At 33.9% G+C, this 69996-nt stretch overlaps 9 protein-coding genes and 1 non-coding gene across 13 annotated transcripts; 5 read left to right on the top strand and 5 right to left on the bottom strand.

The window, feature by feature from the left end:
* Nucleotides 1-3353: 3353 nt before the first annotated feature.
* Nucleotides 3354-5208, bottom strand: LOC129284634 (zinc finger protein CONSTANS-LIKE 7). Its single transcript, XM_054920161.1, has 4 exons — nt 4381-5208; nt 4137-4289; nt 3868-3996; nt 3354-3759 (listed from the first exon to the last, which is right to left on the bottom strand). Exons 1-4 carry the CDS (start codon nt 4987-4989, stop codon nt 3655-3657), a joined length of 996 nt encoding a protein of 331 aa, XP_054776136.1. The 5' UTR covers nt 4990-5208; the 3' UTR covers nt 3354-3654.
* A 1764-nt stretch (nt 5209-6972) lies between these two features.
* On the top strand, nt 6973-11327 carry LOC129322670 (uncharacterized). 2 transcript variants are annotated; one of them, XM_054968996.1, is made up of 9 exons: nt 6973-7101; nt 7188-7317; nt 7420-7441; nt 9080-9136; nt 9226-9307; nt 9815-9910; nt 10506-10630; nt 10714-10732; nt 10823-11327. In XM_054968996.1, the coding sequence occupies exons 2-9, from the start codon at nt 7218-7220 to the stop codon at nt 11072-11074; spliced, it is 753 nt and encodes a 250-aa protein (XP_054824971.1). In that variant the 5' UTR covers nt 6973-7101; nt 7188-7217; the 3' UTR covers nt 11075-11327. The 2 variants fall into 2 exon arrangements, with proteins under 2 accessions (XP_054824971.1, XP_054824970.1); XM_054968995.1 differs by having other exon boundaries at nt 6986-7317.
* A 4979-nt stretch (nt 11328-16306) lies between these two features.
* Nucleotides 16307-17096, bottom strand: LOC129284474 (brassinosteroid-responsive RING protein 1-like). Its single transcript, XM_054919968.1, has one exon. The coding sequence runs from the start codon at nt 17002-17004 to the stop codon at nt 16510-16512; it is 495 nt and encodes a 164-aa protein (XP_054775943.1). The 5' UTR covers nt 17005-17096; the 3' UTR covers nt 16307-16509.
* An 11010-nt stretch (nt 17097-28106) lies between these two features.
* Nucleotides 28107-32126, top strand: LOC129323132 (BTB/POZ domain-containing protein At1g63850). Of its 2 annotated transcripts, none has more exons than XM_054969706.1 (3): nt 28107-29408; nt 29882-30923; nt 31764-32126. In XM_054969706.1, exons 1-2 carry the CDS (start codon nt 28482-28484, stop codon nt 30815-30817), a joined length of 1863 nt encoding a protein of 620 aa, XP_054825681.1. In that variant the 5' UTR covers nt 28107-28481; the 3' UTR covers nt 30818-30923; nt 31764-32126. The 2 variants fall into 2 exon arrangements, with proteins under 2 accessions (XP_054825681.1, XP_054825682.1); XM_054969707.1 differs by having other exon boundaries at nt 29882-30869.
* Nucleotides 32127-33953: 1827 nt separating this feature from the next.
* TRNAA-AGC (transfer RNA alanine (anticodon AGC)) lies at nt 33954-34026 on the top strand. The gene has a single exon. It is a non-coding gene; the product is annotated as a tRNA-Ala (tRNA).
* A 164-nt stretch (nt 34027-34190) lies between these two features.
* On the bottom strand, nt 34191-35901 carry LOC129284353 (phosphoglycerate mutase-like protein AT74H). The gene is made up of 5 exons (XM_054919802.1): nt 35318-35901; nt 35120-35239; nt 34822-35035; nt 34650-34730; nt 34191-34535 (listed from the first exon to the last, which is right to left on the bottom strand). Exons 1-5 carry the CDS (start codon nt 35796-35798, stop codon nt 34439-34441), a joined length of 993 nt encoding a protein of 330 aa, XP_054775777.1. The 5' UTR covers nt 35799-35901; the 3' UTR covers nt 34191-34438.
* Nucleotides 35902-41007: 5106 nt separating this feature from the next.
* LOC129322712 (uncharacterized) lies at nt 41008-44776 on the bottom strand. 2 transcript variants are annotated; one of them, XM_054969047.1, is made up of 4 exons: nt 44476-44776; nt 43425-44399; nt 41341-41883; nt 41008-41225 (listed from the first exon to the last, which is right to left on the bottom strand). In XM_054969047.1, the coding sequence occupies exons 2-4, from the start codon at nt 44367-44369 to the stop codon at nt 41121-41123; spliced, it is 1593 nt and encodes a 530-aa protein (XP_054825022.1). In that variant the 5' UTR covers nt 44370-44399; nt 44476-44776; the 3' UTR covers nt 41008-41120. The 2 variants fall into 2 exon arrangements, with proteins under 2 accessions (XP_054825022.1, XP_054825021.1); XM_054969046.1 differs by having other exon boundaries at nt 43425-44775.
* A 12102-nt stretch (nt 44777-56878) lies between these two features.
* On the top strand, nt 56879-58306 carry LOC129322034 (uncharacterized). Its single transcript, XM_054968063.1, has 6 exons — nt 56879-57259; nt 57351-57465; nt 57572-57656; nt 57739-57790; nt 57955-58009; nt 58119-58306. The coding sequence occupies exons 1-6, from the start codon at nt 56879-56881 to the stop codon at nt 58304-58306; spliced, it is 876 nt and encodes a 291-aa protein (XP_054824038.1).
* LOC129322952 (uncharacterized) lies at nt 58155-59190 on the bottom strand. The gene is made up of 3 exons (XM_054969420.1): nt 59029-59190; nt 58697-58800; nt 58155-58572 (listed from the first exon to the last, which is right to left on the bottom strand). Exons 2-3 carry the CDS (start codon nt 58770-58772, stop codon nt 58379-58381), a joined length of 270 nt encoding a protein of 89 aa, XP_054825395.1. The 5' UTR covers nt 58773-58800; nt 59029-59190; the 3' UTR covers nt 58155-58378.
* Nucleotides 59191-68212: 9022 nt separating this feature from the next.
* On the top strand, nt 68213-69098 carry LOC129323110 (protein SPIRAL1-like 5). Its single transcript, XM_054969677.1, has 2 exons — nt 68213-68602; nt 68686-69098. The coding sequence occupies exons 1-2, from the start codon at nt 68351-68353 to the stop codon at nt 68758-68760; spliced, it is 327 nt and encodes a 108-aa protein (XP_054825652.1). The 5' UTR covers nt 68213-68350; the 3' UTR covers nt 68761-69098.
* Nucleotides 69099-69996: the final 898 nt, after the last annotated feature.

A 69996-nucleotide genomic window follows, 5' to 3' on the forward strand; every position in this document is an offset into this window, starting at 1 on the left:
ACAAAAAATATAAAACGGCGTTGGTTAGACTCAAGGAGTGTAGGGTTAGAACATGATTAAGAGTTAATCAAGAATTAATGACTTGACATCACTAAAGCATGGAATCATAAGCTTGTTATTCAGGAGCATCAGCGTGTGGAATTTTATGAATTTTGACTCGTGACTGATTGGAGGATAAAAGTCCCACTTGAGAAAATTTACTTTGGAAGAATGATATTATATTTGTCACTAGAAACCATTCAAAGCAGAATGAATCCTTTCTTGCGTGCATTGACGCGCCCCCAATTTAGGCCTCTTTCGGTCTCAGAATGGAAAGCAGAAACAGTAAGAAATAAAGCCAACCAACTTCTCTCTCTCTCTCTCTGTTTTTTCTTTTTTTTTTTGGTTGGTTATGGCTTTGTATGATCAATTTGTGCAGATAAGCCATGAATTAATGATAGTGAAGCCAAGCCAAGTTGACAAGTTGACAGAGTTTAAAAGCTAAATGAAGAAGCTAGCAAAGAGCATATTCTCCCAGCAACTTGTTGCCAAATCCTTATTTGTCTCTCACATTTCTCGGGATTAACGATGCTGTTATTTTTGTACAGTCGCCGTTGCTAAGTGTTGTTAATAAGATAAATAACAATCAAGGATTATTAATCAAAATTTATATAAATTAAAAATTACTTATTATCAAATCTTGAATGGATATTTACTAATTCAGGTTAATCTTTTACAATAAAAATTTATTTAAATTTTAATAATAATTTATTTTAAATTAACAACGACTTATTTAGGTTTATTTTTCATTCAAATTTTGACAATAATTAATTTTTAAATGATTTAAATTTTGATCACTGGTTCTTGATTATTATTTTCCCTTGTTGTCAACTACTTTGGCCAGAACCACCATCAACCATGGCCAATTGCCACCATTATGCCACCATAATTAACCAATAATGACCGCTATCATGGATTGATTTTATTTTGTAATTTTAAAATTGTTTTAAGTAAATTTAAATTAACATAACCCATGAAATTTCTTGTCTAAATAGTTTTTAAAAATAAAACAATATCAGTTTTTTTATTTTTTTGGTTTTTATATTTTTTTTCTACCTAAGAGTTTAGGTACTACATTTGACTTGAATAAAAATGTAAATGTGACAAAAAAATGAAGGGTCTGTTTGTATAATTAATTAATTATAGAGACAATTAAGCCTATATGTATGAAGAAAATCAGGTGTTAAGGAGATAATTAAGCTTTCGGATAGAAAAAAGGAGACAATCAAGCTGTACAGTTGTTGTTGATTGATATTAATCAATCATATATAATCTTAAAATCAACTTAATTAAAACAATAACCACTGAAGCTGTTTTATTTTTTTTTTAAATAAAAAACATGCTTTCGTCAAATTAACCTTCAATTTATGTGATTATGTTATTCCACAATCCACACACATACACATACATATACAGAGTAAGAGTACGCCAATCATTTTTTAATAGTAGTGCTGCAAGTAAAATTAATAAAGGGAGAATGACAAATAAATCCAACCAAAATAGAGATGTGATAATGCCTTCTAAGTCCTAATGCCCTAATTGTTATTAAAGTTTTTGATAAAATGATAATAATACCCTTTAATTTGAAAAATTGCAACAAATTTTTTTTTATCTTAATGTTAGTTTTGAAATTCACAATTTCAACTCAGCAAATGATTAAAATGATTTGGTCATTCATAACTTTCTCTCACTATTTTTTTTCAACCAACAATAGTTTTTTATTCGCAACGTTAGTTTTGAAATTTATAACTCTAGTTTATTAAATGACTAAAGTGTTTTAAATATTTATAATTTTTTCTCACCATTTTTTTTCAACTAAAAAGTGTAACAAAGTTGTTTTTGTTCAAAACTTAAGTTATGAAATTCACAAATTTGGTTCAATAAAAGACTAAAATAATTTAAACATTTACAACTTTCTCTCACCATTTTTCTTCACTTTTTTAATTAAGGGGTATTTTTATCATTTTATTAAAAACTATAACCGACAGTTAAGTTTTTTAAGACTTAAAAATTATTATCACATTTTATGAAATTAAGTTGTCATTTTCCTATTTTAAAGAGTATCATTTTTCCAATTTTAAAAGTATATTCATCCATTTAACCTCCAATTAATTGAGACCAGGATTTTTTAACATAAGACTATAAATACTCGACAATCAACAAACCGACCCTTTGGGTTTGAATAAAGGTTGAGTTATTTACAATTTCTTTCGATGACGAGTTACCGGTATTTATTGTTTTATAGCATCACGAATAAAGACTAAAGGCAAGAATATATTTACGGGAAATAAAAAAGCAAATGACAGACTGGCGAGGGGGGAAAACGAATTTTAAATAGTACGTTTTCTTCAAAGAAATATAAATTGATATTCGTTGATTCTTATCTATTCTATGCCCTAATGAATTTATTTTAATTTATATCGTACGCATAGGGTAATGTTTATTATGTTTATGAAATGAAAGCCTCTTTCTTTCCTTTTTAGATTTGTTCTCGTTTTTTGAATTTTTTTTTTCCTGGTTGGTAGAAACCAGAAAGTTGGGCTTCCTTTTCATTTTTTGAAACATGTCAAAAACGTACTTTTGACTGATTATTATCTTTATCACCAAGCATATTTCTTTGTATGGCTATAATAAGGATATTTTTTAATTTAATCATTTAAATTTGATGCATATGAATAGTGAAAAGATTGAGTATTTTCTTCATTCATTGTATAAAATTAATGTATAGAATAAATTGCACTGTTTATGACTTGTAAATAAATAATAGAGAAATTTGTTTAATATATATATTGATATATTGATAAATGGATTATAAAAATTAAAATTTAAACTATCATTGGTTATGGATTTGGAGCTAATATCTCACCAAAATTTTAATTTAAATAAAGATTTAATCAAATTTGTTATTTTTCAAAATAAGAATGAAAAATTGGCAAAAAAATCAAAATTAGAGAAATAAAAAAAGAAACCACAGTGCACAAACGATCTTAAGCCCATGAACTGAATACACCTGCAGTATAAAATAACGAAAGGTAATGACATTGACATACTTCCTCCATTCAGTATCATAGCCACATTAAAGTTAATCAATTTTGTTATTTTTGAAGTGTTATTAAAACAATTTTTTTTAAAAAATATCCTTAACTAAAGATGTAATAAATAATATTTTTTAAATTAGATAACATATTAAAAAATAGTTAATATGTAAAGAATGTATAATTTAAAATGTTATTCAGTAACTTATTGAAATTGTAATTGAGTTATCTTATAATTCTGAATGGAATGAACATAATTTTTTTAAAAAAAATCCCCAAGACAGAGTGTTATATATTGAAATGATATACATAAAGCATATTTCAAACCAATAAGGGTCAAAAAAAGAGTAAAACTAATATGGAACCTCTATATTTTTTTTTTTTCACTCTCGTATTTTCCTACTCATTTTTTCTCCATGCATCTCACTCATTATACATGACCAATAGTAAGTGTGAATAAATGTAAATTTAAAATAAAAGAGCTCGAAAGGGCCTTTTGGGACAGGACTAGCGAAGCTAGCAATTAGCAAAAGGCTTTTGCTGATAGCTACCACTGGACGATGATGCTTCTATTCTGTTGTCAATCCCAAAAGCTATGGTATTGGAATTGATGAGTATCTCCATAAATGTTCAAGTACTGTCCTCTCAGCGTCATCTGCTCTTGCTCTTCATGCAACCCTTCAAACTACATCCAAATTTTTCGTAACTCAAAACTTGCTTCTTCAAGCTAATGGGCAATAATCACGTTGTGATCTGTAATGAGTCGTTGAAACAAGAACAGTGTGAGACTTACCCAGAACTCGTCGTCTTCTTCATTTCTGATTGAACATGAGCCTTTGGAATTCTCGCCGCTCTCGTCGTTGCGTGCGAATCTGCCGCGTATGCGTGGTCGATTGTCCGCCAGTGTCTTCCGGCATGCATACTGATGCCAAGTAAAACAGAGCAAGCTCCACATTCAGAACTTTTTTTGTTGTTTTAATCACACACACATGCACAAGTACATAAAAGTTTGTTCTGGCCTCTGGACTTCTAATTTGTTGCTGGAGAATTACTTCGATTTACCTTAATCGTCTTGTTGAAGTTCCTCTGGCCGCGCTTGGCTCTGTACTTAGAGATTCTCTCTTTTCTTTCTTCAGCACTGTAACGGCCCACTTTGAAGCTTGCTTCCTCTAAGAACGAACCTTCCCTGTGGATCGTTTGAGTCGATTCCATGTTCTGATGATAGAGAAACGAAACCATATATATATATATAGGAACTGAATAAAATTGAAAAGGGCCCAGGAACAAAATCAGAGGCCAATCAAACCTGCAAATCTCCTGTACTGCACACTCTCCTCACTTGATTGTCTTCTGGAGAATTCATGGTCTGCATTTGAAAGTTTGAGGAATCTAAGAGAGTATCATAGTGGGGTTGAAAGAGAAAACCAGGCTTCCCATCAAAGCAGTTACTGCTGTGGCTCCTTTGAATGGACTTGTGTACATTTTCAGAACCATTGTAACTGTGAGGAACAAAGTTCTGATTGCTATTGTAATCGATACCCATTTGAAATTCTTCGCTCTTTACTTTGAACCCATCCAAAACAGAGAAATTTACAAACTCAGTTTCTGAATTTGTGCCAGTTGACAGAGGCTGGTAAAGGCTCAGATTTTCCAGGTGGGTACTTGGAGGAGAAAAGGAAAAGAAAGAAGAGGAAAAAGGGTCAAGAGAAGAAGCAGTTTCGTCCAGTATGGGGTGTTGTGTTTGGCTGTTTGGAATCTGGGGAACGACGTCAGTGGGGGTGAAGAGAGGGAAAGGAAAAGGGTCGGAGAAGAAAAGGTCTCCGCATCCATTCGAGGAGGCCATGTCTGAGCTGGAATGTCTGAGAAAAGATGAATCAAAAGCGTAAGCATTTGTAGACGTTGAAGCAGAATTCATGACACAAATGGAACTTTGAATCCTGAATCCACTAGAGCGGCTGAAAGAAGCTGCTTGTTTGGTACGATGAAGGTAAGAATTTAACTTTGATTGGCAAGGAGTACTGTTTTGTCAGAAAGTTTGCTCTTGAATGATTTGGGCGAAGGCCTGCTATTCACGGAACAACATGACAAATTCAAACCCAATAATCTCTCTCTCCCCCGGTCTCCCCTCCGCCGATTGACGTTATCGAACAGCACGAGAAGAGACCGGTCCAGCCTCCAGTTTATATAGAAATTGTCTTTGCAAATCTGCCCCTCTACTTCTGATACTCTTCAAAATTTCACTCTGCCCCGGGGTCCTTTGCCAATAGGGTTGGGAATACACCGCCCTTGCCTGGATCTACGTTCTGACTTACTTTAAATTTGACTCAATTTATTTACTAGATTAAGGTTAGGTTCAAATTTTTTAATCTTAAATAAATTTGATTTAATTTTTTATGGCTTAGCCTACAAATTTAATAGGCCAACCTCTTTTATATATATTGTGTAATATAATATTTCATCATTTAATTTTTTTTTAAACAATTTATTCTTCTTTATTTTTAGTTAGGTTTTCATTTAGATTAAATTTGTGAATTGATTTTAATGTTATTACTTTATTAGTGTAATGTATTGTAGTTTATAAATCTTTTTAATTATTATATATTATAATTGATAAATCAAGTTATATATTTATGTTAATAGTCTTAAAGTATATTTAATATGTTTAAAATTAAAATGCAAGCTTATTTAAAAAACTTACTTTTAAATAGGTTTTTAAGCCAGATCAAGCCTTAGATAGGCTTAAGTTTAAGCCATGATAAAAGTTTTATAGGGGTTTCAAGTTAGGCATGCTTTTAACTTATCATAAGGGTGATCAAAAGCATGGTTTGATTAGATTTTGATCAAAATATAAACCAAAACAATTGGTTTGCACAAATAATGACACTTGATCAGTTTTTTATTAAACTCGATTTGGTTAGGTTTGGTTTATATGTGGATCAAACTTCAATTTTTTTAACTCTTTTTTTTCTTTTACATTCTAAAATCAAGTCATATTCTCAATTTTATTATTTATGAATGGAAATGAATCATATCAAAAATAAAAATATTTAAATTTTGTTACTAATAAACATTAGATAACATAGACCCGGGTTAAATCTCATTATAAATGATCTTAATGTCCATGATGAAAAGAAACTTCTTTTAAATTAATGAAAGGGAAACATGTTCCAGTAGCATGTAATAAAGTATTTGACTTTCCTTAATTAGCAATGACAATACACTTTTTCTTAATCTAGATTATCTTTTACTCTAAAACCAATTGGCAAAATTGATAAAAGGTTATGCATTCTATTAAAGTATTTTGGGTTTGAACTAGACATTGAGGTTAAAATTTAAAAATGATAAACACTAATTAATAGTCTAGTATTAATTATTAAAAAATACACTTAAAAATATAAAAAAGATATGGCTTAAGTTTGGTTAAGGTTTCAAAGAAAAAAACTGAAACGTGAACCAAACTATTTAATTTTTTAATTTACAAGGCCAAATCAAACTTTATTAACTTTCAAATTTTTTTGTTTTAATTGAATTAGTTTAATTTGATGGATTTTGTTCAATTTTACTCACCCTTTAAATTTATTTAGTTAAATTTAGTTTGATCTAATCTATTTTTACCTTGTTTGCAAATGATTTCCTGGAGGACGTGAGAAATTATGTCAATTTTTTGTTTTTTGTTTTATTTCTTTCGTTCCTTCCAAAAACAACTATGGAAATGGAAAGTTTTGTTTTTGGCAATCAAATTCAACTATGATCATTTAAAAATCAATCAAATCAATTATGAAAAGCCTTTTTTTTTTACCTGAATTATGAAAAGCTTGGAACAAGGGAAAACGATAATTTCGGACGAAATAATTATTAATTAAATGAATTTAAAAAAATAAAAAGGAAAGAAAATAGTGTTCGCTGCCTTTTCGGGTCTGCGTCGAAGTCAATGTGGCTGGACGAGCACGCCAATTGACTTGTGCTGTTCAAAGTCTCGGGGAAGCCAATTTCGAAATTCCCTGGCTCTGTCTTCGATATTAAGCAGGTTTCGTCGTGCGTATATTTAGCAAAATTGCACTTGCAGCCTTCTCTGAAATCATCGGATCTTCGGTTGCTTTTCTGGTGTAATAGTTTTGGCCGCATTCAAGATTGGCGGAAGCCATGGCGTCGCAGGAGCACCTCGAGAAGATGCAGCTTCGTCAGAATTATCGGAATCTCTGGCACACCGATCTCACGCACACTATTCAGGCTGATACTCCCTGTATGAATTTCCCCCTCTGCGAATGTGTGACGGAGAACGTCCCCTCCCCCTTATTATATTTGATTCTCTGAAACTGACCCTGTAAAATTAAATTTTGTGCAGATTGTTGCTTTGCGTTGTGGTGGTAAGTGATCTGGATCTATTCGTGACTTTGCCGCACGGTTGTTTATTTTCCAGGAGAATGGATGTTTGCGTTTGATTTCCTATTGTTTGTCATCTAGAAATTCAGATCTAGAATTATGATTTTTGACTTGTATCGACATGTTCTGACTTTATGAATTCTCTTTTCATAAGCCATCGATCTTTCCATATGTAATCTGGGTCTTTTTGCTACTGTATGCCTACTTCGATTTGGTCTCGTGGATACGGTACAGATACATATTATTGGATCTCTTATTTGTAATTGTCGAAGAGAATGGAAGTTTGCTTCTGATTTCCTGCTGCTTGTCTTTTTAATATTTTTTAAATCTTGGATTAAGAACGACCTGCGTTGACATATGTTGACTTTCAAAATATCTTTTCCAGTGGTCTCTCTCTCTATATATGTTTTTAATATCGAAAGGAAGGAAATTCACAGAGAAAATTAAATCACTTTGCGAAATCCTCACCTAAAAATTGCGTCTTTCATTTTTATAGTGCCAATACCTGTGTATTACGTCTTTATTTGGTCATGATTGTCCTGTAGTAATGCATATCTGGGGCGAACCAGAGGGTTCAGATTATCCGAAGAAGGTGTGAGCTGTTGTTGAAATGGCTGTTGAGGATCTCGGTCTTTAGCCACCAAGACCATGGGATGATAGTATATAGGTCACGAGTGATGAGGTATCCGGTGGTTGTGTCTTGACTCTTGATGTATTGCGTCGTTTCCTGAGGGACATGTGGCTTCCGCTGTGAGTAGCCCAAACACAAGAGGAGCGACCCCATGATGGTGCATCCTTCTCTTAGCAATTTCATACTCTTGATTCCTGAAACTGCATCTGACAACTGACATTTTCTGAGCCTGATCGGAGACTGAGAATTTCCTTGTTATAATTCATGAGATGTCACTCTACATGAAGGGATAAGGGTTATGTCAATGTGTATCATCATCATAAAAATATAAAATAGAGTTCTTTGTCTTGAAAGTAGATTGTAGAAAACTAATCTGTCTCTCTGTGGAAACTATATTGTTTCACTGTTTTGAGGTACAATAGGGTCCGTTGTTATTTCTTGTTCGTCCAGAGGAATGGAAACAAAAAGTAAATAATGTTTTACTTAATGAAGTGGTGCGTGTTTCCTTTGTAAACTTCTTGTTAGATTGAATCATAACACGTCTTGTTTTGATACCTTGAGCATAGGAGCTATCTCCTCCAAACCGTGGTTAAAGCTAAAAGAAAGGAACACATTGTTATTGAGGGTAAATTCACCTTTAGGCTTTATTGGAGAGTCCCAAGTGTTTCTTCAAGCATTTCTCATTCTAATGGCAACTTGATGGTGACATGAGTCTAGAGTTAGCCTGTTTGAAATTCTCACCCAGAAGTTTACACCCAAATATGATGATGAGCTTTCCTGAGTTTTCATATGATCTGATTGTTTCACCTGTTTCAGGATACTTCATCTTTTGTTTGGTGCTTGTCAATCCATTCATAAAGTTATAATTTTTTTTTTTAATACCTCCAATACCTTATAAGTCTGACCTTAATTTTAAAGCGCTGCTCTAAAAGCATATTTGTGTGTTTGTGCGTTTTGCTTCAAGAAATCTAATCATATTGTTTAATTATAGTGCGCCATGTGTTTCATACCTGCTCCGTAAAAGAGCTCTCTATGATGACATGTCAAGGTAATTGATAGTTTAATATTGCTTTTCAAGCTTGTAAAGTGACTTGCATAACCTGTTGTTGCGATATGTTAATGTCTTGTTTGTTCCAGATACACATGTTGCGCTGGTTACATGCCTTGCAGTGGTAGGTGTGGAGAAAGTAGATGTCCTGAATTTTGTCTTTGTACTGAGGTATGTTACTTTGTGTGCGTTTCTCAGCTTAATTTATCTGGTATCAGCACAAGTCATGGCGTTAAGTTGTTTTCACTGCTGATCTTTTCTAACAAGTCTGGTCTGGGGTGTATGATGTTGGTACTAGTTTTTCCGCCATGCGTTGTGTATGGTAATCAATAATACTTTCAGAGCTTACTTGTGTCCTACCTTTCTTTCTAGGTTGGTGAGTTATCACTTAAGTGAAGATATGGACATATATTGAAGCTAGAATTAAAATAAAGTCTGTGCCTGTGTGGTACTTAAGTTTATATATTAGGTGCTTTTTACTTAAAAGATATATGGCCAAAAATAGGCAAGTGTCATTTCAGCTGGTTGTCATGTAAATAAAGAGCATGTCATATTTGGACATTTTTAGGTTGTTTTGTTTTCTCTTGGAGACCTGCTGTCTACTCTGATCTCCTTTGGTTAATTTACATAGGTTCGTTCTCTTCTGCTAATTTTGCCATGATACTTCCATTATTACAGGTTTTCCTCTGCTTTGGAAATTCAGTGGCCTCGACTCGCTTTCTGTTGCAAGATGAATTTAACATTCAAACTACGCAATGTGACAATTGCATTATTGTAATATCTCTCACTCTCTCTCTCTCTCTCTCACACACACACAACACATTCGTGCACGTATGCTTGGGCGCAGGCATAAACACACGCATGAACACTTATGCCAATATTCTGTTATGGTGTACTTGGATTATGGGGATTTGAATTTGGATATGGATCAAATCTCTCATTTGGATACACAAGAATTTATGAATTTAGATTTGATTCAATTCCAAATTCATTTCAAATTATAATTCCTTTATAATTTCAGATTTCCTTTACACCCTAGTCATTAAAAGTTCCAATCATTTCAACATTTCATTATCTTCACATTTTTATCATTAATACCTCTAATTCATATTTTTTCTCATCTTCTATGGATTAAAAAATTAAAATGAACTCATCATTCTAATTTTTCATTCTCGTTTTGAATCTCAATTCATCTCTTCTTTTGATTTGAATTTTTTTAAACTACCCAAACCAAGGAATATAAATGTATGGATTTCAAACGTGAAATTTAAAACAGAAAATTTTAAATCTAAAATCCAAATCCATCAATTTAAACATTAGTTTAATGATATTATGTCAATTTCTAACATTCTTTACATAATTTGAGTAGGGATTCATGTTTGTCCTTCAACAAGTAGCATGCATATTTTCAATAATTGCAATGATTGTGGGAAGTGATGAAATTCAAGAAGCTTCTCAGCTGCTAAATTGTTTGGCCGACTTTGTCTACTGCACGTAAGGCTTCCTCTCCTTTTCTTTAATCTTGCACTTTATTCAGGAACACATATTTACTAATTTACGTTCAATCTCATATGCAGGGTCTGCGCATGCATGCAGGTGAGTTGTTGAATAATAGGCACAAACAATTTATATCTTAACATTATGTCATATGTTACATCACACGGAGCAACTGAATTGCATTTGCAGACTCAGCACAAGATTGAAATGGACAAGCGAGACGGCAAGTTTGGGCCTCAACCAGCAATGGCGGTTCCTCCTGTTCAACAGATGTCACGCTTTGATCAACCAGTTCCTCCTTCAGTTGGATATCCACAACAACCAGCATATGGGCAGCCCTATGGGTATCCACCACCTCCAACTCAGGGCTATCCTGCACAAAATTACCCTCCTGCTGGTTATCCTCCACCTGGATATCCCCCTTCTGGCTACACTAGGTGATCCACATTGTTATACGCTGCTTTTTGCTGCTCTCCTGTTCCGATTGAATTTTTCAGTGTCAAAACATTATTATTGTTGTTATATACTACTGCAGTCAGTGATGGACTAGTATTGTGGGCCCAAATACAGTGGCTACGCTGCATTTCTGTCACAAATTTATATTTTCTGTCACGACGAGACAATTTCTAGCGTTGTCCGTTCTGAGTCCTTGTGTTCTCTTTGAACAATGGAAGTCCCTGGGGGTATTTTTTCATATTTGGATTTATTTATGCGCAACTAATAGTCTAATCTCTGTGCTGCCCCTACAATGCTATGCGCGCGATATCATGATGTTGAATGATGCTCCGAGGAAGATTCTTAGTTTGCACTTTACAGTGTACATCTGACGTGAAGATGTAATATGACAATGACAATACTGAGGAAACATGCTTCCGGGATTATACCCCTATTGCTTCACTTTCCCTCCTTTTAGTGCTGCCCGTGGATGGAGAGGCTGGTTTTGTCGGTGTAAGTTAGACCCTTGTGTGTGTGGATTGTTGATTGTGATGGGATGTTTCTAGGGAAATACTTTAGTGCATGAATTTAAGTTTATTTTCTTGAGTAAATTTGTTTATTTTTTATATAATTTAAATTTAACGAAATAAATGGGCGAGGTTTAAATGTGATGCTCGCTGGATATGAATATGATACTGTAGATGTGATGATACAGGTCTTGAGTGGATTGGACGAGGTGGGGGCATGGGTTGGGGATGAAGTAAAGCATAAATGGGTGAAGAATGAGATCAAAGGCTTTGGAAGAAGAAAGAAAGAGAGGTTTGATCATGAGGTGTGAGGAAAATAAATAAATAAATAAATATGGGTCTCATCCGTCATCTCAGTGGTTGCGATGAAAGAAACTGAGTTGAAGAGTCGGGGTCAAGGAAAGCACCAGATGTTATAATGCATTTATTTCTTGCTCAGCCAATACTCCCACTTGGCCCAACCCACTGGAGATCTGTATCATTATAGATGCAATGATGGGGCAACCTGTTCCCCACAATTCTGGGCTCTCTATCTTTACAGTTGGTCATCTGTGTTGCCTTGCTCAACCGCCCCTATTTATTGTACATGGTTAGAATTGAAATTAACCCTTGAAAATTAGAGCAATACTCGCATGAATTTAGTGCATCACGTTATCAACGTTCTGTCCAATAAAAATATACTATGTCAAATTGTTGTAAGCATAAATTAACTCTACCATATATGATGACAGAGAGAAAAAAATTTAAAAAAAGCATTATATTCCAAAAATGAAATCATTAAAAATAATAACAGGCAAAATTTTATTTAATTGAACTAACCTAGCATGACATTTTTTTTTTGGTTGATTCTATCGCTTGGTGTCTTGAAAAACTTGAGGGTATTATCACTTTTCACCTACACTAATCCGAATTCTACTGTGTCAGATTGTTAGTAGATTGCTTCACGAGTATTTCATAAATGTTTTTAATATATTTATTTAACATGATTATATATCCTACAGCTCCAATACGAGATCCATGATAAGTTAGTCCAACTCTCTTGGTTAGTTGAATTGAACGTCCATTGGTGCAACCTGACATATTTTTATTAAACAGAATATGAATAATATAGTTTATCGGATTTATACAAAAGAAAATTTCTTTTAAAAATTGATATTTCATCCCAACTTTATATGAGGCAGTTACTTTATTAAATTGTTGTTGTTCCCTCCCCAAACCCCCCCCCCCAAAAAAAAAAATTGTTGTGATTGTCGCTGCTCCTATTGTTGCATTCTTTCACATTCTCCAGTAAACTTCTAACAAGGGTAACGTTGAAAAAAATATAAAATATATAATAAATACCTCATCGAGTATAGGACGAAGAACGAACCAATCGTTCGTTCTTGTAAAAAGAATGAGAGGCAGTGCTTTATTCCCTCCCTCTTTGTATATGAAGAGTTTTTTAGAAATTTATTTTACCTCCAATTATAAGGAGTGTCTAGATAATTTTAAATAATTGAATAATTTTGTCCTTATTGTATTAAAAAATAGAAGAGATATTAATTATGCTTTACCTACTGTCATGATATTAATTATAGCCTCATTAAGGGTAAAACTGAAAATTTTATGCTTTTAACTAAATAATAAATTTTTATCGACATGCAAGATTTAATTAAAAAAATACCTTACTGTCATGATATCATTGTACTCTCTCCTATTTTGATATTAAATAAAATTAATTAACTTCACAAAATGATAATTATATTTTTAAAATTATTTAAAAATTATGTATCTTCCTAATTTTACTATTCTTTGTAAGTAAGATCTAAAATAAATTGTTGTCTATGAATTCAAACAATAACAAATAAACAACGGTAAAATTTGATAAAAAAACATTTATTATTATAACCTTGTCTTACACAATTAAAGGCTAGAAAAAACTTTCAAACTTTATCTTATACTTCCTCCAATCTCTTTTACTCCTTCCATCTCAAATTATACTCTCTTCGAATCACAATATAAATTATAGTTAACTAATTTATGATTTACTAACCATGTTAATTACAATATTAAATTTTAAAAAATATTCACATCTTTTCATTTATATCATCATTAAATACTTTATATAAGAGTCTTGATAATAGTAATTAAAATTTTAATACATGATTTTTTAAAAAAAGAGTAATAAATAAAATAGGAGTATAGTTAAAAAAACAAATATAAAATTATCCAATGTCCTATATTTTGGATCAAGTAAGATTTTTAAAAAATACCTTATATTGTGGCCCAAGGAAGTAATACATTTTTAGACAGAATAGCAGATAATAATAAAGCTCGTTAAATACAATTTATAACTTTACTTTTTTAGGCAAAAATATAAATTTTTAAAAATACTTTTCATTTAATACCTCATTTTTGAAATAATGTTAAAAAGAGAAAATATATAGGAAGGATAATATTGAAAAATATTATCAATAAAATCTTAATTTTATTAAAATATATTATATTTTGGTATGCTGAATTTTATCCTAAAGTTTCTCATAATCTGTGACTAAAGGAGTATAAGAAACATTTAATTACTTTATTGAAATCAAGAAGTTGTGATTAAGTTATTAACTTTATTTTAAAATATAATAAACTTTCAATTTTAACTCTATTTAAAAGAAAACTTTTTAAAACTTGTATTAAATTTTTTCTCATAATTAATGAGTTTAAATAAAAATAAAAATACAAATATAATTAATACTATATTAAATAACTTATGTAAAATCTTTTAGAAGACATCTTAGGGGAAAAAAGACAGGAGGGAGTATAAATTTTCGAACACGTTAGCATTCATGATTTTTTAAGCTTTGACAAAGGAGTTGACCGAGTTCGGGTTAAATGTAGCTTGAGGCTAATTATATAGAGAGTTAATTTTAAGATTTTCTCAACAGAATTTTGAGGAACTCGTTAGTTTTGAATCAAATATTATTATATAAAAATATATACTCATTTTATTTAAAAATATAAGATATTTTTAACTAAATTTCACCCTTTAATAAAATAGTTACTTATTTTTAAATTAACCTTATCTTTTTATATTTATTCCTATTAAATACCCTATAATAAATATAAAGTTACTATCAATAGAGGCACTTTTAAAAAAAAGACAATGATTATATCTTAAAAGATTAAAAATATCTTATATTTTTAAATATTCAACTCTTTAAAAAATACCTTATATTTTTAAATGGAGTATGTGTTATTGTTAAAAGTTAAACTTAAACTTCTATTTTTATTAAAAAAATTTAAAAATTAACAGGTTAACCATGTATATATAATTTTACAGACCATATTAGTTATAAACATGATGAACCTTCATTGCAATAAATTCTGTTGAGAGAAGCTTAAAATCTTAAATGTCATTCCCCCATTTGCATATGATGAGAGGGCTTTGTATCCAAGACAATCAAGAAGTGAAAAGTGAAAACAATCGTATGACGCCCTCCATGACACGTCATCCCAATTCCCGTTGAAAAGAAATTGACCTACACGGATTCAGAGAAGGTTATGTCCAAAAAAAAAAAAGGACAAAAAGCACAAAATAATAATCAAATTCAGGTCCTTTATTCCCAAACAAAAAGCGAAAAAAAAAAAAAATCTCTCATTCTCTCTCTCTTTTTCTCATTGTTTCAACGAATTGGCCTACATTATTGCATTAGAAAAGCAGTCGCCAGGGAAGACCATGATGCTTGAGCATTTCCTTTGTTCTCTATGTCTAGCATTTCACACTGCATAGCACTTCAAAAAACTTACACACACAGTTGCGATCACTTTTTTTTAAAATAAAAATTAATCATATCATGCTAAATTTTAAAATTGTATGATTGCGTGCAGATCTCTATTCTATAATGGTGATATTAAAAAATGATATCATGAGAATCAACAAAGGCATGAAGACATGAATAAGTAATATATCATGACATTCCTAGAAGCAAGAAAAAGGCACGCATATCCAAATCTCTCGCATAGGAGGGAAGAAGTCTGCTTAAATTTTACTGTGGGTTCAGACTAAAGAGATGGCACGAAAGAAGGACTAAGTTATTGTTCCATTTTTTTATACAACTATATGATTACATGATATATGATATTATTGAATTGAATTCTAGGATTATTATCAGGACTTAACCAAGAAGAGTGATTTTGAAGTGGTTTTTTCACTTATAAGTTCCGAACTCCTGATTAACTTCGATACTACCTTCCACATAGTTTTCTTCTTACAATGTGTCTTATACTCGCATTCTTTTTTTTTTTTTTTCCTTGGTTCATCGGTTTCCCTCTGAGCGCAGCGAACTTGGTAGTTGGATCACAGCATAAAATCCTAGTACTGTCTTCGATCTTGTGCATCTGATTTTCTTTTCCACACATCTTGTCGGAGATTTTTTCTTTTTTTTTAATGTTCACCCACCAAATAAAATCTAATTTTTTTCCCTTTCCCCATAAACGCTAAAAATTAGCCGACATCACTGTCAAAAATATATTTTAAATTTTTAACAGGCTTCATTAAGGTATGCGATTGCACATTTACGCACACAAAAAAACCTTGAAAAACACTGATTTCTCATCCCATCATCGGATCCACCCCTTGGCGTGTCGTCTGAATCTGGAAACGTTGCAATAACTCGCAGCTCTTTCAAATCTAAATAAGCGAAGCGAAATATCAAAGGGTAGAAACTGATGAGATCCAAAATCTGAAACCAGAATCACCTTTATAAATTCATCTAACTACAGAGACTCCGCTTGGGATTTCTCTTTCCTTCTGTATATATACAGATATCTCAAGGGTACAATTTTCCTTTTTTTTTCTCAAGGTTTTCATGCTGTAAAGCCTAAGGACTAACAAAAAAACAAACAAACAAACAGAGAAGAGAAGAATGAGAAGAATCTGCAGAACTAAAAAGCAGAAAGATGGGGGTAATCTTCAGAATCAGCGTAGAATTCAGGAATGCCAGAAGCAGCCCAGAGCCTATCATTGAAGGCGGCTTGCATATCGTGAGGTATGAAAGGTGTTCTGCACAAGGGACACGTTCTCTGATCGTACCCCATCCAACGGTCCAGACATCCCCGGTGATATACGTGCCTGCAATTGGTGAGCCGCCTGATCTCGTCGTCCGCCTCAAACTCGTAAAGACACACGGCGCAGCTGTCCGGCGGGTCCACCAGGTCCGAGAACTTGCCCACCGGCAGGATTTCCAGGATCAGCATGGCCGACACGGAGTGGAATTCGGGTACCGGGTGGGGCCAAGCAATGTCGGGTTCGAGAAAATCGTGGAGACCCAGGCAGCGAAACAGAATGGTGATGAGCTTTCTGATGAAACCCAGGAGAGAGAGGACATGGAGGAATATCTTGGGGAAGATAAGGTCCGTGTAACCCACCGGGAATCCCATGATGGAGGAGGACACACACAGATATTTGTGGTTGAAGAAGATGAAGAAGAAGAGAGCGATGTGGAGGAGAGGGTGAGGTGAGAGAGTGAGAGAGAGAGAGAGAAGGGCGGGTTATATAGAACTTTGAAGAAAGGAGGCTGGTGTGGAAATGCCAAAAATGGGCTTGGCCTTTGTGGAGAATGACGGGGGGCACCGATGCGGGAAATGGGACAAAATCTTCTTTGAAATAATTAGATAAGGGCTTAGTGAATGTGTCACAGTGTGATCTTTTCCTTTTTCCTTCTCCCACCACTTTTTTCTCATGTCTTATTCATGAATTTGAAACATGTGAAGCTTACGAATTGGATCCAAATTTGGGAAATTTACCTACTTTGATTTGTCAAAAAAATAAAATAATAAACAAGTCTCAAAAGGCATGAAAAGTTGAGAAGAGGGCAGATACATATATATGATGAAATGATGATAGAATTAAATAATTTTTGTACTTAAAGATAATTTGAGATTTTAAGATGCATGTTTAATTAATGGGAATGTAAGGGGTGTAATAGTATCTGTCAAAATGTTATAAAAGGAAAGTAAGAGCTGAATGATTGGCCAAAAGAGGGAAGTAAATTATATAAAAAGGTGAGGTGATAGTGAAAACAGATAGTGAAGGGTGTGGAGTAGAGTCACATCTTTTGAGGAAACAAAACATAGTGAAAGAAGAAACAATGGGAGGCAGCTCTGTGTCTGGAAGCGTCCAGCAATTTTCCCAAGCGTCCGCATGCAAGGGATGCTATCTCCTTCTCCTTAGTCCCTACTCAATAACCAAGTCCTTAATTAATTGCTTTACTACGTACACATAGGATTAGTGAGGAATCAACTAACACAACACAACACATATGATATTTCTATATATATATATATATATATATACAGTTGCTATTTCTTGGATCTACTTTATTCTAATCAACGGCTTCGATGGTTTCTTTGGATCACTAATCATTGATATTCTTGGCATTAGCTGTAAATTCTCTAGGCCACGTCAATGGGGTCCCTTTTGGAGTTCGCTTCAGCCTCCAGTCTCAACGCATTATCTCTTTCCTAATTGGTTTTTTTTAAGCTGTGATTCCTAAGCTTTATTTCAGAGATGGTTTTTCCCCCTTAATGCTATATTTTAAAAAGGGACAGATTAAAGTATCCGTGTGCAGAAGGACTTTATATATTTGTTTTCCTTTTTTGTTTATTCTGAGCCATGAAGGAGGATTTAATTTGATTCAAAATGTCTATAAAAATATATGAAAATTTTCTCTTGCAAATGTAATTTCAAGAAAGCTCTATATATTACTTCCTCATCTATCAAATACAACTATATAAAATATTTTTTTTCCACATTTTCTCCAATACATTTTTCCTGTACCGAATTAAGGCGCAAATTGACGGTGTCAGTGCCTTATAACCTAGCACATTTTTGTAGGCTTTTATTGAAAAAAATTGCAATTGTACGCAGTTAATTATATTGAAACAATATATAAAGCAAAATGTGGATGTTGAAATTACAAATTTACAAAAAAGAAAGTATTATTTGTATTAGAAACCTTATAACCTATTAATGGAAGGAAGTAACAAGTAATTAAGTGAAAATTAATGTATTACATCTTAATTTAAAATTTTAAAAGTTAAGTTTATGAGTTCTTCTAATTTATTATATATTAATTATTAAACATAATTTTATTTAATGTGAGATGTTTTATATTAATTTAAATTCACTCGCATTTAAACATGGATAACATGGAAAGCATTAGGGATGTGCATGGACGACAGAAAGACGCATGGTGAGCTACAGGACATATATCACCCAATCGCTATCGGTATCCGGAATGGGTGCATAAGTAGTGAGATATTCCCTCCATTTTTATATATAAAATATTTTTAATTAAATTATATAAATTAATAAAAATTAATTATTTAATTAAAAATACAACAACATTATAATTTGGTCTTTAATTTTTTTAAATAAAAAATAATTTTTTTTTAAAAGTAGATTAATAAAAATATTTATCTTTTTCTCTTTTTAATTTAGTAAGAATATAATAGTCCATTCATTAAAAAAATATCAATAACTCTTTATATTTAAAGATAAAAAATAATTTTAAAAAATTTTTTATATATAAAAACAGAGAAAGTAAATGTTTATAAGTGACCGATGATGAAGTCGAGGGCTATGATGATTCCATTTATGAACGCACCAACCAACTCTACCCTCTCAAGCTTTCAATGATTTCCATTTCTCTCTGCGATCACTTTCAGCATCTTAAATGATTTGTTTGTTTCAGTGGAGAAAGCATTCATGTACAAGATAAGAGAAGATCCTATGACAATCGCTTCAGCAAACTCCCATTTAATGACACTCATCTTAGAGATCCATATAAATCGTGTGACTATTTACATACTTCGTTCAGTCTCATTTATAAAATATATTTTAAAAAATTTATTTTATTCTATTTATAATATTTTTAAAATTATCCTTCATAAAAAAATATAATATCACTTTTAAATTTGTTATATAAACGTATATTTAAAATTGCATACATTTTTATTCTTTTTAATTTTTTTTTGTATTGACATTAATAAAATTAATAAAAATGACTTATAAAAAGGATGGAAGTACTACCTAATCAAACTATATATGGCATCCAATAGTATCATCACTGCTAAGTCTCAGCCATTAATAGTGCCTTCAATCCCACGTTTCAAATTTGGGCATGAAGCTAAGCATTGATTTCCAGAGTACTGAATCTCCAAGTCACTCTTCATGTTAGTGTTCCAATCAATTCCGATTGATATAATTCGGCTTGACCTTATATATAACATTCCCATATTTTTCAAATTTTGGCCGTTGAGCAAGTCCTAAATCTCTTGCTTCCCTTCACTCGATCGATTTAAAGGTAACGTATAATCTTATAATTTATTTGAAGTCCTTAAAGTATTAGGCTGGGCAGGATGAAGGAGTACCAAACCCTAATTTTAAAATCCAATCTAAAATAGAACTTAAACATTGAGATATAGGATATTGCCTGACCTTCGTCCGACCCCGTAATTAAGCATCCCTAATTCTCTATTAATTGCCGGCCCATGAATATTCAAATTTTGATTGGGGCTTATACGTTAGTTATGGATTATGTTAAAATGTTAATTATAATCTGTAAGGAGAACCCTAGAGCATAAAATAAAGGGTCTTGTTGAAATGGTATTCTACTGGGATGACGCACATGTGTATATATGTATCACACACAGTAGTAATGCCATGTTGATGACATCCGTGACAATTTCATAAGAATATACTAAATCGCTGTTCTATCAATAAAGCGAGGTTAAATATAGTTGATAAATCACATGAGTAGAGAGATTCGTTGGAGGGGCATGACAGGATGGGCTGGGAAAAGATACATGGCATGAGATGAAGATGAAGAGGAGGTACGAGAGTGAGAGGTTAAGGTGGAACGTGTTTGACGTCAAGAAAAGGACCATGTATTGCTAACTGCCAGTATATACCTACTATGGGGTAATTAATTAGCTGGGATCTGACAAAGTGTCTGAAAGCGGCCAAGACAACATTGGTCCACTCTCCATTTTTTTTCCTGAGTCACTCAATTTATTCATTGTCTAGTGTACGCCCCACTTCTCTTTTATCCATGTACCCACCCATCTTCCCTTTTGTTTCTTTCTCTCTCCATTCTCTTCACGGCTTCACCTCACTCTCCCTCTCACACACACATCTTTGGTTATTGCGATACCCTCTTGGTTTTTGTTGAATTCTTATCTCCCTCAACTCTCGGTTTCGGTAATGTCGTGTTCATATGCACTGCAGATTCATGGCTTGTGTACTGCTACGTACGCGACCACATTAAATATTCCAGTATTATTATGCTGATTATATATATATATATATATATTATTGTTAAGGTGAATTATATTATTTGTTCAAGCTAAGTAATCTGTGCCTTTACAGCATGTTAATTAATGAATGAGTGAGGCAGGTGATTCTTTCCTTATTAATTCTGGTCAGGCTTTATCTGGCATATGGCTGTATTTAGATAGGATTAACAGGTCATTAGGCCAGCTAAATCCAACTACGATCATCACTTGTCTTGAGAATCTAAGTACAGACATTTAGTTTATAACTTGCCACTTGATTTTTCTAAAAAATATATGATTCTCAGCTGACATGTGAGTCAATTCGGTCATATCTTGGAGGCAGAACACGCCCCATTTTGCTGGCTATTACCTTCCAAAACCTTTCGTCAAAGCTTCAAAAGTTGTCTGCCATTAGGTCCAAAACTTGAAACTGCAAATCACATCCTATGTTAGTGGTAGGTTAAAGATGAAATTCCATACAACCAAGCCTGTCAGATACTGTCCGAGCATCACGACAAGGCCCTTCATTCGGTATATCACCGGATGGTTAATTTAGTGAGACAATTCGCATCCAGTTGCACATTTTTAGAGGTCACAAAACCAGAATGGCTTTCTGTCACTATTATGATATTATCTCTCTCTCTCTCTCTCTCTCTCTCTCTGTGCTGCTTAATTAGACATGTGAGAGCACGTTGATGTGAACAGAGAATGTTCAAAAATTAACAATAAACAAGGAAATAACACAAGATAGAGGCAAGGTGGAAGGCTGAGAAGACGACCATATGCGCATTTTCTTCTCTCCGTATGTCGCCCTTTGTTTTTTTCCTTGTTTTTTGGGGATATTGAAACGCTAATCATTGTTCCACCACCTCACATACCTATGAAGCGTTTCATTTCACTGTCTTTCATTCATATTACATACTAAGAATGAAGCAGCCACATACACACACCTCACCTAAAAATCTCAAATTTCGTTTCCGTCTTGTAACATAATAAATGCAGGCATGCACGGCTGACATGGCTCGAATGATAGAGAAAGAATGAGAGAGAGATGTGAGGTACTCGCTTGTAGCTGGCGAGTTAGCTAGCTCTGTATTCAATCAGATTCAGGGAAGCTCAACATGAGTACGTGTACTATAAATCTTGTTAGCTAGCTAGGTATACTGCAAGAGACCACCAGGTGGATAGTGGCGTGTGAAAGTAGAAATGAAAGAAACAGGAAGTGGATTGAACACGTACAAGTGATCATACTGGAGTACATACAATCTGGTGTTTGGCTCCGAATGAGTAATAATCACTGGGATGAGCCAGCGTGGGATAGTGAGGATTACCTTGAAGCCCCAGATCCGGTATGGCATGGTGAAGCTGTAATAAGTGACATGGGTTTGGGTTGTTATGTGTTGGGCTTGGTGGTGAGGCATACTGTTAGAAACTTTGAATGATGAGAGAGGAGAGAGAGAAGGGTAGGGGCACGTTGGCACGTGGGATGTCTGGTGTTTTGGAGAATCAAAATGGGCTACAACTTCTGTGTCTCGGAACACTCATGTGAACCCACGGATTACACTTGCCCATGTTTCCGTATTTTATGATGTCCCTCCCTGCATCAATTCTATTCTATTACTTTTGTTTGTATTCAAACCCAGCCTCTGATGCAGTAAAAGTGTCTCTGCCCTCTCGCTGCATGAATGGATGGTTCTTGACATGAAAATGACACCAACCTCTTGCCCTTGCTCTTATGTTACTATATAAAGACTCAATTCTTTTCAACTCCCCTCTCTTCTTTTTCATATATATATGTGTGTGTGTGTGACCACGTTTTTTATGTTTTCTTTTTGTCCCTTAGATTTATTTGGAGTTTTATACGTTGAGTTATTAGCTGAAATAATCCATTTTAATTTTTTTATTACATTTCTCTACCCCCATATGATTGGAGGGGAATGGGAGGCGGGGAGGGGAGAAGGAGAGGAGAGATTTTAATAAATTCAATTTAAAAAAACATATAAACAGGGTTATACAATTTTAATAAAAATAAGAGATGAATTAAAATCTTTCAACCCCACTTCTGTATTTTTCTGAAATCAAACTTATTAAAATCTCCCATCCTCTTCCCTATTCCCCTCCAACCAAACATATCATTAGAGAGTCTGAATCATGAACCGCAAAACCAGTCCTAAGTTATTGTTAGCTCTATCAGTTTTTTAATTCCTAAAAATTATTGATTGAGACTGAGGACAAAATCTCTCCTAAAAAAATATAAAATCATATGGAATTTGGAATTAACAATCCCATGCTTATATAAAATAGAAAAATTCCCGTGAAGTACTTTCATCATAAAATCTGTCGCAAATTTCATTTATTGTTGTCAACGTGGCAGCCCTAATGGTATAAAACTTCAAAAACAGTCTAAAGGATAATTAAAGAGGCGGTGATTACAAGATATTTGAAGATTGATGGATGGATAAATTAAACATTTAAATAAAAATATGAAAAAGGAATTAATATTTGATAATTACATGCCTGTATTGGTAATTCCATTTTTTCTTGGTGATCATGGCTATTGGATTTTTTTGGGCAAACACGCATCTTGGGCTGAACCCGTCTTTCATCATCAATTCTAAGACCAAACATTAGTCCTTGACTCTCATCGAATGGGGATACAGATTATAAATAAGGGCTGGAACTAAGACCTGCAAGAGGCCTGAAAGTTCCTTTAAAACGGGCAGAAGTCATTTAAGAAAATATTGAAACATAGGATTGAAGGAGAACTTGTGCAATTCCATTATGGCATGTGTGCAAAGTGCCACCCTCCAAGTGTTATGGAATGGAGAACCTTGTAGAGATATTAAACCTTTAAGAAGATTGTGACAAGGGGATTTGATGTCTCCATATCTCTTCACCTTCTTTGTGGAGAGATTTAGTCAGGTTATTGAAGATGAAATCAATATGGGTAGTTGGAAGCCATTCAAATTTACAAGGCATGGCATAGGGGCGTCTTATCTCTTTTTCACGAATGACTTGGTGCTTTCTAGTGAAGCCTCTAACTACCAAATGGATGTCATGCTTAGGTGTGTAAATAGATTTTATGATGCTTTAGGTTAGAAAATGAATGCTAATAAGACTCGTATGTTTTTCTCCAAAAATATTCACTTCTCACGAGCTTTTGAGATGAGTAGAAGACTTGGAGCATCCATTACAGGAGAATTGGGAAAATATTTGGGAATTCCTCTAATCCACAAGAGGGTTAAGTCTGCTATATTTGCACCACTAGTGGAAAGGAAAATGCAAAATGAAAGGGTCATTACTATAAAAATGGCTATATTTGATGGTTGTTTTTTCCCATATTTGACTTTCAACAACCATTAAGTAAGCTCTCGTTATATATTAGAGGTGGCTATATTAAAATGTAGGTAGAATACGCACTTGAAATTGAACCCAAAGTATGAGCAAGCATCTCAAATTAAACCCAAAGAGCAGCAATGATGCAAAGAAGATGATTTGGAATTGAAGTTAACATAGGGGATGCTTTAAAACACTATAGGAAATTTGAAAAAGCTAAATAAACAATTAATTACAAAACTCATAAGCAAAAAGTAAAGATTTCATACTCACCTAAGGATGAGAATGTTGAAAATGATGGAGAAGGCCAAATGGATGAATAGAGCATTAATGGCCAAAAATGATAGGGAAGGGTTTTAAATGAATATACTTGACGATTGTTAGTTTTAACCATTGAATATGCTTCATTAAGTTTGAAGGTTTAGTGGCGAAACTGTCAAGTTTTGAGCAGAATTTTCAAAAAAAAATTTCAACAAGTTTAACAATTCTTTTAAACAACCACCAAACTTATTAATTTAAAATTTAATATACTTGACGATTTTGTTTGGAAGCATCAGATAATCTATCTTTTCAAATCTTGCCTCCTTATATTTGACAGTTTTCATAGACAACCGTCAAATATAAGGCGTCAAGTATTATTTATCATGTAGTAGTGTGTGGAAGGGTAAAATGTTGAACCTTGTGAGTACAACCACTCTTATTAAATTGGTGATTTCAACCTTGCTCAGTTACTTTATGCAAACAAGGCTTAGAAAATTCTCAATGAGATTGAGAAGCACAATAGAGAATTTTGTGGAGAAATTCACTTGACTGCAAGAAAGTGCATCTTATCTTATGAAACAAGGTAGAGTTGAGTAAGTGGAACAAAGGCTTGGGGGTGAAAAATATAAAGAAGTAAAATGAAGCCTATATTATGAAACCTTGTTAGATCCTAGTTAATCAATTGAACAAGTTATGGGTGCAGGCTATAAAGGAGAAATATAAGTGTGGGGCTAGATCAATCCCATTAATTGTAAAGAAGAGGAATGATTCTCTTACTTCGATTGGCATCTTAATAGTTTATGATAGTTTTCTTGACAGTTTGGGTATTAAGATTGTAACATCTCAAATTTTAATTCTTGAATTATTAAGGAATTAGTTAAGTTTAGCTATGGTGATAGAGTGATTTTATTTGGAAACACTCTGCTGATGGTTATTTTTCCATTAATCCTGCCTACTCTTTCTACTTGTTGACATAGATTGAGTTAGAACATTCAATTAGAGATGCATCTAGAAATTTTAAGTTCTAGAGAAAATGAAGTTTTTACCTTGGTTAATGGTGCATGATGCTGTTCATACAACTAAACTTAAACCAAAGAGGGCTTTTAGAGTCAAACTCTTGTTCGCTTGTGTGTGCTTGCATAGAAGATGAGATTCACCTATTTGGGACCTGTTGGTTGGCTAGATTGAGGTGGCTACAATTAGTGTCTAGCGACAAATGGCACAATTTCAATAGTGGAAGTATTACTCAATAGCTATCGTGGAATCTAACTAACGAAGTTGGAGGTAAATCAAAGCAATTATCTTGGAAGATTCTCTTCTCCTACACTTGTTGGGAAATTAGGACTGAGAGATAGGCTATTGTTGGGTAATGAAGTTGAAGATCCTAATGTAAATGCTCTAACTACACTGTACAGAGCCATGCAGGATATGAAGATGATTTTTTGTTCAAATATAATTATTCATGTAAAGGGAAACTCTACCAATGAACCTAACCAAAACATGTTTGATGTTCAAACATAGGTAGGAAGTGTGGATAATTTAGAAGGAATTTAGACGGGATCAATGGTCATCATACGCAGAGATCTTACTTGGGAGCTAGGTTGCTTTCACAAGAAAATTGACACCCCTATTGAAATCACTGCTTTAAAGAGCATTTATCATGGTCTTCATCATTGTTAAGTCAACGAAGCTTTTATAATCTGTTGACTAAAGATACATTTTGGATGCAAAGTGAGCAAGAAATCAGTTCTATTTTCAAAGGCCTCCTTATGAGAGAATGGAATGTGTTCTTTTAATTGTCTTGCTTGTAAAGAGCCTTATATATTTATTCTTGAAATTACTAGGTTAGGCCTCAATAGCATTCACTATTTTAGTATCTTTTATCATCAACCCCTTCTCATGTAAGGTGGGGTAGATTTTGAAAGGCAACTGCCTAATCTATTTTTGTTTGTCTTTTGTACTTAGTATCTACTTTTCATTAAAAAAAAAGAATATTAAAACAATGAACACTTTAGGTGAGCTTTGGTTTCATATCAAAGTCAATGTGATGTACGAATAGGTGAAAGGATCATCAAATATTTACAAATACAACTAAAAATACATAATGACTTAGTTTTTCGACATTCAAATGCATTTTTTAGTTCAAAAATTAAGTGAAGAAGCACTTCAATGATCTTTTTTTTATGCAAAAGTTCTAGTAAGTTTTGAGAAATCATTAAGATCACAACATATCTTCAAGTTTAAAATATATTTGCATAAATATTTATAAATCATCAATCAATAAAATCCTCATAATGTAATTTTTGGTACATTCATGACAAATCACTTGTGAAGTGACACTAGTTGGGGCGTAGAAGAAAGAACACTGACCTGCCAACCTATTATGTTGTATCCAAACAGTGAGAGATCCAAAAAGTCATGGCCTTTAAGCCCAACTCCTTCGGTCAAATAAATAATCTCTACGTGCCACGCAAAGCTGCAGAGGAACCAAGTTGAATGAATCGTCCAGCAATGCACTTTTATGTTTAGCAAATAAATTAATATAAGAGCACAACACTGCACTTTCCTCGCTGGTTTCGTTGTTTTATTATTATTATTACAACTTTTCTTTTTTTTTTTTTATAACCATTTGGTATTTGAAACCAATGACCTTAACTAATTCACATTGGAGTACTCTGGGGCTCCAAAAAAGGGTGGTTTCCTAAGCATATTTTCTTTATTCTCATCACCTCAAAAATCAAACTTTAAAGCTAATGGATAAGGAAATTTAAATTTTTTACCATTTGAGCCAACAGCATTGGGTTATTATTATAATATTCTGAGTGGGTTGAGAGCTGCATATTAAATGGATGGGCCAGCACGAGTACCCCATTCTCAGGCCTTTTTTTAATTCCTGGGACATGGGACCCCAAATTTATGAAGCAGAACGGGGAAGAAGACAACTTTGTTGTAAAAGGTTGGAATATTACCAAAAAAAAAAAAAGGTTGGAATGACAGTTGCTTGCCCTCAAGATAAAGAATGGGACAAAGTGCTTTTTGTTTTCTCATTTTTTAACGTTTGGCCTCTTTTATAGTTGCATAAGCCACATCCATGATCCAGCAAAGTATTTGTGCCCTAACGAATTAAAATTGATGTGACTGGCATGAGCTTTTCTCATTTACACAAGTAATTAAGGTTTGAATATCAATTCTTGTACATATAGCAACTTAATTAAAAGAAAATATGATATCTATTTTTTATCCCAAAAAATGATATCCATTGCTTAGTCCTTATACTATGTTTTAAAAAGAAAAAGGGTACTCGTGCTGCGCTGTGGAAAGGGTGACAAGGCACACAAAAGCGAACTCGCAATTCAATTGCTTATTTCAATGAGACACGAGCCTCAGCCAAACATGGGTTAGGCAAAGGAGATGAGTGATGGAATGGCTGTTTAGGCCTAGAGAAAGTATGGGAGTAACACAGGTCACGTGTGATGATGAAAAATAATACCCTGGTGCGTATTCCTTGGAAGAAAAGAAAGTTGGAGACGACACAATGATAAATGCCCCAAAAAAACAAAGAATGCAAGTAATGGTTTGGATTTGTATGGAAGATGACTTAATTAGATGGTAGTGAAGCAAGAAAGAACGGCACAACAGAAAGGGCTAAGGCCCATGCCCTGCTGTCCCAGCGTCTGGTTCACGACTCAAAGAATTACCTCAGCAAGTCCGCAATACCCTCAACCAAATCATCTCATGCTTAACCTGTAACTACGCCTGTTTTAGCATTCTCTCTCTCTCTCTCCCCCTCCATTTTAGTGGCTTTCTCTGTCACTCTGGCCTGGTTGTGTCCTTTTAGTTGTGTCTGACTGAGTCCCTCCTGCGCCACTCCATCATCTCGTTTCCATCGCCATTTAACTCTCTCTCTCTCTCTCTCTCTCTCTCTCTCTCTCTCTCGATGCGCATGCCCTAAAGGACAACAAAACGGAATTCTTGGGTATTTCATGGCAGCCACGACAACTACAACCACCACCAACACTGCTCACCTCAAGGTCCAAAACCAGCCTTCCAAGCCCAAGCGTCGCAAGCATCGCGAAACCACTATCTCCGCCTCTGCTTCTTCCGCCCCCAACGACGCCGTTTCCTCTTCCCCTTCCTCTTCCTCTCGCTGCCTTGATCCTCCCTCCGACCGCCCCCGCCGCCTTCTACATTCTCCTGAGGCTTCCGCATTCAACCATTCCGCATTGGCTTCTTCGCCTTCCAATTCTCCCTCCACCTGCAGGATTCGATATTCGCCTGGTGCGTTTTCCCCGACTATGGATTTTAGCTACTCGGGGAGCCCCGCCAATGGGCACTCCTCTCAGGAGTCGTTCCCTTCCAGCTTTACCAAATTCAACTCTGCCCTCACTGCTGGGCTGTTGAATCCAATGTCCCCGCCGCTGGCTCCCAATAAGGCTCGATCGAGCCCCACCCTTTTTGAAATGATGGCGAGCGAGCCCGATGTCCATCCCAGAACTCAGATCCCCCAAACAAATGTCTCTCCCTCTGCGCAAAAGCCACAAATTCTAGTACAGGATAGACAGGCTCTGATGATGCAACGGATATCGGACCTGCTGGCCGCCCGCAGCCCCGGTAACCAGTTCAACGATCCGTCCTCCAGTGATATCAATCTGACGCTTAGTTCCAAGGACGGAATTAGCGTTTCTATGAACGTTCACCGACAAATTCTTGTTGCCCACAGCAGGTTCTTCTCCGTCAAGCTCTCTGATCGCTGGGCGAAACAGCAGAGGCAGACGCTGCCTCACATTGTTGAAATCGCTGACTGCGATGACGTTGAAATTTACATCGAGACGTTGAGGTTGATGTACTGTAAGGATCTTAGGAAGAAGCTTATGAAGGAGGATGTTTCCAGAGTTCTTGGTATCTTAAAGGTAACCCCATTCTTAATGTTTTAGATTTTTAGCCCCCTTTAGAAGGTGCTACTAGCTCTGATTGGGTAGATTGTAGAGACTCTAGGAACAGAAGTTCTACCACCCTCAGTGAGATATAAATTCTAATGTTCGGGTTATTACATCGTAAGTTCGTGTATATCACTTAAAAATTAGGGATATATATTTGTCTGTGAGGCTCCGTTTGGTGCGTGGGAATGAGTGATAAGGAAAGGGAATGGATGAGCGAATGCCAAATTTAATATGTTTGGTAGGAGGCAAATCAATTACTAAACAAAGGAGGACTCCCTCGTTTAAGGGATCTCAGGTACCTTAGGAATGGATCTTGTTTCCTATAATGCTAACTCTGTTCGTTCTTTTTTTAAAATAATTATTATCCACCCCCTCAAATTTCCTTGTTTATGGTTGTTTGATTGACTTTCCTAGAATGTACTGCTGCTGTTGTGGTCTGTTAGGTTTCAGCGGCCATTGGATTTGATGCTGGGGTTCTGTCTTGTTTGGAATACTTGGAAGCAGCCCCGTGGGCAGAGGACGAAGAAGAGAAAGTGGCCTCACTTCTATCCGAGCTTCGTCTTGAAGCTGCTGGGGAGGTTTTGAAGAGAGTTTCAACTGAATTTACAAATGGAAATGAAGAGGCAAATGATAATGAGGAAGTTCTGCTAAAACTTATTCGTGTGGTACTTGAAGGAAAAGATGAGAAGGCCAGGCGAGAAATGAAAGGGTTAGTGTCAAAGATGCTTCGTGAGAATTCATCTCAAAATGATCTCCGCAAAGAGTCCTTGTACTCTGCTTGTGATGACTGTCTGCAACTACTCGGACACCATATTTTGCGAGCTGCAGCTTCTGACTTGGAAGACGTGGGTCAAATTGCACGACAAGCAGATAATCTGTACTGGATTTTGGATATTTTAATCGATAGACAGATTGCTGAGGATTTCCTGAAAACGTGGGCATCTCAATCTGAATTATCTGAAGCTCATTCCAAAGTTCCTGCAGTTCACAGGTTTGAGGTTAGCAGAGTTACAGCAAGATTGTTTGTTGGGATTGGGAAGGGACAGTTGTTAGCTTCTAAGGATGCCAGGTGTTTACTACTAAAAACATGGCTAGTGCCATTCTATGATGATTTTGGTTGGATGAGGAGGGCATCCAAAGGCCTTGATCGTCACCTAATTGAGGATGGTCTTAGCAACACCATCCTCACTCTGCCACTCTCCTGGCAACAGGAATTCTTGCTTGCTTGGTTTAACCGTTTCTTGAATTCTGGCGAAGACTGCCCAAATATACAAAGAGGTTTTGAAATTTGGTGGAGACGGGCTTTCTGGAAGAGAAGTGGAGAGCAAGAAAGGACACAGCATCTACGAATCACAACTGCCACAATAGATGACCCTTGAAGGCCGATAATCTCAGGGTGCAAGAATTCTCATATCACAATGTTTTTACTGGGTCTGTCTCCTTATACATTCTCATGATCTTCTCTACTCTGTTTACTCTATGATGGTTAGTATTTAAATCTTCTTCCTTTTAAAACCAAGCTTAATTGGTTGCCTGGGGAGTTTAGTTGGTTGAAGCATGTTAGGCTTGCCATCTTCAGATTTTGTGGGGGATGAAGTTAACAGTTATTATCATGTAGCTCCTATTCTGTTGGAAGTAATCCGTGTTATGGTTTGACTGGATGCTTAGTATCATTTTTCTTTTCTTTCTTCGTCTATGCTCTATTTGATTTGCCTGATTCATGAAGTCTGTCTCATTAGCTGAATAGACGACACTCTAAAAGAAGGATAAATTTTTAAGTAAATAATGCTTTACTAGCTAGCTAGTTAATATTTCAGGTTCCCACTCCTAATACATGCAGGAAATAGATGAACAACTTATCTAATAGTATTGTATACCATCAAATGAGCTACATTTGGTTTGCAATGCTTGTTGGCAGATTGTTAAAGCACGCTGCATATTGTTACACCTATATGGATATACTGTCAACTTGTCGATTACTCTGGGGCAAACCACCTACATTTTGTGCGGGCCTTCATTTTAATTATGAAGTTGCTTGATAATTCATGGACTAAAATCTAGTATTTTATCGTGTTCTTTCCTTTATTGTCCTCTGTGATTGGAAGTTGATGAATTTGCTGGCTACTATTGTCATGCTGCCAGCTAGCTCATTTAGTTCTCATGTTTCTGTCAGAATGTTGCATCTTTCTTTTCTGAAGTCTGAATTGCATTGATATTTTCAGTGGGATGCCTTTGACTGTCATGTTCTACACTCCTACCTACCACCTTCTAGTCAAATTTATTTCTAAAATATCTGTTTTAATGGGAATTTTCGTGGTGTTGCAGTTTATTGATGAAAATGAGTTTGTGATCTATGGACGAAAACTGCTGAAGAGGGTATGGTCGTGAGGGAAAGGTTGGTCCTTGCCTCGGTTGGTATATAACTAGCACAGCAGCTTTTGGCTGGTGAAGAGGACAATGAGGCGAATTTGTTTAATGGGACAGCATCCGTTAGCTTTGGAGGCAAGAAAGGTCACGATGGATATATACTTTGTATTTCCTTGCAGATTAGTCTGTTGATTCTTAAATGTGACTCAATATATTGAACCGATTGTGTTATATAGGGAATAACTTCTATGGAAGTTTAGCTGCAGGGAATATAATCACATCTGGCACTTGAGAATATGATTTGATTATTTCTATTACCAATGAGGCTCCCTTTTTTTTTTTTTGGGCTTTCCTTCCCCCCACCACCCACCCCGGCGGGGTTCGACACGGTAATTGGAGGGTTCAAAAAGCTCAAGCAGTATGGGTTTGTAAAGTGTATTGAACCGGAAGTCATGGAATTTATGGTCGACAATTTGGTTGACCGGAAATTATCATTCTGAATTGTGATGCCAGTATCACAGAAGTCAATTAAAATGAATCATCGCAGACAGCACTGGCGCCAGAAACACCCATTCGGATTGAATTGAGAAAAGAGTTGCATGTCACATTGGTCATAACTCATAAGAGTTTCTGCAGTTTGTATAGATGACTGCATTAAGAAATAACTGGAAAATGAAATTACTGATGGGAGTGACTTAATGGCCAGGGAAATTTAATCATCATCTTATTGTTAGGCTCATTTGCAAGGCATTACAGACCAAATGTAATGATTGAAAAAATGAATAAAATTGAAAGGTTAGGACATTTCAACTTTCAAGAGATTAGAGGGATGGAACATTAGTCTCATGCCCAGCAAACAAAATACACCGAATCCGGAAAATTACAGTCGGAAGCAGGGGACTTGCCAAAATCCTGTCCTCTGAGACGTGGCTCTCTAATGCATGCAATTCAAGATGTCATAGAAAGTAGTATTGCACCAAAACTCACGTATCTGAATTATATATATATATATATATATATATATATAAAGGATAAATGCATATCTTGAAACCAAGACATCTTGGTTTGCAAGCTCAAGGATAATTACTTATTTTAATTTAATGTATCTTCAATGAACCATTGGCCTGCCTGCCTCTTGGTTTCTGGATTAGAATTTGGATCAGTGGCAAAAAGCTCTCGTGCAATCTTTAGCATATTTGAAAATCCAGATGCTGTTTTTTATATAAAAAAGTCATGGTGGACCCATGTTTTGTTAATAATCGAGTGAATATTTTCCAAATTTTGGGATGCTAATGGCTAGTTTAATGATGCTGGTATTGTTGTTGACCAAGCTGAATCTAACTCACACCAAAACTGGGTTGCTCCCTTGGGTAATTCTTTAAAAATTAATACTGATTGTGCATTTAGAGAGAATTTAAAGCATGCTGCAATCATTTCTGTTGCGAGGTATTGCAATGGAAGGATTGTGGATGGTTCATCCAGGGTTTTTGTTGCCTCCTCTGCTCCTGAAGCAAAATTCTTAACAATGAATCGTGTAGTTGAGTTTGCGTTTACAATGATATTCATGCAGTTTCTTTTAATTATGACTCAATGTTTAATCAACTATTTAAATTCAAGATTAGCTCATGTATAGTAGAATTGTTTCTACTCTTTTGAGAACATATTTTTTAAGATGATCTTTTAATGAACTCCTTGTTCTCTTAGGTTGCCAGGAAAGCTAATATAGTGGCCGGTTGCGTTGCTTAAAGAAATTTTGTTCAACAAATTGGGCTGCTCGGCCCCCAAATTTTTTACTTAATAATCTTTTGGAGATTGATTAATCTTCTTTTAAAGATTCTGGATAATGTTTTTGTTTCCTTCTTTTCCTTTTATTTTGTTTGATGCAAGACTTGTTTATTTACTAGAATCTCTTTCAGATTTTTTTGGGTGGGGCAGACATCTTTTTCAAAAGAAAAGTCCAGCTTGATCTAAATGCAGAGGACAAAAGTGCATGCAATCCAAAATGAAATTGAGCCACCAATATGTAACTAAGCCAAGCTCCCACGAGATTCTATAAATGTTGTTATATTATTATCATAATATTATAATTATTATAACCCAGTGTAAATTATATTGATATAATTTAGGAAAAGGCCCTTGAAAGATCAAGGGGATGTAGCTCAGATGGTAGAGCGCTCGCTTAGCATGCGAGAGGTACGGGGATCGATACCCCGCATCTCCATTTTACTGCTTTCCTCATTCCCTAGCCCCGCTTTCTCTTTCTCTTCCGCAAAGAAACAATTTTCTTTTTTTAACAATTTAAACACCTGTCAATACTTATTAGCTTCTTTCAGACTATTACAAGTAATATATTGCTGCAGGTTAATACATCAACAATCAAGTGTCTAAATATAATGGCTAGTCTCAAAACCACACCTTCCACCCATAAATCGTTCCAAGCTTCTGGTCATAATGTTTAAGCGATAACTAAGTAGAAAATTTGCACCGCAAACATAGATGTCGATTCTCATGTATCCCACGCACACACAGCATATAGGAAGGAAAAGAGAGTTCTATGATCATTTTTCATGCTACAACAAGATTTTAACGGCTACTGAACATTATGGATATATAACATCTGCCAATCATGCTTCTTATGTCGTCCTACTTAATTCTTCATTCAGATGAGGGAAGAAGGAATTGAGCATCGGGCAATCATAGTTCAAATCAGTTGGTCTTGCGAACATTTGCCTTCATACATCACCACGTACATACAGCAACCACAAATATCAGTTAGAACAACCATGACAGCTAGTGGTAAGTGAATCAAACAAAAGAACATTAGAATCATGATTGTGTTCTTACCATTCCTGATCAATTAGCATTTCATCTGTCAACCCAAACTCTCTCAGCTCTTCTTCACTGTGATGCACCAGTAAGCTGTATCTGTGCATACATAAGTAGATACAGTTGAGAATTGATGAGATTCCCATGAACAACACTGATCTGTGGGTGGTTAAGAAAAGTTAATATATACCTTCCACCATAGCCCTTTTCCATGACAAGCATGTGTCCGTTGCCCATGTTGTTCAGTCCCTCGAATTGCTGGACAGTCCACTTGTACCATCTCATGAGAAATACTCGAAGTGTGAGACCATGCGACACAATGACCAGGTTCATGTCTATCTTCTCTTCTCGGGGCGGCTGAAACCTCCCAATGTTAATATCTGTTCTCAGAGTTTCTCTGAATCCTGTTTGGCGGTTCCCAATATTGCATCATTAAGCTTCTACTTTCATCGGTCAATCTCGATGATTTCAGGGGTACGGTAGCTTACCTGTGATTCTATCATAAACATCAGCCGCCGACTCTCCGTCTGGAAATCTGTAAAAGAAACGACCATAAAGCATGCGCATTGCTTTCTCCTTTCTCATCTTCTCTCTGTTCTGAAAATTCCCTTCACGATCATAAGACATAAGAAGCGGTGAATCCGGCTGCAGCTGAACAAAGTACAGTCAAAAAGCAGAGGAATTACCAAAATCTTGTTCTCTTAGACGGGGCTCTTCTCTGAGGCCAGCAATTCTGGAGCGTTCAAATGGGCGAGCCAAGTATTGCAAGGTTTCGAGAGCCCTTCTATAAGGGGACACATAGAAGTAAAGTTTCCAATTTTCAGAGGCGTCTTTGAGAAGCAAGTCCCGGATCCTATATCCACATTCCTCTGCTTGAGCCTTGCCTTTGCCGGTGAGGGCTATCTTAGGATCGGCGACTCGCGTGTAGACAGCCTCGTCGACATTCCCTTCACTCTGTCCGTGTCGAACGAGGATGATCCTTCGAGGCCTTGGAGGTGGAGCTATGGAAGAATGATGGATGAAAGTGTTCTTCTCGGGAAATCTGGCTCCTCCATAATGGTTGTTGGGTAGCTTCGTGGTGTGTCCCAGGTCGTTGCAGCATTGGATCGTGTTTAAATAGAAATGCCGAGAAACTGGAAGAAGAGAGGTGAAGGGTAGAGCAGACATAAGTAGGGTGTTATGAGTGTGGTAAAGGGGAAGATGAACATGTTCCCAGAATTTGTGATCGCTACATGTTGGGAACACTTTTGGCTGCAAAATCTGGTGGCTCAGATTTGCGCAACACATAAGGGGCTTGCGGTGGAAATGGATCCATGACTGGGCGGGAGGAGTGATCACAAGAGAGAAAAGGACAATGCAGGTAGTCGTCTCATCCTTAGTTATTACGACATCTTGTATTTACTCTCACTTTTTTCAATGATCAGACCCCACAGCGTCTTCATAAGCAGATGCTTGATGTGATTTTTTTTATAAAAACAATATAATCTTTAATCCTCATAATTTATTTTTAATCTTTATAATTTTTTTATTATTTTTAATTTTTATAATTTTATAAACATTAGGTGACCTTTGTTTTTTAAATTTTTATTTTTTTTAATATGAAAAAAATTATAAAAATTAAAAAAAAATTCGATGAAACTATAAAGATTAAAAATTATATTTTTTTAAAAAATATTTAGACAAATTGGGTCTGTAGACTCGTTAAAATTTGAGTGCTTTCAAGTTCAATAAACGCTTATAAAGATACCTGCTACAAATTATCTGTCAACAAAATTCTGGCATGGACAACAAGATTTAATCTCATAATTTTATAGATTATTGGTCAAATCCTTGTTATCTGAACTAGATCATGCTTGATGCACCGCAGTGCGAAGTCGCCTGATGTAAGTATTTGGGCCAATTCTTCACTCTCCTCCGTTGTCCATGGGCTTTACTTTGGCTTGGCAGGCCCGTGCTGCACACAAACCCATAGCATGTATTATAGGCCAGCTAAATGGTGCACGCCATATTACAATGGTTCAATTGTGCATAATTTTTCTGAATTTCAAGTTATCCATAAATAATTGTTTCGTTTTTTATAACAAAATATTTTTAAGAAATTTGTAAACTTTTGAAAATAATAATGTAACATAACAATCATTTATTTGCACGGGAATTTTAGGAGCCTTGGGTGCACTAAAAAAGAATAAATGGATAAAGCAACTGTTAGTTCCTTATATTTGGACTTCTATGGATGTATCCTTTAATTATTATTATTATTATTCCAGTTCTTAACATTTTATTTAACTATCAAGTTATTCTTTTAAATTTTATGAGACAAAATAGCTCAAAAAAAAGCTGATATAAAAATTAAATTGTTGATGTGGAATATACAGAGATTAAATAAAACAAATCAGCCAATCTCCCAAGTCCTTATTGCTTATCTGTTATTTATTATATTATATATTTTATATTTTATAATTTATTTCGTTGATCAAAGCTTGCTGCTCTTCCATTGCTTTCCCGGTTGCTTGGATGATTCCTGCTGCTGAATCTTTAAGTTTGAATCATAGTCTTTTTCCCGCTCATCTGTGCACAAATGGTAACATCTATATATGGCTTGAACCTACTAAATAAACCAGACACACATTCTAGCAATTAATAAATTATTTCCAAAATATCTTTATCCTTAGAAGATCAAATTAAGTTGGAAGAAGCTGGATAACTGTGCGTTCCTTTAATGAGAGGAAGGGGAGGGTTACTCCCAGATTTTGTTGTTATTCTTAGAAGTCTTTTTGGAAGAAACATTTGTCAACTGCCAAAAACATAAACATGCTGAGATGTTTCAAGAAGTGCGGGGCAGTGGTGCATTGCTGTTGGGCCAATGCATATATGGTAATGACAAACATGATTCAACGCATTCAGAGCGAAATAGAGGGGAGGAATCAGATTCAAAGCTTATAGCAAGGAGCATGCATGCGAGAAAACGAATGGTACTTGAGAACGCGAAGACAGATGAAGAACGATGACGACGACAGTCTGCAGGTGCTCCTCTTTGTTTCCCCTTCGACCTTCGTGCCCGATAGATTATTCAGGCTACAGACTTTGCAGACATGATTCTGTTTTTCTTATGCCAAGTCACTTGTCCAAAATCATCTAAAAGTTGCGTTTAATCCTGGTGGTTCTTTTTTATTTTCTAAAACTGTTGTTTTTATTATCCAAGTAACTTTGCTTCTCAAATTATTAATCTATATGAATGCCACATTATTATTCCCTTAGCCATGTGATATAACGCGGAAAGGGAGAGAGTGGAAGAGAGAGAGAGAGAGGAGGCCGAGAAAATAGAACTCTTATCATTGAAAACTCAAAACTAGATATAAATTAAAATGTCTAACTCTATTTATAGAGTCTTAAAGTAATAAAATAATAATAATGTAAATTTAAATATTAAATTCTAAGTCTAAATCAAATTTAAAGATACTGATATATAAGATATTAATAAAATAAATAATCAAAATTAGTTCTAATGGATAAATATATTTATTTAAATATGCATATTGGATAACCATAACATCCTAAATTAAATCCTTATTATAATTTATCGCATATTATACCATTTCTTCGCTGCTTGAAAAACTCAACTCTTGACGAGTTAAAATTGAGGCACAAATTTGAGAAAGGAAGGATAAGATAAATTTTAATGAAGTGCTTGAATCTGAAAACTCTTTCCAACAAGTGAGATATTGAAAAAGTAAGCTTTCACATGAGCAAGAAACTTGATATAGGCAAGCATCTGAGAATTTCTTCCAACAAGTTAGGTAGCAAAAGAACAAGCTCGGGCAAGAATGAGTAGTTTGAATATACAAAATTTTTGAAAAACCTTTTCAAGGGACAAGGAATTGTTGGATTTGACCATTAAGCAGCGGAGTAGCCTTAGGAGATGTAGCCTGTAGATGAGGAATAGTTGTAGTGTAATGAGATTAATCATTGTTAGAAATAATTTGAGAAGAAGCCACTTATAATGTTGTGTAGTAGATAACCTAATCATTGTTTAGAGAATCTTCTTCTAGTAAGGAAGGAGCTTCTACCATTTTTGATTCGCTTGATACTTGTTCTTTCATTTGTTTTCTCAATTCATCAACTATCCTCTTAACCTCATAGATTACCTTTTTAATTTTACTATAGCCCCTCCTACGCTTGTCAAAATAATAATTTTGTTCTTGTTGAAAGTGATAACTTGAACTATTTCCTTTTGAAAGTCAGTACATTCATAATGGCAATGGGTACCATTCTTGTATTGATCAACATAATTATGTTGATGACTATTAAGATGCTTATATCGTCGTTGCCTAATGTACTCATGCCAATATTAGTCTTCATACTCACATCGCTTATGATTAACGTACTCCAATTGAAGATAGCGACGCTGACAATTGTCACAATCAATCTGTTTATACTATTGACTGATTGTTGCTCTTCATAACCATACCAGCAACTCTCTTGCCAATAAGTATCTTGCAACGAATAGGTATACCATTGTTGATATTCATTATATATGTACCATTAAGCATAATCCTCTCATTGTTGAGCATATCGTGATGGATTAGCATATTCATACCATTTGTCTAAATGTGTGTATTTGCTGTAGCTCATATTGACAACTAAGCATCATGACAAGTTCCCCCTCCTTTTGTCACTACTTTTCTTCTTTCTGTTTCCTTTCCTTTCTTTTCTTTTTTTTTTTTTGGAATACAGAAATTCATATCAATAAAAAAAATTTACTCAAAATGCCATAAAAGTGTGAAGAAATTGAAAACTTTCAAGATCCAACGATAATCATACTTGTGGAAAGTGATGAAGACATTCTAGTTAAGCGCATTGAATAGTAAGTTTTTTGTGCCTTGTTTGGACCTTCAAATAGAGCCTAACTCTATTTGTAAAGCCTTAAAATAATAAAATAATAATAATTTAAATTTAAATATTAAATTATAAATCTAAATCAAATTTAAAGAAACTGATATCTAAAATAATAATAAAATAAATAATCAAAACTAATTCTAATATATAAATATTCTTATTTAAATATTCATGTCAAATAATCTTAATATCCTAAATTAAATTTTAATTATATTTTATCCCATATTACACTACCATGTTCACATAATTTAATGATGTTAATTTTTTCACAAGATTAAGGACCATGCATTAAAGATTGATATAATAAAAATTAAAGTTGAGGGACCAATCAATAAAAGCCCCAAAACATAATAGACTAAAAATTATTTTATTCCATTTAAAAATTATGGAGGCTTCTCTTCAACTTTTAAAAGTTAAAGAGATTATACAATTTAACAGCTCCATTTATGAAAATTTGCACATGACATACATAACACAAAGATCAATGAGAATTTTATTTTTCAATTGGCCAAATTTACGTGGAAGACTGCTGGCAGTCGTATATTTTTCTTGGTAAAATATGAAATATCACAAATCTTATTGACGATGTAACTCACGGGAAAAATCCTTAATCCCAAGATTGTTCTCCCAAAATCACTCCATCGATGCGGAAGGTCACAAGCACGAACTTGTGGATGTGCGTGTATTTAGTTGTAATGGGTGTTTAATTGTCCTTAATAATAATAAAAATAATCAAAAACATGTTAGGAAAAGATAATATTTTTTTTCAAAATTTTATACCTAAGCCAGCCTTTCGTCAAAAAGAAAAGAAAAGGAAAGGAAACACACCAATACCAAGTTGGAAACCAGGATCTCCTCCAAGTAAGAAATATGGTTACCATTAAATAAAAAAAAAAAAGCATTGATTGGGGTCATGCCCTTAAAAAACAAAACCGGTAGAGAGTACAGACACATGGGCCCAATGCGTGAAAAAAAGAATGGCCCCCCCCCCGCATCATGGATTTTTAATTGAAATCATTAATAGCACAAGGACGACACGACACCGTTGAATGGGAAAATAACATCTCTATCCCTTTCATTGTCCCTCAATGCAATCTACTGCCAGTCTGCTTACCGACGCCCTGTGAAACCAAGAGGGACCCTCCAAATGTCCACCAAATTCAATCATTCACCTCCTCCGATCCAGCTACTCACTTCGTTGACTCCACTCGCAATTTTGACATGCAAAGGACAACAGCTCAGGCTAAAAAATCAAACCCTAGTTTATATGTGCTCTGCTCGCCACCGCTTCATAAATACCCCCTCATCGCAACCGACATTACTCCGTCATTCAATTACAAATTAAATTAAACTAATAGGGAGTCAATAAAGAGCTTGTTTAAACTACACGTCGTTTTTGTACATTGACCTCCCACCCCCACCTCCACCCCAACCTCACTCCTTTTAAATAATTGGGCGGCACTGACTTGAGCTAACCCAGTGGAAAAATGCAAAATTTTTGCTGACTCGACTCGAGGAACAATAAAAAAATTAACAAATAAGCTAAGAATCTAAAGGAGGAAAAAAGATTTTCCCCACTAATATAGCATTTCATCATAAGATTTCGCTGACCTCCCCTTCCCTACATACACCCACATCTATTACCATTGTTCCTGACTTCTTTGATTTCATGACCCTGCAACAATTTCTCCTGGGAGCCTGCAAAACAAGACGCCAAACCAATCCACATCAATTTCTGATCAATTCCACCACTAAGATTCCAAACATAGAAAACTCCTAATCCATGGACACTCAGCACACTCCGAGTACTTACTCTATTCCACAGATAAGGATCAGGCTTCTTGTATACCTCAACCTTGTCAAAAGTCGAAGGATCAATCATCTTCCACCTGCATTCGGGGTGGGGGACGCGATGCCGATCATATTCGCTCACTATCTGCTGCCTCGTAGAATTGAATTTGGCCTTTGAAAAGTAGAACACAAAAGGCTTTTGGCATGGGTTTCGGCTAACCGGGCGTGTGTTAAATGCATAAGCAGTGTAATCTGCTCTTTTATACCAATTTAAGAATGTTCTTGAAGGCATTTCTATCTCCCGTGGCGAAAACACGCCACGAAAGATCTGAACAGCAAAACCCCATGAGACTGATACGGTCCAGCTTCTTGCTTTGTCATAGCAGATGGATTGTTGCATGAGACCTGCTGAGTCCAGCTTCATTGGTATAGTAAGCCGTTTTAGGGCTTCCAATCGAGTCACATTGGGGAAGATCGGCTCAACAACATCAAGGTGGTGTAGTGAAACAAATGGAGTCACGGGGTGAGAAGCAAGAAGCCCAAACAGGTTCCCATACACATCATACTGGTTTCAATTAAACAAGAAGCGCATGTTAGTAGTAAAACTAACGCATCACCAAGCACAACTATATTAATGGTGTTGAATGAAAAAATGCAGCTCCAATTTGTTACTTAATTGAGCAAACAAAAGAAGAATAACAGGGTTCCCTCTGTAAGAGACCACCAAATGACTAATGACAGAATGACTACAATTTTTTTTTTTTTTTGTGGAATTATAAGTCCACGGATTAACGGTGTGGGAGATAGAAATTAATGTCCGGGAGTAAAATATCCCCACACCCCAAAAGTGGATTATGTAAAACCTTGAAGTCAAAATTATCATGGTTTGCTCCTCTCTTCATACCCGAGCACACCGAATCACTAATACATTAGGTGGAAGCCGTAAACCATCATCATTTTTAGTTGCCTTTCCAGGGCAACTTGGGCACAAGTAACAAGTATAACACCTGAAATGTGACAGTCCAAATCAAGAAAGTAACAAAGTGAAATTCCTGATACTCGCCATTTTAGAAGCCAAAAAAGAGCAACAGGACAGAGCATTTCCTCCAACCACCCACAAAAATGTGGGAGTTTATGCAATGAGGTTCACTAGTGGGTCAAATGTTCACAATCATACAAATAAAATTCAGGAACAACAAGTATATCTGCATCACTTAATTTTCTAGAAAGACATAAGTAATTGAAGCATGACTAAACATATTTTGAAGACAACATAATGATTGCTTGCGCATTATGAATCTTGCATTTAGAGCGGATCCAAACCTGGTTCAATCCCCTTCCAAATAGGCTGCAAGGTTTAACTAAGAAAAGCAAAATAGGACCTCACTTACATGTAAGACTTAGACAGGACCCCCGCTAACGCTATTGCCCATTCCTCTCGGTCATTTTGAAGCATAAGGTTATCAGTAAATAATAGACAGAGTTTTTTTTGTTTTGTTTTTGTTGTCTTCTCTAAGTATCAAGACAGAGTACACAGAATGCCTTCACGGTTCACATTGAAAAAATAGTAGCGTTTCGCCTTAATTTTCCCTCATACAGAAAAGTAAATGCATCGGGTGTCATAAAAGACTAGCCTCAATTTTTGCTGTTAGTATTGTTTGTCCTGGAAATTACTCGTACAAAATGGACTCGCATTTTCCTCAACATTAAGCAGCACCAGCAAGGACACAGCGGACAATTAAATTCCACTATCGAGAAATTAAATGCGGGAAGACAGATGTCTTTTGCTTTACTAAGAAACAACAAAAGAAATTGATTGCAAAACACACCGACAAGACGCCATTTCTTCACTCGCGGTATAGGGAGCAAAAAAACAGTAAGGAGAGTAATATTGAAGTGGAAAGTTCTAGCTGTAACCACTGTACATAGGTCACCGAGACCGTAAAAGCTAACACTGTATTAGGGAATGAAATTACGAATAAGGCAAATCAAAGAGACCATCAGAAACATCGCCGACAATAATTGAGTAAAATTAGTCATCCAATAATGATAGAGAAACAGAGTGACAATAACAGAAACATTTGAGAGTGTAGTAAGGAACCTGACCTGGTGAAAACCGACTTCTTTTGTGAGTGGAACACCTAGTTCGGCCATACACGCTTGCATTCGGTCATCGGAGCCGTAGAGTCCCGGGTACCTATGAATACAGCGGTCCTGCATTTTCATCAGAGCTCTGGCCAATGGGTAGCTAATAGCGAAGCCGCCGCCGCCATATGCCATGTTATACGAAAAGAAGATGTTTTGGAGATGGCTTTCCGATAAGCTACCAATGTAATAGAATTGGTTATGATCGTATTTCCTTAAAACCCTGAGGAGATTATCGGTGACGAAAACGGTGTCGTCGTCCCCCATCACGAACCATCTCACCTCCTTAAGCCCCAATCGCAGAGTCTCGGAGACGATCCGAGAGATCCGAATGGCGGACCGGTGACCTTGCCGGTTCTTGTAGGGGAAATTGGAAGTGTCACTGGATATCTTAACCGGCGGAAGGCCGTCCTTGTCATAGGTCTTAACTCCTTCATCGAGCCATACTATGCCCCTCATTTCCTTGGGTTTATACCACAGCTTGATGTAGTTCTTTCTCTGATGCCAGAGCTTTGCGGAGGCGGCAATTCCGAACACCACGTGGCGGAGCTCCGTTTGATTGCTGATTTCTTGAGACTCTTGTCTTAAAGCTACGGACGTTCGATTTCGAACCAGCCAGGAGGCAGTGGCATTGATTCTGTTTCTGGGTATAGTGCTGAGCGTGGTGGTAGCGGTGGAGGAGGAGGCGAGGCGGTCGGTGGTGAAGGGTCCATCATCGCAAGCGCGTGACGTGGAAACTAGCTTGAGCGTGTAAACAATATAGGTGACAGAAACGAAGAGGATGAGCCAGACAAGAAGCTTGGGTAAGGTCCGTGAATGCGTGGCAGCTCCGGCCATGGGGGAAGCGGAAGCGCTTCTCATCTCATCCCAAATCAACTTTTCCGAATCTTTCTGGGTCGCTTTCATTTCCCAGGTATCTCAAATTTCCACCCAATCCTTTGCATAAAGAGGAAGAAAAAGAAGAAATCAGAGAAAATGCATTGCGGAAAAGCCCTAAATTTTGGTAAACTACCAGATTGATGCAAGCCAGATCCGAGAGAAGTGGGTGAAAAACACAAGGAAGGCGACCTCCATTCAGAAAAAGAAATGCGAAGAGACGAGTGAGATCAGAGCCGAAATGATACAATGGAAACAGAAGAAAGGAAGGACGAGCAGACGAAGGGAGGGAAGGAGAAGGGGACGGAGCTGTAGTTGCAGAGAGGTGAAGGCGAGAGAGAGAGAGAGAGAGCATGCACACATACAGGTGCCAAGCCTCGCACTCTCCCCGAACAGAGCTTCAGAGAAAATCTAAAATGGGAGAGATAGTTATAGAATGCGGAAAGCCCATGTGAGTGTGGTTTGCCCGTACGTGTAAATATCCAAGATCCTGTCAAGAGAAGAGCGGCCATCTACAAAGGGAAATGACACGTGGACCACAATGTCCTCTCCACGCGTACGTGTTGAAGACTCACCGAATCCGATGGTAGTAAAATCGGTGGTTGTGAATGATTAATGTGAGCAGCTGATGTCTCTCTCCAAGGACCCTCCAAATTTATCTTCCCTCGCCTTTTCCTTTATTTTAATTTAAAAAAGGAAAACGAAAAGACTAGTTTTTTCATAGTCTCATAGGAGAGCATCCGGAGGAAAATTTACCAGATACGGATAGTAATTTAGAGGCTACTTGTCGTGAGAGGGAATGCTTAGAATGGGGCGGTAAAAATTTCCATTTTTATTTTAAAAAAATGTCATTTTCAGGGTTCACAGACGTTGATATATAGACAGCAATTTTTTTGCAGGTAACAGCTGGGGTGATGTTTGTTTCTTGAATAGGATTTTTGAAAAGCAGTGTTTTTCTTAAATAAATGATTCCAGCGATCTGGCTTTGTACTTATAAATCCAAGATCTTAACCTCGTCGGGGTTCGGACTCTGGAGATTGGAACTTGTCCGTGAATGGCAATTGAAGGCAAGTCCCTCCGATAATCAAATGAAATGCTAAATAATTTCCACTCTGGGCTTGTGCCCGGCACACAAGGAAACAAAGATTGAACAGTGAAGGAAGAAAACGTGGCCTGAAAGAGATGTTTCAGAATAAAAGATACTAGTTTAATTTAATTTAAGCTCGCCCAGGAGGATCCAAGAACTATTTCAGGATTTAGTCAATTTACTATATGCAGGAAGCTATCCCTTTTTTTTTTTCCCCATACCAAGACTAAATCCCCCGCACCCAATGCTGGAAATTGGATTGATCAAAATATTGATTTAATAATTTATGATTAAAATGATTAAATTAACCATAAACAAATCATTTTATTAAAAGCAACGGGATTGACCCAGATTTTTATATGCTGGAACTAGAGAGAAAATAAAAGAAGCAGTATTCCAGATCAAAGCCCATACCATAATGACTTTGGCGCAGAGGGGTTTCAAGACTATACTCCTTCCAGCATTAATGGTGAACAGTGAAGGAAGATACGGTGCCTTGTCTGGTGAGTGTTTTAATGTTAATACTTTACCCGTTCGTAGAATCAACAATGGATGTTTGCTAATGGTGTGGGGATTATTTATATTAACTAATAATTGATCTTCAATGATAGTATATAGCAATTCTTAGAACTGTGGGACCGTTCGTTAATTAGGCAAACGCATAATTAATTATCAGATTATCAGTCAAATTGTTCGGCTTCCTTTTCCATTATTGGAGAAATTCAAGTTGACATTTATAGGAACGAGAACTTCTTTGGTTCCCATATACTGTATACCGTAGCTGAATGCTGATGAACAGGAAACAATCTCATCTGCTAATGCTATGAATTTGCTTAGATGTAATGTAATCAAGTATAATTAACTTGCCAAATCATCCTTTTGGTAGGAAGGCTGGATTATGTATAACAAATATTTTAAACCCCTTCATCAATTGCAATTTCACCGACAATTTTTTTTGTTTTTTGTTTTTGTTTTTGGGTTTTACCTTGACCTGATCTATGGGCTCTTCTGGCATTCCTTCCACAACAATGGACTTTCCCCAAAATTATATTGTGCTGTTTTGAAGTCGCAGGTTGCCTTTTATTTTTCTTTTCTGGTGATTGGCCTACTCGATTGACCTAATTATTTTCGGCCTGACATTTAAATATAACATATTGGGAATGGACCGATTCAAATGCTTTTTTTTTTTTTCACTGTTCGCGTTAGCGGAATTTTTTATTTGGCGTTGGTTAAACAAAATAAAAAAGATATTCTGCTTTTATCGTGGGGGCAGGATCACAATAAGCACACTAATATTTAACTCTCATATTTTCATCTGGTTTACCAACAAAGTCTCCATAATTTATTCATAGATAATCAGAAGTTCGGCTGAAGAAAATTACCATTGAAACATGTAGTCGTTCTTTGAAGTCATCAAATTTATGAGTAAAAGATTTTCCGGGTTTTACTTCCACTCCTGAGGCATAAGCAAATGTTGGGAGTTAAGGAGAGTTCAAGTTCCTAATCATTTGTTAAGCAACAAAAAAATCGAAGCAGCTCACCCCAGAAAGCCATGGTTTTCGAATCCAAGCGAATATCCTAAAACCTCATAAACCCTAAAACAGTTGCTTGGAGGAAACGCTGCCGAACCTTATAGAAACCCTAAAACCTCATAAACCCAAAAGCGCCGACGAGGAGTGCCTTGTCACTTCACTTCCATTTCGCGCCTTTATTTCGTTGGAAAGGTCTTTTGGCCGGAATTTCGTTGGAAAGTGGAAAATTACTTTTTTAACAAAAAATTATTAAGGCGGCGTTGGGCTTTAGCCAATGGCCCCACTTTGATTACCCAAAAAAAAAAAAGAAATGATAACGTAATTAATAATTATTATGGAGACTTTGTTGGTAAACATGTAGCTTTAGATTTTCACAATAAGCACACTAATAAGCCCTTTTCCAAATTTTTTTTCTTGAGGTCAACTATTCATCTGGTTTTTGCATAGATTGATAATTTAATAATAAAAAATATTAATTATTTAGTGTAATTTTAACTCAATTGTAACTCAATTCTTAAACTTTTACTCATTACAACTCAATTTTTAAAATTTTAACTCGATTATAATTCAATTCTTAAACTTTGACTATTACAATTCAATTCTTATAATTTCAACCGCTTAAATATTAATCTTTATATATTAAAAATAAAATTATATCGATTAAAATTATGTTAAAATTTATTACTAATATTTTAAATAACTAATCTCTTTTAATATTCATATTATTTAAATATTATAAATATTCAAAGTTTAAAATATTTTTAAATTTTATTTTTTAAGATATAGAGATTAATATTTAAATAATTAAAATTATAAAAAATAAAACATAAAAAATAAAGTTTACAAATTAAGTTATAATGAGTAAAAATTTAAAAATTGAATTATAATTGATCACAAATATATGGACTAAATAATTATTATTTTTAACTCGATTTCTTTTTCTTTGCGTAAGAAAAGTAACAAAAGGCAACCGTTTTCTTTCCATCTGCGTGTGAAAATGCAAATTACCGACAGTTTCGCATCAGACACACACAGAATTAATTGACATTAATGGAACTTAAGTTTCCTTCATAATTTAGTACTCCTACAGCAGTACAGAGAATTATAAGTAAAAACATGTTCATATTCAAAAAAAAAAAAGGAACCTCATTAAATTTTTTTTATCACAAACACCTTATTTTACCCTTGATTAGTATATTATTAAAAATATATATATATTTACTAGGAATAAAGTTATAAATTTTATAACTTTTTTAAAAAAATATATTAAAAATAACTTAAAAATAAATTTAAAAAAAAAAAGATAATGCAGGAAAAGGAGAGAAGGTTGGATGCATCTGCATTACATGAACGGAGCCGTAATTACAAATCAAAATCCACATATAGTGATGCTCTAAAGAGGATGAAAAGAGCCAAGAGACGGACCAAAATACAGGAGCTCAACGGAACGATCGAAACCAATGCATACATGCAAGAATCTTAAAAGGGCAAAGCTTTTGCGGGAGAAGGACGATGACGAGCCGACGAAGAGGCTCTGGAAAGCACAGAGACGATGGAGTGAAGAGCATTGGCAGCTATCTTGGATTTGATCTGCCCTCTCCTCGGAACTGCCCTTGCCACTCTCTTCCTCTTCCATTCTGCAAAATCACCCACCCTGTTACTCATCCTCGATCCACTTTCTCTGTATTAACACAAACCTGGCGTGCTTGACTTTATATACACTCCTTCCCATGATTTCATATTCCAGGCTGAAGAACCACTCCTCCGCCAGAGAACGGAGGTTGGGAAGCATGCCAGCTATTTTTTCTGACTCTTACGAGATTCCTTGTTCAGCGTCCACACCCAAATCTGTACGTGTCTGACATATGTAAAAATTGGTTGTGAAAGATGAACACGTGCGGGTGGATGATGCTTTTCTGGTGAGGAGATTTCTTTAATTTGTTGTTTTGTTGGGACATTTGGTATGAATATTGGACGAGGTTGAGGGAACAGGATGTGTATTCTATGTAAACCTTGTCCTGCTCTGCAGGGGAAATCACGAGTTGGCTCTAGAGTCTAGATTATTAGATCCCCCTTGCGCCTTGCCCTGGTGATTTAATATAGTAATATACTGTACGTATGCTGACTCTTCTTGGAGAAATTGAAAATTAAACGGCATGGGATCAATCATGTGACCAATTTGATGCTTCTTTTGTAGTTTCTGGTCAATCCATTTCCCACTTGCCAGTGAACCTTCGTGTTGTTCTAATGTTTCATCGTGTAAGATAATACTAGCGTATGGAGACTACACAGGGATGTCTCGTGTTTGTCTGGAGATGTATACATTGGACGCTGGCATGTCATCTAATATATTCCCCATCTTGTTCAGAATTAGATTGGCTCTCACGTAATGGATGGGGTTACATAATAGACATTAAGATATGTGTGCATCGGAGACAGAAATGTCTTTCAGTCAGCTTTTTTATTCTGAATAATAATGATAATTGTAACGATGAGAATTCGTCTCAGCTAATTAAGCGAACAGCTTTTACCATATTCATTCATCTATTCACCGGTTGCCTCGTAGTCCTGGGCTACATTAGAAATAAGATCCCCCTATAAGGCTAATAACGTTTATATATATATATATATATATATATATAATAGTCTCACTGCCTTTTCTACACCAACAATTCTACTGACCTAAAGAAAAGAAATAAATAAATAAAATAATAATAATGAAGAAGAAGAAGAACGACTAGACAACTTTTTTTTATAATAACAATTTAAGTGAACTTACTATTTTTTTAATAAAAAAAAGCCTGCAAGTAATAAAAAAAGTGTATTAAATTTTTGGACTCAAAATTGATTGTAACTAGTAAACAACACAAGGCATTAATTTCTTGCCTATTTTGGCCAAGCCTATTAAAGATTTTGCGTGGTTTTATCAAAAAGAAAAAGTGGTCCAGCCCTCATTTCAATAATGTTGATCCATGTAAATGAAATTTCGATGCGTTTGATAACAAATGCGGAGAATTTTGGCCCAAGAGAGGAGTGGGGAAATGCGAGGGAAAGTTGAAAACATACTTTTGTAATTATTATTTTTTGGGTCAAAGGATAAGAACATCTCAATTTTTTATGAGAGATGTTTAATATTTTTAATTTTTTGTTCAAATAATGTCATTTCATTACTTTCATGCCTTGTTTGGTACAGAAAAATATTTTTTGTAAAAGTGAAAGTGAAAATAAAAATAAAAGTGAAAATTGAAATGAAAGTGAAAGGAAAATTTAAAAATATATTTGATATGTAATGGAAGTAAAGGTAGAAATGAGATAAAAATTTATCTAATATTACATTTATATTTTCAAAAGACTAAAATACCTACAAAATCATAAAAAAAAAAAATGGAACCTCCAGCCACAATAACCATCAACCCCCCAAATCTCAAACCACCTATACCCAAATTCTTGAAGATCCATTCATAACACCATAATTTTATCCAATTTCTGAATCAAACTATCAAAGAAAATCAAAGAATAAAATTAAAGCCAAACCTTCAGCCACCCACACCAACAGATTCATATCTAAAAAAAAAAAAAGAATCAAAGGAAGACAACAAAGTTCATCCATGGCTGCAACTGAACAAATCTCTGAATCAAACTATCAAAGAAAATCAAAGAATAATATTAAAGCCAAACCTTCAACCACCCACGCCAATAAATTTATATCGAGAAAAAAAAAAGAATTAGAGGAAGACAACAAAGTTCATCTATGACTGTAACTGAATGAATCAATTAAAAGGAGCCGGCAATCAAAGCATAAATTTGGAGATGCATTAAGGGAAAAATTGAGGAGTAAATGTATTAATGTTTGATCTGGAGATTGGAGAGGACATTAAAGATAGAAATCGTCGCACAAATCAAACTCAAGAAGGAGATAATGAAGGTGCTGATGGAGTTAAGGGATGCTATGGAAGAGGCGGAGGAGACGATGGCGGCGGTGGACGTTTTAGTGCGTGGCTAAGCATGGCCATAGCCCACCTTCTCGCTCGCTTTGCCGTCTCTGCCATGAAGCTCTGTTGTGGTCGCCGATAGGAGCCATCAAGGAAGGAGGCGGGTCATCATGAGGAAGACATGGGAAGGCTAGAGTTTGAAGGGCAATAGTGGAAGTAAGTCTGATGGAACCAAGTTCCATAGGAGGAGTGATTGAGAGTGTTCATAGGTTGGGTTTGATTTGATTTTGGCCAAAAATCAAACCAAACCGAACCATTCGGTTTACTCATAATTGAGACCTAATCGATTTTTATGGAGCTCAGTTTGGTTCGGTTTAATTTTTAATTTGGTTCGGTTTGGTTAAAGTCTGGATCGGGCTTCAATGCACTTATTTAATTTTTTTTCCTTTTTCCCATTATCATAATGGTGTTATATATTAAAATTAAATCTAATTCTTTTTGGCTCCTTTTTTTTCTTAAATAGAGATATAAAAATATAATAAAATTTTAATGTGATAACGATAATTAATCATAAAACTTGATATAAGTTTTTAAGATTAAAATTATTTAATATTATGCATTTCCATTCAAGTTCTTTGAAAATATTTCTCTATATATTTATATTTTAATAAATAATGAAAAACTTATTATATAAAATTCAAAACAAAATGCTTCTTGTAGGTAAATTGAATACTGAGGCTTTCAAGTTATAAATGATTAAATGATGGTCATAGCATCATTATTATAATTATTTAGTATTATGCATTTTCATTCAATTCCTTTAAAAATGTTTATCTATTACTATAAAAAATTCAAAATAAAATGCTTCTTGTAGATAAATGGTTATATATTTTATAAATAAATAAGTAATATTTTCTAATCAAGTTTGACTTGGTTTGGTTCGATTTCTTATACTCAAAACTGAACTTGAACCAAATCAATTGGTCCTCATATCATAAAAACCGAAGCAGGCTTGATTATTGTTCAGTTTTGATCGGTTTCTTTCGGTTTGAGTTTGTTTGGATCGACTCTTTCAGTTTGGATCGGTTTTGAACACCCTTAAGAGTGATAGAACTGAATTTCATCAATTTTGGTGGAAGTAGGTTTGATTTAGAACTAGATTCACAAAATAAGGGTGTTTAAAATTGATCCAAACCGAAAGAATCGACCCAAACTAACTCAAACTGAAAGAAATTGATCAAAACCGAACAATAATCAAGTCTGCTTTGATTTTTATGATATGAGAATCGATTGGTTTGGTTCAAGTTTAATTTTGAGTACTAGAAATTGAACCAAACCGAGCCAAACCTAATTAAAAAATACTATTTATTTATTTATAAAATATATGACTATTTATCTATAAGAAGCATTTTATTTTGAATTTTGTATAATAATAGATAACATTTTTAAATGACTTGAATGAAAATGCATAATATTAAATAATTATAATAATCATCCTATGACCATCATTTAATTATTTACAATTTGAAAGCCTTAGTATTCAATTTATCTATAAGAAGTATTTTGTTTTGATTTTTGTATAATAAGTTTTTCATTATTTATTAAAATATAAATACATAGATAAATATTTTTAAAGGACTTGAATGGAAATATATAATCTTAAATAATTTTAATGTTAAAAACTCATACCAATTTTTATGATTAATTATCATCATCATATTAAAATTTATTATATTTTTATACCTCTACTTATGAAAAAATGGAGCCAAAAAGAAAAATGGAGCCAAAAAGAATTAAATTTAATTTTAATATATAACACCATTATGAAGATGGAAAGAAGGAAAAAAATTAAATAAGTGCATTAAAACTTGATCTAGACCTTAATTAAACTGAACCAAACTGAAAATTAAACCGAACTAAACCGAACTTCATAAAAACCAATTAAGTCTTAGTTATGAATAAATCAAATGGTTCGGTTCAGTTTGGTTTGTGGCTAAAACCAAACAAATCGAGCCTATAACACCCTTAGTTACCAAACATGCATTTTTCAGGCTTTCACTTTCACTTTTCCAATCTCAATTTCAACGTACCAAACGAGCCATTAAAAAGAAAAAAGTTCTTTTCTGCCATTAAATATATTTGTTTAAATATGAAGCTAATTAACAGGAAGTAGAATTTCCTAAGCCTTAAATGTCTTAGCCTTATTTAGATCAGAGCTAGCACTTGTAAGATAATAAATCACATAATAGTACGATCACTCAATGTATGTTTGGATAGCCATGTTAATCAATTTTTTGAAGAAAAAAAAATAATTTTTACTTCAATTACCCAAACACCAACTTTTCTATAAAATTGATTTTTTCTAAAAAAAATAATTTTTTTGCCAAAGCTAAAAGAATGGCTTTTGCGTTCAAATTTATAAAGATATTGAAGAAAATTATAAAGAAAGGCCCAAAAAAATTATAAGAAAAGCATAAAATTTAACAAAAAAATAAAATCAAACTCTCTTCTCTTCTCTTCTCTTCTTTTTTCTTAATAAAAATTGATATTGATATTTAAAAATTAAATATTTCTCTTTTATTAAATTTATTTTAACTAAGATATATTGAATTACTTATTTACGTAAATTTAAATGTTAATACTAATATAATTTAAAATTTTTAATTAATTAGATATGTAATTTAAATAATATATTTTACTTCTTAAATAAAATGTAACAACTTTAATAATATTTGATACAAATTTATTAATAATTTAATTTTGAAAGTTAATGTCCTTTATGGTAATTTATACAGCTAAAATTGATTCTAAATAAATTATTTAAAGATCTTCAATTTTGATAAAATAAATTTTAAAAAAATAGTATCCAAACGGATTACATTATAACATAATCAATCATGATTAAAATTCACCATTTAATCAATTATTTTTATAATTTATTACATCCAACTGAAATCCAAACAAACGCTTAATAATCAAGGTTAACTAAAGCATACTCATGCAAGTCAATTAATAATAAGCATGCAAAGTGGGCATTTATGAAAACAACTTAATAGAATTAAACACAATTCAATGCAATGCATGATCAATAACTTCACCAATCTTTTATTACTATTGACTGAATCTATGAGCTATATAATAAACCAGAGCTAAACTCGTGTGATCAGGTAAGTCTAAGCTCTTCAATCATGAGAGGTGATCAAGATGGAGTCTCACACTCAATCATGAATCATGGATTTTCACATCTTGAATACAAGGATGTCACAAGACCCTATTATCAACTTTGCTAGTTAGGTTTGAAAACAAACCTTATTACCACCTTCGCTAGGCGGGTTTGATGGGTAAAGTTAAGAACTAAACATTGAGGTGCCACAATGTTGGTGTGATCCACGTGGCGACACAAATCAATACTCTGCTAGGTGAACTCTTGCTATCAATATGTTCATGCTAATAACTTATGGTAATTCACATATAGCACATTTCTATAACATCATCATGCATAGTTTCATTAATATTTACAAAATTCAAAGGAATTTCAATCACCACTGAACAATCATTTATCATTTGCAAGCTCAACATTCCAATTATGCAATTTAGCCACACTTGCATAATTTTAAAAAACTCAAACAAGTACACATAAGGATATCTATATGAAAATATAATTTTCAAGGTTTACAAACACCTATAATTAAATCAACAAGCAATAATAGGTAATAGTTTTTCTCAATTACCTCAAACATTTAAGGACTCGGAGGTTACTCCTAAGAATCCACTTGCTTCCAAATTAAACTCAAGCTCTCCAATACTTCACGGGATCAATCTACAATTAACATTAATCATTATCACTAACAACAACATAAACTTTACTTTTCAATATTCTAAACTCACACTTGTTAACCAAATTTTCCAACCATAAGCTAATTCTTACATCTAATTAGTTTACTCTCGTTTGCTTTATTTGGCTCCCAATAACTGAATTAATAGCTAATATAACACCTAAAATTTCTAAATCATCCCTCAAAGGCCTAAGGTTTGTCTAAATTACATAAATTGGATCTTTTAGCCAAATCATTGGTACCCATTATTCTAGGAGTAGAAACTAACTTCCAACAATTTTATTTAACCCATTAATTTGACCATAAAAATCTCATTACTCAAAATCAACCAAAAGATCGAATTGGAGAGAAATATAAAAAACCATAACCTTAAAATGGAGCTAAAAAGGAAAAGGAAGGATGGGGAACTTATCTCTGATGATTACAAGCTCAAAGGGCTCCAAAATTGCCAAAATTTTAATGCCCCAAAGAAGCCTCTCACTGCTCCTTCAACCCTCTACCTCTTTCTCTTTGTTTCTGCACTTTCTAATACTTAAATCACAATTCTGATGTTTCAATTGCGGACAATTGTCCACATTACAATTCATGATTGGTAATGGTCAAAACCATTAATCCAAATTGGCCCCCTTTGTTTACAACTGTGGATAGTTATCTCTGATGAAAGACTCAACAGTGGATGGTTGTGAATAAAGAGCATGTTCCTTTTCTAGGGATGCTCGACTGTAGACAGTTTTATCTTCTATTAGGTCATATTCGCAAACAATCATGGATAGAAACTAATTTCTTCATCAAATTTACTCTTAAACCCCAAACCTTGCTCCAAATTACTCATATTCCATCATTACTTTGTTTAATACTCCTAATTACTCTTGGTTAATTAAATTTAATATGGGAATCATAATTTAGAATGTTATAGAGTTCATAATTAATTTTGACATATAATAGAGGTGTTTGGATATATTTTCATAAAATCATTATTTCAAAGCCTACATTTTAGTCTCATTTTTAACACCATTAGGAACATTTTGTTAAAGATTCTAAAACACTCCCTCCAAATCACAATATAAGGCATTTTTTAAAAGCTTTGTTTGGTCCAAGCATAGGCATTGAGTAATTTTTATAATTATTTTTTTAATTATATCCTTACTTTATTTCCTATTATTTTTTGAAAGAAAAAAATACATTGAAATTTTAATTATCATTACTAAAACACTTATATAGGGCATTTAATGATAATAAAATTGAAAAGATATAACTTTTTTAAAAAAATAATATTTCAATTAATATTTTTTAAGAACCGTGAATTAATTACTAATGCATTAATTTTAATTTGAAGGGAGTACTTAATTTATTACTTGTAATTATGTTAAAAAAATAAAATTATTAATTTTTCCTCATAACCTATTTGTTTCCTCTCACTTCCAAATTTAAAGAACTTCAAACAATCTTTGGTGAAAAAAAGGAACTTTAAAAATTTAAGTATGACAATATTTAAATAAATAATTTAAACATATATCATTAAAATTATAAAATTTAAACAAACATAAATATGAATTAATTAGTAAATTTAAAATATGAATAAAACCTTAAAAAAACATATTAAGAATGGTATTTTGGTACAATAAAATTTAAAAGTTAAAAAAAATATTTGTATTTCATCTACTTATAGATTTTAAAAATAAAAAATATGCAATTAAAATAAAATTGACAAAAAAGTATTATATTGTACTTTGAATACACCAAAATAATTTCTTTAATATTATTTTTATTTTTATCTTTTAAATACTAAAACATTCCCTTGCCATATAAATCTAGTTATCATTAAAAGCATAACCTGGCGTCCGAAAGGAATTGAGACCTCATTGGCTCATGCTGTATTCCGCTACGTAACATGCACTTTAAAGTTAGAATTGTAGGATTACTTTAATGTTAGAACGATTAAGAGACTGAAAAAAAAAAAAACGAATGCAAGGAGCGAGGTAATATTCTTGGATTTGCAGCAAAGGCGAGCCAGACAAACAAACCAGGCACATATTCCTTGATTGAAGTTAGAAGAAACCTGCCATCCCATTCCTTTCCTCCCTTCAACCTCACACGCAACAACTCACTAATTTTCTATATACTATACCATATAGCAATACTCAGTACGAAAATGGACACCCTGCTCAAATTTCCAGGCACAGCCACACCGACAAACCAGGGTGTTCAGTCCCACATCACCACAAGGCTAGCCTTGAGGTCCTTGTCCTTTAAAGGAACATGCAATTTTGGCCCATGCAAGACCAAAATACAACAACATAGTGTCAGTTTCAAGGGAATAACGCACCGCCCATTCTGGGACAATCACAGAATTTCAGCCCAGGATTCGGACACAGGCTCCAATTCTTCGTCCATTTCAGAGTCTCCATCGCAAAAAGTGAAGCAGTTTTACGCCTGCATCAATGACAAAAATCTCCGACAACTGGGTGAATGCATATCCAAGGATGCTCAATTTGACGACTACTCTTTTCCCCAACCCTTCAATGGAAAAGTCGTACGTAATGCGTTTTGATTATTTAGAAATAGATCTTCGTCTCATTTTCTAGCTACATCAGACATTCTAAACCCCACCCTGAATGTTGCAGGAAGTTGTGAACTTCTTAAACACGCTCACTGCAAGTATGGGTCAGAATGTGAAATTCAAGGTTGGCCATGTATGCGAGGGCGATGGATATTCTGCTACCGCGAACTGGCATCTAGGTCTTATTTCTTCTCAGATACTTGTTCACCACGGTTCTGTTATATTGTCCTCACCATTGGTAAACAAATTATATATCTTATTGATTGATGAAGATCTGTGTTATAGCAGAATGGAAAGGTGCAAGGATCCCATTCACCAGAGGTTGCACCGTCTTCGAGTTCTCTAAAGAAGGAGAAAAACTAACTATCAAGTACAGTAAAACAAATTCAATACTAGAATAAAATATATCTTCCACTATGACAACCAAAGTCTCACCACAAAACCATATGCAGGAAGGCTGTCGTATTAATTGAATCGCCAATTAAACCTGGAGGTATAGTTCTGGTAAGTCCGGCCGCAAATGTAAATTGACTCAATCAAGTTTTCAAACTCTGTATCAAAAGAAATTACGTTTCAGATCCACAATTTGGAGCGGCTGACTATTAAACCCTGTTTTTTTTCCATTCATATTTGTTCAATGCCCCGGTGTTCGGCCTTGATAAAAGCAGACGCTGCTGAAGACGGTGACTTCATTATTTGATGACTTTCCAAAGGCAACTGAATGTAAGTCAGCATTCAGAGATCTTTTTATTCCTTTCAAGCACTATATGCAAGGAAAATTAACAAAATTAACTATATTCAGAGATCTTTTCATAATGGTATCATTTTTCAGGGTTCTTAAAGAGTCATCATGAAGTGCTGAAAAGGATAAAACAAATCTACAACATGCTCATAGCACCTCTTATTGTCAACCCACTACTAAAGTGGTACATCAAGTGTTGGAGCATTGGGGCTCGATTGTTCGGCTATACATACAACATTGCGATTTACATATACAGGATATTCTTTGGCGGTAAGTAACACAGTGCAAGAAGGGAAGGGAGTGAGTAGCTAATTCATTAACAAGCAACCAGTTTGTTACCACACCTGCAATCAAGATTTACCATCGGCATCACCATTGAACCCCGTCTCTAACAGTGTGAGAGCGACTAATGGTCCAAGAACTGGGGGAAACGGTGGGGGTCTGCTGACGGTAACAACAGGGTCAATGTCCTCCTTTGTAATTGGTTTCTCTTCGCTAAATTCGTTGTTCGCTTTTTTCTTATGAGGCGAAGTCGCCATCATACCTGTTTCAAACATCAAATTGTTTTCTATTATACATCTATACTGGCAATTGCAATCCCTATCCCTCTGCCGCTGCTAAAGAGGCCAATAGATTAGGATTTCTATTAATTAAGATACGGCACTCACCGCATGAACCTGATCCTTTAACCTTGGAGATTTGATTGAATTTCCTTTTAGCAGCCAAGAGCGCAACGCCACGCATATAGATAACACTGAATGAACTGCTGCGTCTGCAATCTCACGCACGCGTCAAAAGGATAAAGCACACTCAGTAACAGGTTACATGCATACAGCATATCTACTACGAAATTACGGTTCAACTAGCGGGAAAAGAAAACGGAACACAACGTCATTGGAACATGAGTAGAAACCGAGCTTAAATTTACTCGGAAATGAAACTGTAGAGAGTGGGAAGATGGTATTAGAAATAAAAAGAGGCAAGAAAACAAAAAACTTACACAAACGGAGATGGACTTTGGACTTTGGGGGAAGCAGAACCGGCAACTGACAACGGCGAATGGGGAGGCTCTTTCTGATTTGTTGACGACGCTGCACGAATCTTCCCGAAGTATTGTTTCCAGCAGCCGCATGGGAGACACGTGGCGCTACCGCTACACAGAATCGTGTGTATATATATATATAAAATCATGAAATTGTTCTTTTTTCATCAAAATTCAAATTAATAAGTTTATTCTTTCAAGTCTTCACATGTGATTATTAGAGAAATATTAGAAAATGTCCCAATCATTCTTTAAGTATAGAATTAGAAAAATTTCAAATTATTTAGCGTCAATATGATTGCGGGCTAAAAAAATATTCTTAAGTTGATTGAAAACTCAGAATTTTAGTGGGAATATAGTTTTATTAAAGGCACACAATATTATTTCATTATTTGGCGAATTATACGTTGCTAATGGTACATCTTTTTCTTCAAGGCCCAAGAGGAAAAAGACTATCATTTTCGGCCTGGCAATTGTAGGCGCGTTTGCGGTCAACTTGCATAATGCCCTAGAAGAAGTTCCCATAGAAGCCCAAATCTATTTTGGACTTTGAGCTTCGAAGTCCTGATGGTTTTGTTATATATAACTTATATACTTGATAAAAAAAAAAACTTATATACTTGTAGAGTTGTGAGAATTTTGTTAATGGATGATTTATAAATATCCCTTTGAATACTTTAAATTTGTAGGCATGCCCTTACCTTGGTAAGCTCCAAAACCAGCTCACTTAAATTTTATTTTTATAAAAAGAAACTTACATGCCTAAGTGTATGGGTCTAAAGTTGAAACGTCGACTAAAAAGCAAGAAGAATGAGCTAGACAAATGACATGATAAGCCCAAGATACATAGCTTCGTCTGTTTCCAAGAGAAAGTGTGTCATGCATGAGTTTGGCGTAACCCTCAAGACTTGGGGTGACTAGAAGTTAAATACTGTTGGGTGAATATGGCGTGACGTGTCACGAATGTTGTTAGGCTATGCTAAATAATCATTGATATTTCACAAACGGGCTCTTTACCTTATAAGAATAATGATCTCAATTGAATACTTATAAAAGGATCAAAGGATTGCGAGGAAGACATTATCAACAACACTTTACTAACATTTTTAGATAGAGCATTTTCACTTTTCAAATTTGCCTTATACTCCGGTAGTTTTAGAATCATTTTTACTTTTTCAAGTCATGATCACTATAATTTTGTACTTCACATTCTCATTAATCAAAAACATTTTTTTATATCAATTTCTTTACATCTTTATATTTGGATAAATTATGATAAAAAAAGCTCAAAAATTCTATTATTATTCTTAAGACTCAATGTCTTTGACATATTTGGTGGAAGACTACTAAGAAAAAGGCACAAGAGAGGAATAAATAAAATGAAAATGAAAATAAATAAAAGACAGGGTAGATGAATGCGTTTCACCTAACCAGTTAAGCTCTCACAGTCGGGAGTCCTAGGGTGACATGTTTGAATGAGAGAGAGAGAGAGAGAGAGAGCTAATATGAACTATGCAGAAGAATCGTGATTTAAGTTTTAATTAAGCAGTGTGTGCGTGTATATATCCACCAGCCATCACCAACTCTGTGAGGGGGGGACGGAAGGAAGGGACACCTCCATCCCAACTTTATATGCTTTAAATTTTAATAGCCCACACGTGTGCTGTCCACCAAGATGCCACACGCTAATCAAGTCTGCTTTTGAATTCAACACCATTCTTGAATAGTCAGGGTTAGTACTTGTCTGTCGTTAGCAGGGTTAAGGATCCCTTCTTTAAGATTTTGCCTTCACCCCTCGCTTCGTTATTAAATTATTAACTTTCCTTCTTTTCCATTTTAATTACACATTTTTATGAGCGAATCTCATGAGGGCTTTAAAACACAATTTAACTATATGAAGAGCTCAAAAAAAAAAAACTGAAATTTCTCTACAAGCCCAAAGGTTATTCATATAATTAAAATGTTTGCTGGAATGTCATAAATGCCTTGTCTTTTTTTTTTTAATCAAAAAATTTCACAATTGCCAATTGTCAGGGTGTTGATAGTCAAATTCAATTAAAGGGAGCCAAGGGAGAATTTGAACTTTTGATCCTTTGGTGTTGCAAAACATAATTTATCACTGAACTATCAAAGTCATCTAATAATATATTACAAAATATAATATATATGTTATAATTTTTATTTTCAAGCATTAATATGAGTTGCTGTTAATTATAAACATGTTGTTTATATGTGAATAATTACTTACAAATATGTCAATATGACTTGTTCGTATATAAAAAAGTTATTAATGTTTAAAACTCAACTTGTTTATTTTTTTTAACAACTTGTTCTTTCAATGTTGATAAATTATTAATATTATGCTAAATAATGTATGTATATGTTTTAAATGTATTTTTTAAATATTTTTATGGGATGTAATTGATCATGGATATATTGTTATTCATATCCAAATAATCACTTGCAAATGTATGAATATGACTTGTTCATACATAAAAAATTATCAAATTTTAAAACTCGGATTGTTTATTTTTTTTAACGACATGTTCATTCAATATTAATAGGTTATTAATAGTATGCCAAAAAAAGTGTGTGTGTGTGTGATAAATTTATTTTTTAAACATTTTTTATGGGTTATGATTGATCATGGACATATTATTTTTTATTTTTAAACAATCACTTATAAATATATGAACATAACTTGTTTATAAATTGACAACTTTTTTACATATGAACAGGTCATGTTCAAGTATTTACAAAAGATTATTTTGACACAAACAACAATATGCCCATGATTAACCACAGTCTAAGAAAATGCTTGAAAATAAATTTATAGCATATATATATATATATATATATATGTATATATATATATATATATATATATATATGTATATGTTATTTACCTATTAATATTGAATAAATGAGTTCTTTAAAAAACAAAAAAGTTGGATTTAAAAAATTGATAACTTTTTTATGCATAAATAAGTTCTATTTGAGTATTTACAAGTGAATATTCTAACATGAACAACAATATATCTATGATTAACCACAACACATGAAAATGTTTGAAAAGTAAATTTAGAGCATATATAGATGTATATATATTATTTACCTATCAATTTTAAATGAACAATATCTTAAAAAAAAAACCAAAAAATTGGGTTTAAAAGATTGACAACTTTTTTATATACAAACAAATCATGTTTAAAGATTTATAAGTAATTGTTCTAATATGAATAATAATATATCCATGGTAACATGTATACATACATACATCATATATATATATATATATATATATATATATTATTTAGCATAATATTGATAACCTGTTAATATTTAAAAAAATAAGTTGCTAAAAAGATTGAACAAATTCGGTTTTAAAAATTTACTATTTTTTTTATGTATGAACAAGTCATATTCATATATTTACAAGTGACTATTCAGATATGAGTAATAATATATCCATGATTAACCACAGTCTATGAAAATGGTTAAAAAATAAATTTATAAAATTTATATATTTTATTTAGCATAACATTGATAACTTGTTAATATTAAAAAAATAAGTTGCTATAAAAAAATTGAACAAGTTAGATTTTAAAAATTGATAACTTTTTTGGTCATGAATAAGTCATGTTTATACATTTACAAGTAATTATTCGGATATAAAAAATAATATGTTCATAATTAACCATAACCCATGAAAATGATTGAAAGATAAATTTATAACATAAACATATATTATTTAGCATAAGATAACCTGTATATATTGAAGAAAAAAGTTGTTCGAAAAAGTTTTAAAATTTGATAACTTTTTTATGTGTGAACAAATCGTGTTTACACATCTACAATTGATTATTCAAATATAAATAACAATATATCCTTGATTAACTAAAGCATATGGGAATGCTTGAAAGATAAATTTATAACAGATATATAAATTATTTAGTATAATATTGATAACATATTAATATTGAAGGAACAAGCTATTAAAAAAAATTAAATAAATTGGGTTTTAAAAATTAATAACTTTTTTATGTATAAACAAGTCGTGTTAAGATATTTATAAGTGATCGTCATACATGAACAACATCATGTTTATGATTAACAACAACTCATATCAATACTTAAAAACAAAAATTATAAAATGTGTGTGTGTGTATTATTTTGCGATATATTATATAGTTCAATGGTGAACTATTTTTGGCAACAAGAGGTCAATGATTCAAATCCTTTTTTTAATCTCTTGGTCCTCTTTGGTCAAATTTGACCATTGACATCACAGCTTCAACTATCAATAGTTGTTGGTAGTGGCTTGCCTATTGACAACTTAGTAGTTTTAAAAATCTATAATGTTAAAACTTTTTCTTTAAAAAGAAGAAAAAAAGAGAGAAAATAATATTTATGACATTTCAACAAAAATTTTAATTATATGAAGGGCCTTGAACCTGCAGAAGAATCCCATATTTTTGTATGCGCCTTCCATGCATTTAAATTATTTTCTGAGAATTTAAATGAGATGTTCCCTATTTTTGTATGTGCTGGTGAGGGCGGTTGGTGCTGACTCTGCCACCTTCTTTTCTTGAGCAACACTGACAAGACATGGATCATTTCATTGTGCAGTGGTGAGTCATCGGTCTTTGAGAGGATCAGCAAATATCTTGATCATTCCGACGGAATCAAGAATCGCTATTGGGGCTCATCTGTAAAGCGTGCTCGGTACTCCTGTATGTACCGGCGAAGCCAAACCTAATACCATATATATTTTTTATGTATGTCAGGATAACTGATCAGATTGCAGTATTATCATGTTTAATTAGGAGTATTTCTATATTCATATAAAGCCGAATCTGAGACACGTGTTGAAACGGTCTTAACCTTTTGTACTGAAACCAGTTGGTAATGCAATATACATGATGAACTGGCAAATTAAAGACGTTTGTTTTATTGCAGATACGATTCTCTTCGGCCTAGGAGAACCCTGCCAACCCAATAACTGGGTCCGTGTTATTATTCCATGCTTTGTGTGCTCTCTTTTCATTTAACCCGCTCAAGCAATGATGCTTTTAATTAGCAGCCTCAATAATGGCATTTAATTAGGCCCATGCCACATCATCCTGTCCCAACCGATACGACAGCAGTTTCATATGTACTATTTACTTTTAGCTTCTTTTTTTTCTTTTTTCTTTTTTGCAAGTTATGTCCAATGTATTCAATTCTGACTTTCAGTTCTAGTTAACTCGATCCCTTGTTCTTTTTAATAAACTATTTGGTTCTAAGTTGCATGACCGTCAACTTGAACTGTTAGCTTTTTTACCTGCATGCTATAACCAGTGGAAAAAAAAAATTACCAAAATGCTACATCAATATTTATTTAAATATTATATCAACTCATTTAAGCTAAGAATAGTTTTAAAATCAAATTTTTTTAATAAAAAGTGAAATTATTCACTTAGTACATGAGTTCAACTTTTTTTGATTGACAATACATAATATTTTCTATTTTACTTTTTCTTAGTATGCATCACCAAGAGTTGAGTTGCCTCATTCATAAATTTCTCAAGATAAACCAAGCAAGTGACGTGATGGCTACTTATTTGTTCAATTACAAATTGAAAATAAAAATGTAAGAAAACAAGAGACTCAAGATTTTAGTTAATCCCATTACATGACAATTTCATCATTATCATCATCCTTTTTCATCTTTCACAATCATACTCAGTTCAAATCTTATTATGTGTTTGTGCTAGCCATATCATTACCCTTTTTCAACTCTTACTCCTACTCAATTTGGATTGTTTATCTCTTTACTTGATAATCTCGCCCTATTTTTAACTGAATACAATACTTTTACTTTTGACCGATCCAAATTGTACTAGGATCATTTAAATAAAAACATGAAAAATCCAAATACTTCGACATGTGATGAGTTTGACTAAAATTTTGAGGCACTTGTTCCCTTACATTTTCATTTGTAATTGGTGATTGGATAGACAAGTAGCCACCACATTGCTTGCTCAGTCTATCTCCAGAAATTTATAGATAAGGCAACTCAACTCTCAGTGTAGCATGCTGAGATAAAGTAAAATAAAAAATATTATGTATTGTCAATAAACAAAAAAGCTGAACTTGTTTACTAAGTGAATAATTTCACTTTTTATTGAAAATAATTTTTGATTTCAAAATTATTCTTGGCCTAAATGAATTATTCACAAATATAAGCCTATTTTCAATAAAAAGTGAAATTATTCACAAATATAAGCCTGTTCCTGATTCAAATGATTTTTGATATACTCCCTCCGTTTTTATTTATAGAAAAAAATTGTTTCACACAATTTAAAAAAATTAGTTAATTGTGTCAATTGTGTCTTAAAATAAAAAGAATTGAACTATAATATTCTTTATTAATTGTATTAATCAAGTTCTCATTAATTATTTCTTATGATTATGAATGATAAAATTATGAGAAATAATTTAAAAAATTTATAATAAATACTTAATAAAAAATATAATTTCAGTTATATAAAAAATAAATTAAAAAAAATAATTTTTCCTATAAATAAAAATAAAAAAATAATATTTAAATAAATATTTTTCACGATGCAACATTTTAAGTAATTTGTTTACTATTCATAGCATACGGGTAAGATATCCTCACAGATGTCTCGATACCACAGGAGCTAAGTTAATACTTGCTTACCATCCACAGCCTATGCGCGCGGTGTCATACTTGACATCAATATTAGCTTTTTTATGAACATGTGCGTTTGATTAACGATTTGTTTGGTTTGTTTTTATTTTTTATTTTTAAGAACTATTTTATAAAATAACTTTTAAAAATCATTTTTCAAAACAAAAAAGAATGAACACATGTTGACTATATTGATCTAAAAATAATCTCAGAATAAAAAAAAAAAACCGAAGTGATGATCGATAATGGTTAAGAATAACAACATATGATAGTAGCTAGTTGATCATGGCTAAAGAAAATGTAAAATAATTGAATGTGATGTGCTTTGAAAAAAAAAAAAACAAAAACATCCCTAAGTTATTTCTATTTTTTTTAAAAAAAATAAGAATAGTTTTAAAAATATATAAATCAGACACTTACTCAAACAAATAAATTTTTGAAAAAATAAATTGAATAGCCCTAAACATTTAACCCGAAGTAAGATGTTTCTCTATTTTGTTTAATTTATTCTATTATATACAGTCATTATAACGTACAAAATAAAGTATATGAAAACAGATTAATATCAGTAAAAAAAACAGATTAATACGCATAAGCATCATTTAAAAGTTAGAAATGAAAAGTATTTACATTGAGAAAAATTGCATATTTTAATCGGGCAAATGTAAAGTTCCACCGATGCAGCATTTTGTGGTTTTTTTTTACGACAAAAAAAATTCAAGAGATCTACACTAAACAAAATTAAATAGATAGATAAAGGTTCCAATTATTAACCAGTAAGCAACCAAACAGAGAGCTATAGCGCATAGTTTATTGTTATATTCTTAGATATAGGTATATCAACTTTATCTAATTAATCAAATTGTTTTAGTCATCATGTGCTTGTTTGGCGTTATGACATAGACAAGGTCAAGAACGGATTTTTATTAATTTAATTGATTAGAATTTTATGTTAATTATTCACGAAGCCATCAAAATCATTTGAACGATTCTGGTCGGACATGACATTGGTCAACTTCAGTTAATACGTGCTGTCAAGCCAATACTAATTCAATTAGTTGATAAAGCATTACTCAATGCATGGAATAAATGAAAATAATAACCATGATAAATCTAAAATATCATGTGACATTTACCCCTTTTGGCATGAGCATCATCAACTGCGGCGAAATGTAATTATTTGATAAACTGAAAAAGGTAAGGCAACGATGAGAAAAATTAAGATTCTTATGGTGTGGGGACTAGCTCTATAATTATGTATCAATTATACTTTTTAATTAATGCATCAAAGGTAAAACAATAATTTACAAAAAATTAAAATATCAGGAGCACAATTTTAAAAGAAAAGCTCATCCTATTTTAAAAGATATAAATTTAAAGGAATAACTTATTTAAAGAAATTATCATATTAAGTGAAAGAATTACTCATGTGTAATTATAAACCTTCGTTTCGCATGTGAAGTTCTTGACTTGGAATTTCACTTCTAACACAAAAATTCATTATAGTTAACAACATTCAAGCTATATGATCCAGCAAGCTAGCTCCCTATGCATCTAATCTATGGTTGTGCGTGAGAGAGAGAGAGAGAAACTCGTTCTTTCCATACTTCTGAACTTTAGTTATCATATTATTGCAGTACTTTAACATTGCTTTAGACAAATACCAAAGGAATTCTATAATTGAAGAGAACGAATTCCTATTGTTATGTTTCCTTATACTTTTCTCTTCTCCGCCAAGTGTACCTCCTACTTTGAGGTAATGTTTGGTAGCATTAAATTGGTAAAGTGAAAATGAAATTAAAGATAAAATCTTAATTTAAGTATGATTGATATATAAAAATTATAATTTCTAAGAATCCTAATTACACCAAAAATGTTAGAATTTAATTCCATCATATTGACCATGAAATTGCTTCAATTTTCTTGAATTCAATTTGTGACTCCACTATCCTCATCTTTTTTGTCCATTTATAACAAGATATGTCTTTTTAATTTTAAAAAAGGGCAATTTAATCTTTTTATATTTTAAGTACATATATAAATTAATATTATATTAGAATTCTATCTTCATACCAAACATACTTTTGAAACTCAATTCTATTTCGATTCTGATTTCAATTCCATTAAAAACTCTTCCATCATACCAAACGAGGCTTGAGGGACAAATGAAAGGGGAAAATTTCTGTCCCCCCCCCCCAGTGGAAAAGCGTCACTTCTTGATTAAATGTCTGAGGATGAAATTAAAGGACTCATGAATATTGGAAACCATCTGTGTGTCATGATCGTCAAATGTGTAAGGAGCTAGGGAAAATCTCTCACCCATGAGTTGAAATTCTTCCACACATATGCTCCTTTAACCTGTTCACAGCAACTGTGCAATAATTTTTACTGTCAATAATGAGGGATTAGGTACGGTGTGCTGTCATTAACACCCATCTCGTTTCAGAGAGAGAGAGAGAGAGGGAGAGGGAGGGAGAGAGAGGTTAAGGATTATATTAGGGTTATAAATATTCTCGGCTTGATAATATCTGGGAGGACAGAGAGAGATCTTGATTGAGGAGAATTGGATCGAGAAGGAGAAGGATGAGCAGAGGAGAAAGCTACGGCGGAGGACAAAGTTCATTGGGGTATCTGTTTGGGTCAGAGGAACAGCCAAAGGAATCATCTCCTTCAAAGACAGTCTCACTTCCACCATATGGCACTGACATGCCCTCTAACACTGATCAGATCTTTCACAATAAGAGTGCTCTCTCTCCTTCCTCCAGCCAAAATCCCCAGCACGTCTCCGACGCCTTTTCCCGAGCTCAGGGCCACCATTTGGGCACCTTCCTCACTGTAACTCAATTAATTTTCTCATTGTTTCATTCATTAGTATTATATTCTCGTCCTCCTTGATTATAATTATATTCTTGTTTTAGGATCGTCCATCTACCAAAGTCAAATCGGTTCCTGGAGGAGATTCCTCGCTTGGATACTTGTTCGGAGATAAGTGATCATAGTTTCACCAATATATTGCAGCTTTATTTGGGGCAATTACTATATGTATCCTTAGTTTTAGAATAGTCAAAGAATGTCAAATAAGGTATTAATCATGTCCTCTCGTCGTCTCTGGGTTGCTTGTTCTTGCTTGTTTTCAGAAGATGATGTCGTGTAGTTAAAATAATTCAGACCAAACATACAAGTCTTTTCGATGGGTGTGGACCTTCACCGTTCCAACTAAGCTAGCTAGCTAGCAAGAAATGTTCTTATATCCGAGTGTCTGCTTTCTTGTGCAGTTAGGCTGTACTTTACACTATATGTAATGAAAGAGCCATATTTGTGTTTTGTATTATTTGATCTCTTCGCGTGTTTTAGATATATATATATATATATTTTAAGACTTGGTTTGCACTCAAGATTATTTAATCCCTGGGTCATTAGTTTGCCATATTATTCATCACAGCAATTTCCTCATTTGAGTAATTAATTAATTGCTGCTATATATGCATGCTGTTTCATTAGTTATCTGCCTAGCTATCAAAATATATTTTCGAATGTTTGCTTCAATTTATTCGTGTCTGCTATAATCGCTGGACATGGGGAATATTCTGCAAGATGAACCTTAACAACCACAAATTATAATTTACAAGTGTTTGTGCGATTCCCCTTTTCTTAATCAGAAATTTTGGCTGTGACCATATATGATATATGATTATTGGACAAAGTGCTAATTGTACTGCATGCCTGGAAACACTTGCACCTACAGCTTGCAGTGCCTGTACTTTCTCTCTCGATCGATCCCATCCATCTAATCCCATTTACCCACCCTGGGAGATACGTAGCTTCGCCAGTGGTTTGCCCCCCTTTTAACTATCGAGGAAAATTGTACCTGTTAAGACTAGTTTATGAATATTTTTATACTTTTATTCACTCAAAAATACCACGTATTTTTTGTGGGGGGGGGGGAGTTGTTGGGCATTAATTTTTACCCTTTAACCTTATATATATATACACACACACATATATATTCCTCTTATGGTCGTTTCACTAATAATTTAACCATAAACAATGTAACCTTATTAATTCCATATATGCCAACATTTGCATGTAAATGAATCACTAACAATGGAAGAAGAACGTTCTGGCAAACAACAACAACAATATGGAGAAAAAAATGAAGAACATATTTTTCAAGCTCATCAAATAGTCTCAGCCATTACATGCGCGTACTTGATATATAAGGAAATTGA

This window comes from Prosopis cineraria, unplaced genomic scaffold (genome assembly GCF_029017545.1).
Source record: "Prosopis cineraria cultivar Desert tree isolate PC_DT_omini unplaced genomic scaffold, ASM2901754v1 PC10, whole genome shotgun sequence".
NCBI classification, from domain to species: Eukaryota; Viridiplantae; Streptophyta; class Magnoliopsida; order Fabales; family Fabaceae; genus Prosopis; species Prosopis cineraria.

Bases quoted from the DNA above. Each gene is read 5' to 3' on its own strand.
- LOC129284634 (XM_054920161.1), bottom strand. From the start codon at position 4,989: ATGAATTCTGCTTCAACGTCTACAAATGCTTACGCTTTTGATTCATCT. The intron at 3,997-4,136 runs GTAAATCGAAGT...ACTTGGCATCAG, and splicing joins ACTTCAACAAGACGATTAAG to TATGCATGCCGGAAGACACT. The intron at 3,760-3,867 runs GTAAGTCTCACA...ATTTGGATGTAG, and splicing joins AAGAAGACGACGAGTTCTGG to TTTGAAGGGTTGCATGAAGA.
- LOC129322670 (XM_054968996.1), top strand. From the start codon at position 7,218: ATGGCGTCGCAGGAGCACCTCGAGAAGATGCAGCTTCGTCAGAATTAT. The intron at 9,308-9,814 runs GTATGTTACTTT...CCATTATTACAG, and splicing joins AATTTTGTCTTTGTACTGAG to GTTTTCCTCTGCTTTGGAAA. The intron at 9,911-10,505 runs GTAATATCTCTC...TAATTTGAGTAG, and splicing joins AATGTGACAATTGCATTATT to GGATTCATGTTTGTCCTTCA.
- LOC129284474 (XM_054919968.1), bottom strand. From the start codon at position 17,004: ATGGGATTCCCGGTGGGTTACACGGACCTTATCTTCCCCAAGATATTC.
- LOC129323132 (XM_054969706.1), top strand. From the start codon at position 28,482: ATGGCAGCCACGACAACTACAACCACCACCAACACTGCTCACCTCAAG. The intron at 29,409-29,881 runs GTAACCCCATTC...GTGGTCTGTTAG, and splicing joins GAGTTCTTGGTATCTTAAAG to GTTTCAGCGGCCATTGGATT.
- LOC129284353 (XM_054919802.1), bottom strand. From the start codon at position 35,798: ATGTCTGCTCTACCCTTCACCTCTCTTCTTCCAGTTTCTCGGCATTTC. The intron at 35,240-35,317 runs GTAATTCCTCTG...ATGATCGTGAAG, and splicing joins TCTAAGAGAACAAGATTTTG to GGAATTTTCAGAACAGAGAG. The intron at 34,536-34,649 runs GTAAGAACACAA...TGATGTATGAAG, and splicing joins ATGCTAATTGATCAGGAATG to GCAAATGTTCGCAAGACCAA.
- LOC129322712 (XM_054969047.1), bottom strand. From the start codon at position 44,369: ATGAAAGCGACCCAGAAAGATTCGGAAAAGTTGATTTGGGATGAGATG. The intron at 41,884-43,424 runs GTCAGGTTCCTT...AATTGAAACCAG, and splicing joins AAGAAGTCGGTTTTCACCAG to TATGATGTGTATGGGAACCT. The intron at 41,226-41,340 runs GTAAGTACTCGG...CTTGTTTTGCAG, and splicing joins ATCCTTATCTGTGGAATAGA to GCTCCCAGGAGAAATTGTTG.
- LOC129322034 (XM_054968063.1), top strand. From the start codon at position 56,879: ATGGACACCCTGCTCAAATTTCCAGGCACAGCCACACCGACAAACCAG. The intron at 57,260-57,350 runs GTACGTAATGCG...TGAATGTTGCAG, and splicing joins AACCCTTCAATGGAAAAGTC to GAAGTTGTGAACTTCTTAAA. The intron at 57,791-57,954 runs GTAAGTCCGGCC...TGATAAAAGCAG, and splicing joins AACCTGGAGGTATAGTTCTG to ACGCTGCTGAAGACGGTGAC.
- LOC129322952 (XM_054969420.1), bottom strand. From the start codon at position 58,772: ATGCGTGGCGTTGCGCTCTTGGCTGCTAAAAGGAAATTCAATCAAATC. The intron at 58,573-58,696 runs GTGAGTGCCGTA...TGTTTGAAACAG, and splicing joins TAAAGGATCAGGTTCATGCG to GTATGATGGCGACTTCGCCT.
- LOC129323110 (XM_054969677.1), top strand. From the start codon at position 68,351: ATGAGCAGAGGAGAAAGCTACGGCGGAGGACAAAGTTCATTGGGGTAT. The intron at 68,603-68,685 runs GTAACTCAATTA...TTCTTGTTTTAG, and splicing joins ATTTGGGCACCTTCCTCACT to GATCGTCCATCTACCAAAGT.